Here is a 70,946-nt window from a genome sequence, read left to right as displayed (position 1 = left end):
ATTTAAGTTTTTGGAGTCAGTAGCCATCAATTTTTTTTTATTATTTAAAATTTTTTTTCATGAAATCTAAAAATCTTTTTTCTTGGATTGCCATTGTGATAACCCATGTGGGTCCAACGTCTACCAGTAGGATTTGATATCTTACTAAGTACGTAAGGAAAGCGTTTTTCCTGAATACAAAAGGTATGTTAATAAATTCACGTCAGAGTGTGACAGTGGATAATAAATGATATTAACTAAGACAGAGTGGACATAATTTTCCGAAGAGTTATGCTCGGGTGACTTCAAACTATAATAAATGATATTGCTGACGTAAAGGTGTAAATGGGACCATAGATGATTTCTCTTGTATCTTAATGAAAAGCATCTATGATTCCGTGTACACATCTACGTCAGCAAAGTGTGAATAGATATGAATTTTAAAGTCACTCCAATATTATTCTTTTCAAAAATAATATGATACGGTGAAAGGTAAAAAATATAAGCTTTTGGTGGGTGATTTGGATATGCCCCTCCACGTTCGGTAAATATTTGAATTGCCCCTTTATTTCCAAACTTATAACATGCTCTTTGACATTACAAAATTTTAAGTTTTTAACAGGGGTCAAAAAATATTGTAAATTACAAAAATAACATCGCTATTATCAATAGTGATGGCCAAGGGAAACGCTGTTATTCGTGGCATAGTTAAAAACCATATGGACCCATATAAGGACGGTCAAAAATCGTCGCTAATTAATTGTATTACCGTCACTATTGATAAAAATGCAGCCTATAGTAACGGTAGTGGTCGTCACTAATTAATTTTTATTACCGTAGCTATAAATATGATTTGAATGTAATGAACTTTTTAAAACGCCTTCAATCCACGGGTTAAGAATCCACTTTTTTGGGTTTTGGGATTCGCCATCTAGTTTTATGGTCTAAGAACCTAATCATGACTCTAAACAGATGAATAGCATTAATTTACGAAAAAGAAACTACGGGTCCGGAGATAATGTTACGGGATTGAAAAGTATTAGGCACCAATCCCGCCCTGCGAACGCCGGTCTCTACTTTCCCAAAAATTTACATTGCTAAAAATATAACATAAAAAATCAAAATAAAATATTACATTTGTTACATTGGGTGATTGTGACGGTCGATTCCCTTAGTATTAGTGGAGTGCGTTCCTGGTATGAACCTTCTTATCTTTGTCTCCTGTAGACACCCGAATTTGAGCGGGCCCTCCACGCAAAATACCTCCAAAAATCGAAAAATTGGAATGGGCCCCAAAGCCCAAACCTACAAGAACCCAATCCATCATAAATCCAATTCCATCTCAAAACCAATCCATCATAAACCCAATTCAACCTAAACCCAATCCATCATAAACCCAATCCAACCTAAGCCCAATTCATAACCTAAGCCCAATTCAATACCCAAACCCAATCCAACCTATCAATCTCATCAAACCAATCACCAACTCAATACAAAAAATGACACATGTCATCACACCCTTCCATCTCCCTCATCTAATCAACCAACTCCATCACTTTCCTCCAAAAATCAACTCAACCCATAACCCTACCCTAACCTAACCTATTCCCCATCCTCTCATCATCAACCACCAACATCACAACCCATACCCTACACACCCTAACCTATTCCTCCTTTCTTTAACACCATCAACCACTCACATCACTTTCCCTTAAAACACTCCCACAAAAATCATCTCAACCCATACCTCCCACCATCACCCTCATACCTTTCTCTCTAATCAACCAACCACCATCACCAATCAACCATCTCATCATCTCCCCATTTGCCACATGTCATCATCCCTTCCCTCTCCCAAATCCAACCAATCAACCTCTTACACTACCCATCCTCTCAAATCTAACACCTTACCTCTTCAACCAGTTCTACACTCATTCTTCAAACAACTCTCTTACACTCATCAACCATCACTCATCTCACCCCACCAAACACTCTACCCAAATGGATTTGGGTAAGATCCAAACCATTTGAGTTAAAAAACAACCCATTTCCCCGCATTACAAAACTACCCTTATTTTCCTCCCCTCAAATTTCATACCCTTCTTCTCTCAAACCCATGCCATTACCCCTTATTCTAATCCATCACCCTATTACTCTTAAAATACCTCCCAACTTCTATAAAAATCCCTTCATTCTCCTCTTACAAGATCTAATGAAAATTTGATAAAAAATCCTCCAAAAACTACAACTCTCTACTCTACTCTCTTCTTAACACCCAACTCTCAACTCATCTCACAATTCACAACTCTCAACATTCTCTCAAATAAATCAAGAAAAGAAAAAAGAAGATTCATCAAGCAAAGTCAAAGGAAGACAAAGAAGGAACAAGGTGGGTTTGACAAGAAGAACACCTCCCTCAATTCCCCTACTCTACTCATCCTTTTCTCTACACATTGCACACACCACAATGATTTGAGTCCTTCAAGGACCCTTTTTTCAATAAGGGTGCCCTCAATGGACTAAATCAACATCAAAGACCCTCACACTTGAGGGCACACATCGAAGCCTTTTCGATTTTATTTTCTTTTATTTAAAAAAAAAAGACCGAATCCGAGGTTACCACCTATGGTGGATGGAGTAGGGTGCCTAACACCTTCCCTACTCCATAAATGGACCCACTTACCTTGAATCAAGGTTGGGCCACGTGCATTATCCAACGAGAGTCATCAAACATACAAAATGTATGATTTTTCAGAAAATGTGACATCGGGTGACCATTCACACCCTTTTACAAATTTGAATGGTGGCGACTCCAAAACACCCCAAAGTGGAGGGATGTTTTAAAAATATCGAAAATCCATGTCCACATCTACGTTATTGGATCAACTTCAGATCTTCGAAATGAAGTATTCTCCTCTTAGATCTGAGTATTTGTTGGATGTTCTGAGCGTTTTAAGAATTTATGGGTGTTTTTTGAGAATCTTTAGGTATTATTTTTAGTAGAAAAAGGGGTTTGGGTGTTAGGTAGGACTAAGGGCTTCAGATTTAGGATTTTGATAAGGCTGGAAAAAAATTTTGACCTCTCTTTCTTAGGGTTACTCTTGACCTGTCAGATTGGGTTGTGGAGGTTCCTTCTAATAGATTTTTTTGGAAGTCTTTCAGTTTGACTAAATCTATTTAAGATTAGGGTTTAATTAGGGTTTTAAATTAAATTTTCAATTCTTACGTACAATGAAAGAATATTTTTTAGTTTTTTTGAAAAACTCTTATATTTTTAATTTTTTGAGATCTCAAATGGAGGAGCCTTCTAATAAAATATCAAGTGGGCCCCACTTAAATAAGTGAGCCCTACTTGAATAAGTGAGCTGCCACTTAAAATTTGGCCCATGGGCTTAATTAATTAGTTTTAATTGTTTAAAAATTTTAATTCAATTTATCAATATTTCACTTTACATTAATTAATGTTTTAATTATTAATTTCAAAATTTTAAATTTTTAGGATTAGAAAATTACCTTTTTGCCCTCAAGAAGATTTTTGCGTTTCGATGTTTTGAGATGTTTTAAAATCAGTTTTTCGTAAGGAATTCAATGAGAGTATTGATTTATGTCATTATGGGTTTTTTGGTATGAAATGGTTATAGACTCTATGAGGGGTATTTTTGTAATTTTGTCAAATTTTATGAAAATTGGCGAAACAGTTTATTTGATTTTAATTTGTTGCTTTCTGTGTTCGAAAGGATTTTCTTAAGTGTAACGTAAACTCTAGGGATGTTTTGATGTTAGGGGTATTTTAATAATTTGATCATTTTTTAGCGATTTCTCTCGTAAAGCTTTTTTTTGTTTGAAAATGATGATTTCTATGTTTTTTGATCATATTTTCTTAGTGTAGTGTAGTTTCTAAAGTTTTGTTTACTTGAGATACATCATCCAAATTTCTGAAACATATCTAATAACAAATAAAAAAATATTAGAATATTCATCCATCATTGGGAATTGTCACAATCAGGTTGACGTTGATTAATTAGGCGAGTGCAAAAATGAGGTGTCTACAGGTACAAATTCAAAATCTAGATATAAAACAAGTTTTGGGGAATAAAAAAACAAATTCAAGTACAATAGACCTAAATAGAACATATTTGCCAACTCAGAACAAAGACTGAATGAACCCATTAAATAAAGAAGTACCAGAAAACAATACAAAGAAAGAGAGAGACGAAGAAGACGATACTTATTAAATTGTCATTTAATCTCAAATCAATTTGATTAAATCGAATGAGAAGATACATATAAAGAGAGAGACAAAGAAGATGATACCTGTTAGAAAGAGTAGATTTTCGCCATTAATACCGAAAACCTTAGAACCCTAGCTGGAGAAGAGAGGAGAAGATACAGATAGTAGAGTGAGATGATTTCCGCCATTAGTTTCGAAAATCCTACATAAAGAGCAAAGGAAAATATGCAGAGAGAAAGAAAGAGAGAGATGTTCATTTCCAAATCGATTTGGTAATTTTCGCACGAAGGATTTTAAAAATTTTTGCACGAAGAAATGATTTGGTAGATAAGAAGTAGTATTGCTGGGTAAAAAAACACAAACTTTAGCGATGGAAATTTTGGCCATCACTAAAATATTGTCGCTAAAAACCCACGATTTTGTAGTTTGACATCTGACTTTTTAAATAGTAAGTCAACATTACAAACTTAGTAAAATTTCAAATCTTACTAAGGGTCGTTGAGCTCACCTTGTGGCATCCAAAAACATTATCCGAAGCCACAGTGATGTTGAGGAAAAAATTCTATAAACTTTTAAAGAAAAATGTAAAAGTTAATTTTCATTATTAAATTTTAATTTTGAATTTCATTCACTACAACAAATATGGAAATTAGGAACGGTTTATTACCGTTCCTAAGCCACAATGAAACGGCTTGCGGACCGTCTTTAATCGAGGCGTCGTTAATGAGGTTAAACGGCTGAAAGCCGTTCTATATTTCATGATTTGGAACGGTTACAAACCGTTCCAGATCTCAGAATTTGGAACGGCTTAAATCCCTTCCTAATCTGCGTCTTTATATAACAGCACACAGTAATCCAAAAAGATTTGAGACATCGGATTTTATAAAACTGATGTCCTACGTCTGAGACTTTAGACATCAGTTAAAAACTGATATCTAAAATTGTTATAAATTGATATCTAAAACTAATTATTATTATTATTATTTTTTTGCTACTTGCCTATTACCCACGGTTAAAATATATCCAAATAGAGAACATCGAGGTTCTCTATCACCTTAATTTATACACAATAAGAGTTGCAATGAGTCATAATTTACAAATCCAAAATTACAATGCATCAATAAACCATTCACAATCATTACACAAGCACAAGTGGTTACAAGGAAGCAATGCCATCACTCTCATCCCTCCCTATCTTCTTTAAGATCCCCACAATGCCCACAACTACCAATAAAAGAATTCTTTCGTATCACCATATTGCATATTCTCACGATGAGCTTCCACACCTTCAAAAGAGTGTTTGAAACAAGTATGTGTGTGTGTGTGCCATGACTCGGTTGAGGAGGAAATCTTCAGTTCCACGTCAAGCTTCCTACGATTCCCTTTATCTGAACCCCTTCAATGATCTTAAACACAACTGAAACAACAGCGAAGGTGATCTCACGAACCGCAACACTCTCAGTCATCAATTACGTAAATCATCATCAGCTCATCATCCCATTCGACAACAAGGAAAATGCAGTCCCTAACCACAAGAAGCAACAAAGTAGTAGTTCAGAAAAAAGGGTCCCTCTTACTCTTCCTCTTCGAGACAATAATAAAGAAAAAAAGGTTTCAAGATGGGAAAAAAGGTTTGGGATCCTTTAGACTCTGAGAAAAATGTGGGATTACTCTGATTCTCCATCATTCACCTATGAAACATGAGAGACACAACTCAACTAATACTCACACATATCCCCAAGAAGAAAAGATGAAATCTATTACTGATACAGGCATACAACAAATAAAGAATAAAAAGAATCCATCTAAGAAAATTACATATGAGCACAAAAACAACACAAGAATGCTAAGAAACATGAGAGACACAACTCAACTATATAAATTAGAGACGCATACCAAGCACTGATTTAAAAACAAAATAAAAAACAATATAGATTACAACACCAAAACAAAAACAAAACTACAAAAAATAGAGGGGAAAAACCCGAACTAATTAAAACAGTTTTGAGACCACCGAAAACAGCACCAAAATGTATAAAGGAGAAAAGAAAAAGAAAACCCAACTCAGAAAAATGTATCAGAAGACAAGAGTAAGAACACTGATTTAAACAGGAAAAAAAACACCCCATATGAATAAACTTTCAGAATAATAAGGAGAGAGAAGGCATAATGGAGAAAAGAAACAGCAGGAATAACAGATACTACAATCACCAAAAAATTAAATATCTATATTTTCACCATCAGGCTGTCTATTTCACTTAAACACCATTTTACTTCCTTGACATCTCCTTCAAGTTTTGTGGCAATGGCTTCTATCTGTAGGAAAATGGTGAGGATGGATATCAAACAACTAAACACCCAAAAATGATAAAATTACCTTACGCTGACGATTTTCATATTCTTCCAGAACATTGTGGTTTAGAAAAAGAATAGAATTTGCTTCAAAAACATTATCTTGAATTGCAGCTTCCAATTCCTCAATAGTACCAGGCATCTGCAATTAGAAAAAGTGCGAAAATAGTGAACATTAAGCTTCAAGGAAGCCTAATCCAATTAGGCAGATCCAATTATATTACTTGACGATTCTATAGGCATTGTTTTGTTCCTTCTTTTTATTTCTCATTTAGATACTTCTAAAATATATCTTACTCTGGATCAACTGCTGTTTGAAGGCAATTTTACCTTCAAAATGAGTGAGACATTCATTATTCAGAAAAAAAAGAACATGAAGGATACTATCAAATAATAAGTTCCTAACACATGCATGATTTAACCATGTAAGGTACCTGTCCATTGGGACTGCAAATAAATTGCAGCCCTACGTAATGAGATGAACTCCTTGCGAGCAATTTTTGTAAAAATTTGTCTTTGAATGGCTTTAGCTGTGTTGCCCACTACCCCTGATCTTCGCGCATCCAACTCTTCCATCTGATCAGCTCGCAAGAATACCTTTGTTTTGCCGGTCTGTTAAGCAAAACATGAAGGGTACCATGTGAAATAATAAGTTCCTAGTGGCAAGATACGTCACAGACAATAGTTGGGCTTAGAACACAAGGATTAATAATTCTAATAGGGTAAAAACATTTATAAATCATCAAGAATCATTCAAAATATCCAGTGAAACACCTTAGTGGCATTAACAAACTTAAAAGTTTGTAGGAATGTTGAGACTACCTGATAACCTTTCAAGCCATTTTTGTCCAAAATCACTTGACATGCAACATTTTCATCATATCTGCACATTAACAAAGAAATCCACATGAAACACCATTTGATATATAAATGAACTCAAATGGTAGGAATCAAATAGTGTTTAGAAAAGCATCCCTCGTAACACATAGATGGAATAAAAATGACTTACTTTCCTTCCAAAACTTCTGGTGCAAGGATGCCAAAGTGGTGAAGAAATTCAGAAAATGTTTGTCTTGTAGGATATCCAGTAAAGCTGATCTAAATTGCCCCAAGAACACCCTACAGGTATGATATGAATGGCAAAACATTTTCCAGAGGATCACCAACCTACAACCAAACAAAATGATGTATAAGGATAAAATTAGAAATATTTGATGGAAGCTTATGTAGTCTGTAGTTCCATAGAAATAAAGTAGAGGTGCAATCATGCAAGAAAGTATCATCCATCATCAGGTTTAAATTTTAAAGACCCGAGCTAGTAGAATATTTGGTCAGTGTCATGTGTAAGATGTAACATGGCAGTGGCATCACATCACCTACTATGACGAACACTAGTTATAATGTTTTGCAAGAGGTAAACCCATCGTTTTCTACTTTTCTTCTGTTAGAAGAAAAAGCTACCAGTGAATTGGCAAACTTGCTTCTAACTCAGTAAGGTGAGTCACATTGAACCAAATTTCTAAACCTAGTTCATCTCAAGGAAACAAGACACTAGCATACTAGCATACTAACTTGTTGTCCACAAACACCAATGCATGGCAAGCAGCAAGAACTTCTTCTTTGCGAAGGAGCACTTTTGTCATATCTGATACTAAATTCACATTGTCAGTCAGCCCAACAACTCTTTGGAACTCTTGAAAAAAACACCAGTCTAAAATTCATGACATCAAGGAGTAGTAACTACTTCATGAGTACAAAGACATAATCTTGCAACGTACCATGTCATCCGACGTAAGAGTTCCTGTCTTATCAAAACAACATATGTCAACTTGAAATAAAGAAAGTTATAATATAAGCTGAAACAGACTAGGGCCCGCCCGCACACACAAACTGTGTCCTTGCGTTAATCCCATAAATGGATAGTTAACCATTCATTCAATAACAGAACATGTGCCAAAGTAGAAGAACAAACATGTACTCAAAAATTCAATCTACTACGCTCTAAAATATTCCCCTGGTGACTAAATTATAGTATTAGTAAAATAAATAAAAAAATCCCAATTCCAATAGTCTATGTTGTTGTAGGCATTAGCATCACAACTACAAAGAACGAAGTAGGAAGGAAGCATCAGAACAGGACAATGACCAACTATAATTATTGAAGTAGATACGACTGACCTTTCCAGCAAAGGGAATTTGGAATGGCTCAGTGCAGAATATCCCACACCATGCTAATGCAATCAAAGATGTATTAACAGCTATTGAAAATTCCATTGGCAGCTCGGGGGGAGGGGTCACAGAGGTAATAACGAATGAACAACTTAAGAAAAGCTTGTATTGCTCCTTGTTGGATCCTCTAACCCCTGCAACAAAGACGTACAATGTAAATAAGGAACACACTGAAACATAAGCAGTATCATTAAATACAGTGAGAACAAGAGAAAATCCCAGAGTCAACGCATATTACTTCAGTGAAAGTTATTGGGTAGCTGTTCCAGAAAAATTGGAGGTCACGTAGCACCTTTTTAAGTACATAACTAATAGCAATGATGGCAAATATAACTAAGAACATATGTACATTAATTTTACCTTCTTTTAATGTTCCTGCCAAGCTCTTGTGGTTTCAACACATAAGGACTTATGTACATGAGACACACCCAACCCTTTTACACTTAATTTTATTTTTCAATATACACCACCAATTGATATGCATTGGACACAATATAAATAAACAATTTAATATCAACCTTGTTTTAATACTAAACTACTTTTCTATGCTGCATCTTATCAAGAATTACAAATCCAAAATTGGTGTGTACTGTCCAACCCAAAATTTTAATTTTGCCTTTTTACATTGTTACTTTCCTTCCTTAACGAATATATAAACAACCTACCTTTCTATGCTTCACGTTTCCTTAACAAAAGTTTGGATGGGCTCAAGCGAAGCTTGTGTGGCCCCTTTTCATATTTGTATCACGCTTTACCTTATTAGGGATGATTTCAATGTTCTAACATACAGTGATTTGCATGCAAAGCACACAATTCCCTTCCAGTTTTCCTTTTACTATAACAGAGAGGAGGGTGGACCAACTATTCTCAAATGCTATAGTCTACAAAATTTTACAAAAACAAAGGTGGGGGGCTCTTTGTGGCATTTTCTCAGATACTTGGAATGCCTGGAACAACCCAAAAACTATAACTTAAATCTAGTGTCCTAAACAGGATTGAATTGGAAAAGACGATGGAGAGCCTAACTAAACTTACTACATTTACTAAAATTCCATCTAAGAAATCCAAAATCACTCAAACTCAAATCTAGGGATAGAAGACGTACCAAATGCTAGGATTCTCAGTCAAAAACGACAGATTTTTACCTCAGATCCACAAATTGATGTAGCAATATTAGCGAAACTCAACTGATTGACTCCAAACGCAACGATCTCAGCCAAAAATTAGCAAATCAAATCAGATCTAACTAAGAATCGTGTAATAGGGTTCCAAAATCATAAAAAATGATAGATCGAAGAGAAAATTGAAATAAAGCAATATCTTACATGGGAGACGAAGGGATTTTGACAATCCCAGCCTTAGGTTGCGCAGATCTTAAACAAAGAATCGATCGACATTGAGGAACGAAATGGATTTTCTCTCTAAAATTGATAAATCTTCGCCAATCCTAAGTTCGTCAGGAAACGACTGATTTTCGTAGATTTTCCCTTTCTCTTTCCCCTTCTCTCGACCCCTTTTTGTCTTTCATTTCTGTAAGAACGAAAGAATGACCTTCTACAGTTTAGTTCGGGTTAAAACGCGTGGATTATGATTTAGAAACGGTTTCCAATATAAAAAACGGATTTAACCCGTTTTTTATTACAAACGGCCAAAGTCCGTTTTACCCTTTTGTTCCAAAATAGACATTTTCTTGTAGTGATTATTCAGTAATAGACCATTCTCAAAACCTTGGATCAAGCCAAAGAAAAAAAAAAGATTAATTTTTTTTAAATCTAAGTTCTTCCATGGAATCGAGAAGGCTGTGGTGTTGGATTGCTAATTTGGTAATCTGTCTGAGCTCAATGACCTTAGTAAGATTTGAAATTTTACCAAATTACTAAGTATAGTGTTTTTTCCTATTTTGAAAGACTTATTGCCTCATCTTCAATCTCAAGTCAAAAACCATGTTCTTCCCTTAATCCATCTTCAAGTTTTTCAAACTTTGCCGCATATTATTTTCAATCTACTCAAACTTATTTTCAACATCCTCTTAAGTAGTTTCCTTTGTGACCCTAAAACTAATTTTAGATGGTAAAAAGATTATTTGTATCCAACTCGTTGACTTTGATACATGCTAGAGAGTTCTCTGGAATAATTGAATCTTCTATCAGAGGAGGAAAATCATTTTAAAATTATCAATTATAAATATATAATAAAACATTCATATTGTTCATGATAACAAGCATTTATATTGGTAAAAACATATTAATTACTTTGCATCAAAAACATAAAACCTAATTGACTTAGCCAAGTTTTCATTAGCGGAATTGATATTTTTAAAACATCAGAAGAGTTATCTCAGATCTCGAACAAACCAATTGAATTGTGAATTCGACTATCATACATGTTTTGATAGTCTAAAGATCTGGATGAGTAGCTGAAGTCATCTTGGTCTCAACCAACTTTTAATATGAAAATGTTGAACTAGCTTCATTTGGCATTGCATTCAATTTTACTACATTGACGTGGCAGTACACAAAGAATCATGGATTTTTTTTTCTTGTATCTCGAGAAAAGAAATCTATGATTTTTTGTGCATTACCACATGATCATAATATTGAATACAGTGTCCAACAAAGTCAGTGTAGAACGACTCATTTTAATATCATGGTCTATGTGCATGGAGAAACACTCAAATCTAATGACTAGTTTCTCTTGATCAATAGTATTTTTTGGGTTGTGGCATTGTGGGTCAATGGTGTGGGTGAATCAAATCGGTATGACGTGGCTTATCTCAAGAGACTCTCTTACGAGGAATATTTCGGTAGTGAGGAACGTGTGCTTAAGATAAGTTTTTTCTTTCCCCATAAAAATGCAGGTAGTTAATGTGAGGCATGAAAACTACACTTTTCCATGGATTTTGGTCTTACTTTCTGCGCCACCAAACGTGCAAAAAGTACGTCATCCCTTTCAAAAAAGAGTAAGGATTTTCTCACTCCTCCACGTGGCATACTGAAAATACTCTTCTGATGGGGCATGTGTTTGAATCGTAGATCTGTTTGTCTCGGGATACGTACTGCCCATATTTATAAAGATGCGCTTTGCGTATTTGAAGGCGAAAGGATTTATGTTTCTTCCACGTACCCACATAAGGAAAGTATTTTAAGTATGCCACGTGGTGGGGCAGTCATATTATCACAGTCACGTAAGGATAGATTCTATTGTCATGCCAACTTTTACTAACGCCATCCCAATATATATGTATATCACCAAGGGTGAATCTCCATTCCATGTGCTGGATATGACGAAATTTTGAGTTTTGGTATGTGTTCAGTTTAAATATCAATATATGTATGCATTCATCATGTTTATAACTAACAAACTCATGAGTTTATCATTTTTAATAGTGAAATACATATTTTGGAAATTAAAATTAACCCAATATGAATCTTATAACCCCATCAAAAGTGATTTACAATATGAATCATCGATTTTTTATCAATAATTTATAAATCACTTTTGATAGATTTAGAAGTTTCAAATTGGGTTGATTTTTTATGAGGATAGTCTTCTCATCATAGAGATCATCCTCACAAAAAATCAGCTCAATCTCATACGTCAAACCCATATTTTGAAAAATGTTTATTTTTTTTACTTATGAATAATCCTCTTTACACCTTACTTAAATGTATGAAGTTAATTTATTATTTTGTGTATATGCAAATCCGATTTGAATCCTTATAGTTTTATCTCTATAAGATATATGATTTGAAAAAGGATCTAACCCAATTCTTAATTATAGGATTAAGGTTTGATCCAATACCTATCGGATTGGTCCCAAATTGATCTTGATTCAAATCCGATCTATTGACAATCCTATTATGATTGGTCAAAAATCTTACCAACTTATCGAACTTGGTTGAAGATATTGACTTTTGATTTGGAATGAACATGCGGATGGAGAAAAAAAGAGAACATGGGAGAGTATACTACTTTGAATTCAAGTTATACTAGCAACATCAAATAATTTATGAGTGGTGATTTTCTGACTCCCCTCTACTCTCCTGATGTGACATGTGACAGAACCATAGATTTTCTTTCTGTAGGATGTACAACATGTGCAATTGTGTAACTTGAGAAAGAAAATCTACAGTTATGTTACATGCCACATCGAGAGAGTAGAGGAGTTAGAAAATCACTATTCATAATTTATAATTAAAATTATTGAACCAATCATGTTCATTATGAAAATTGTAATATATCCAGTTTCATAATTTTCTTTTACAAAAATAATTATCTAATGTAAGACATAAAAAAAGTTTAATGTAGATTCACAAAGAGTCCTGATAATTTGACTCGCCAGGTGGCATACTCAAATGACTCCATGACATGGACAAGCTTGGGAATCTAGATTTGTCAGCCTCGAGATACACGGATCCCTTGGGATACATTTTTTATGAGGAAGGGAAATCGTGTATCCCAAGAAGTTCAAATCTATGGTACTCAAACTTGTCATGTCACAAGTCATTTGAGTATATCATGTGGCGAGTCATATTATCATGACTCATTCACAAATGGGTAAACAAGTGGCAAACATATAATATATAACCGTTAGATTCAGTAAATTTTACGAAAGAGTACAATTAATATGACCTAGTCACATGGCAACTCAATCGACTTACCTAACGTGACAGACTCGAGAATTGTATATGTGCTCTCCTCAAGATATAGAACTATAATTCCCCCATAAAAAATACAATTTTGTATCTCAAGAAGAGTACATCTATGATTTTCGAGCCTATCATGTCAAGTGAGTCGATTGAGTGAGTCACTTGCCTAAGTCAGATTATCACGACCCTTTACAAAATACTTAACGAGCAGTTTTCATAAAATAAGTTAGTGAGAGAGAGAGAGGCTTATTTATTTTTGTTTTTTTTTAATATATGTGCACACCACACCTAACTAAATTTTGTCCCATTTAACCACTGTTGTCACATTCGTTTACTATGTATAAATATTTTAATCAAATTAATGAAGTGGTAATAAAAATAAATGCTTAAATGTTTAATTTTTATGATTGTCTAAGCATAAGCTTTTAAATATTAGAGATGTGGCTTTCTGTATTATAGTGACAACATGTGTTGACATTGTTACGTCCACCCATGCAATATAGGATCTTGTAGTTGACCACCACAATACAACAGGCCACTTAATTACAAGAAGAAAGAAAGCTCCACATGGGGCTAAAGATCCCTTTACATTGTGTTGGTTAATAATAAAGTAAGAATCCCCTACTCCTGGGAGTTGGGTCCATACCAAACACCCTGCTCTACTTCTCTCGATCCATTGACCCACGAATGTTTGGATCGAAGCTATTTTACAACACTAATGCTGGAGTGACACAAATGACATGGTGGTAGGCACATAACCATAGATGCATTTTACTTGTATCTCTCAAAAGAGCATCTACGGTTATGTGTGTACCACCATGTCATTGTGTCCCCCTTTGTGTCACCTCAACATGACCCATTTTATAACGAATAATGATGAATGCACGTGGTTTTGGTATGTGACAAGGGCATTAAACCACACAATTTTTTCCCATATATGCCGATAAAAAAATCTATAGTTATGTGCCCTTGTCATGTCAGTCGCATATTAAAACCACATGCATTCATCACAACTCTTTTACAAAACATGTGCTGAAAATTGAATTTTTTTAAAAATAGTTGACTGGTCATTATAATTCCAAAAATGATAGTTAAAGTGGGGAAAATTTTAATTTAAAAAAAATTGATTTTTTTAAATTATTTTCTCAAATTAAAGTGGGGCAAATATTTAATGTTTCATAGAATAGAAAAAAATTTCCTACTTTAACCCAAATGTTTTAATCCAAAAAACGGCACTTTATCATTTTAAAACCAACAATCTACTATTTTGGAAAAAAAAAATGTACCCTTTCGAGAATAATAAAATTAAATTTCAATTTTTTTTTTTTTTTTGGTATTTGAAGTTTTGTTTAAAGTTATTACATTATTTATCTTAATATTGACAACGAACATAAGAAATTGCAGGTACTTCTAATTTTAGAGTAATGATCTCGCTAGTAAAATTAAAATATGAGGTAGTGAGATTACTGATATTTATTCTAAAAGTAATGATCTCGATAAAAAATTAAAAAAAAAAATGCTTTGAAAATTAAAATGAACAGTGTGTTGGATGGGAATTTTCTCATATTCAGCACATGAAATGGTAATTTACCCTTAAAAAATGAACGAACATTCATGATTTAGAGGGGTTAACAAAATTTAATGGGAGAAAGATCCAAAAGAATGTGAATGAAGATAATAAAAGTACATATTAGCATAATTTCAATAATTATGTGGCTTTGAATAGTGGAATGAAGGAATGTAGTTTCATTGTTCATGCTCCAAATCTTTGATACAAGGCTTTGATGATGATGAATTGATTGTTAAAAATAGATTTATTAAATCAAACATTGGATATCAAATGGCATTTGGATCTAGATTCTCAAGTGGATTGTTCAAATAAATGATGAGAGATGTTATTGGCACCCCAACTTTTACTTATTGCACTCCAATTTGCTAAATTTTTGATCACACTCCAATTGAAAATGAAAACACACAATTCAATTTACAAAGGTTTTGCTCAAATTATTATCTCACCGTTACAAAACAATATAATACTTTTTCAAACAATTTCAGTAGTTGGTTACAGTTACAATTACCCTGATAAAATCTTAAACCCCAAAACGGAAATCAAGTGAAAAAAACAGACAGAGAGAGAGAGAGATTCTATTGGCACCCCAACTTTTACTTATTATACCGTGATCATTTATTTATTTTTATTTTTATTTTGGGGGTGTGATAAGTAAAAGGTAGGGTGCCAATAGCAGCTCTCTAAATAATTCAACCCACAAGTTGATTTGTGTGTATGAGAGAGAGAGAGAGTTCTCTAACATGGATCAATCATGGAAAAACTACAACCAACCCACTAACTGCCTAATTTACTTGCAATTGTCAGAGGGGTTGAAAAACATTCACCTGTACAAAGCCAAAACAATGGCTTTTATAGATAGAGATTGTGGGTCCTCTACTCCATGAGTTGACAAACTCAACTTCATATTCCTTTTTTATCTTCATGTCAACTTCTAAGGACCCACTAAGCTATCAATGTTTCATGATTTCATCCAACTTTTCTCAATGCCAAAAAATTAGCCTGATTTGGGGATTTAAACCATAAATCAAGCATTTTCATTATGGGCCTGAAGCCCATTCCTACTCTCAGTGCTGAAGCCCAAATGGTAAAAATTTGCCAATAAAGCTGACTTTCAGTTTTATGGGTCCATCAATGTTTGGGCCAAAATTTCATGAGTCAATTGGCCCCAACAATTGTGGAAAAGATAAACAAATGAGCATGTTAAGCAGTTAAGTGCCATGTTGCCCTTAAAATATTTGTTAGATATGAGAGAAAAACATGGATGAGCAGTCACGTTTCATGAAATTTAACATTTTTAAAGGACATGTTGCAATTTCTTGTTCATTTAACAGCTTAATAACAAGTTCATTTGTTAACAGCAAATTCAGACCCATTCAACTCTTGCCCATCTTCTTTAATAAAATTTAAATAAATAAAAAAATCGGTTCAATTTCGACATGCAAATATTCCTAAAACATACTTCGAATCATAAAACATCAAATATCTTCACCTCTATAATTGATTAGGCCTTAGTACCAATATGCATTACAATTAGAGATCTCATGGCAGTTAATAAGTGATCAACAATGGTAAAGGTACACAAAATACACCATTGTGGGAGATAGGATCTTAAGGTTAAAAATACATGAAAAAAAAAAATATAGGTTTAAGATTGTTTTGGGAGAAAAAAATCAAAGTCTTTTAGCTAGATATTCAAGAAGAGGGTGTTTGGGTTATTTGTCTTATTCTTCCAAAGTACAACAAAGTCGAAGGGATGTCAATTTCAAAATGCAGGGGCATCTCAGATATTATCCTAAACATGAGGGGGGTATTGTCTTAACCCCCTTAAAAATATATGTTGCCAAAGTGCTGAAAGACTAATACCCCCAATTTGACGGGCTAATTGGTAAAGGAAACTAAGTTCAGGGTCAGGTTTGGACTAAAGATAGAAACTTGATATAGGACATTTACAATTCTAAGTAATTTTTTTAATTCTATTAGGTTTTATTTCTATTTTTATTTCTAGTAAGATTTCTATTTCATAATTATGTTAAGAGTACAATTCCTTATTAGTTTCTAATTTGTTTTAAATTCATTTTTATTATTTAGATTATAATTAGATGTGCTTAAAAGTCTCCAATTTGAACTATAATAAGATTAGAAAGTTAGTATTATGTTGTAGATAGGTTAGGAGTGTTAATTTTTAATATTTTAGTTTGATTACAAGTTGTTATGATGGAGTTATCTATATAAAGAGTTTCAAATAAAAAAATAATCAATATTTTTTTTTTCTTTTAACTACTTTTTAGCTTTATGTTATATTTTCTTTCAAGCTATTGTTTGTTTATCAATTGATTCTGTTTATTCAAATTGATTTAGAGTATTCCATTAAACACAATCTATCGAATCTAATGATTCACACGTTTTCGCTACGTCAAGACCTGTCATCATATAACATACATATATGTATACATATATATGCATACATACACCCAATCATCATATATAAGGTAAAGAAATCGTTTGCCTGCAAAAATCGACTTGACCTATCTAACCCATAAGTTGACCTGAATGTAGTCGAGCCAGACTAGGGTAGTAACTTGGGCGGGCCAAACCCAAATCCAATGGGTTCAACCCAACCTTGGGTTAGGTTTGGGCACAATTAACTAGGGTTCAAGCTCGGGTTTGGACAAAAAAAATTTAACCGAATCAAATAGGGTTGGGTTCAAGCATTGACATCGGATTGCCCAAACGACTGAACTTTGTTCGATTTGTCTGAATCGGAACTCAATGTGATTATGGTTTAAGAATATTTGTAAATATCTTTGTTTCTTTCTTATTCACAAACTTTAGCTAATCATCATCATCATATTTTTAAGAATAAATAATTGTAAATTTTGCATTTTTTTTACATACTACGTATATTCATATAAGTCATTATCATTACTAATTTATCTATTATTAGTGACGAATGAGTCAACCCGACCAACTTGACTTGGCTAGGGCTTGGGCTGAGCATTTGATGGCCAGGTCGGGTTGGGCATGGGCATGGGTTGATACCCGCCCTGCTAAACGGGTTGAGCTTGGGCTAAGGTTTTTTGTCCAAAATAAAAGATAAGTGATCATTGAAGACATGATCCATTGAACACCTCACATGTCTTACATCATTTCCTTTTCAGTCTCTATTAATTATTTTGCCTTCTTGAGGCACACAAGACTTTTATTATATCCTCCATATGTTTTGATAAGTTGATATAGACCTCATGTTAATTAACTAGTTTCACGGCAGATAAATCATAACCACTTAAAGGTAGCATAAATTGAAAAATACTTCAAGTATAAATTTTCAAGAGAGCTTCTATTGTCACACCAATTTTTATTAGCACGCTAAACATATAATTAAATAAATTTATAGGAGTGGGAAAAGTCTTCTTTTTTACCCTCCTCTCATGGGATCTTCTTCAAATCCAACTTTGGATTACGATTAGAAGGGATTCCATGGGTTTAAAAAGGAGAGAGAGCGAGTTTTCTTTGTAGAAGAATATACTCTTAGTGGATTGATTTATGATCATCGATCAAGAAGTAATGTTTTTTATAGTTCGAATTTTGAAGTTTCCCTCCAATTTTTTTAATAAGAAAGTGGGATCTTCTTTTTATGATGTTTCAATATTATCTTATTTGAAGCACAATCCAAAGAAGAAGATCAAGAGATGCAGATATATTTGGTGTTCATTTATTATTATTTGGTGTGTTATATTTAATTTCATTATAGTGTCTTTAAGTGAAAAGTTGGTGCGGTAATAAAAAGTTGTTTTTCCTAGATTACCAATTTAGATCAATATAATTAAACACGTGTCTTCCTTTCATAAAAGGAACTTAGAGATGTGTAGACACCAACAACATCATCTTTACTATTACTATTATAATGAGAGAAAGTGGAGTAGAAGCGGTTGGACATCAAAATTTAAATTCTAAAAATGCCCCTAATTTTTTATTTAAACTTAATATAATTAAGGTCATTTTGATCAATATCCAAGAAACCCACAATGCCCCATCCCTAAAATCACGCTGGTTAATTTTTAAAATTACAAAAATATTATTTTTACTATGTAATCTTCAAAATCATCTTTAATTAATATTTTAAATCACAAATAAACTTTTCAAATACACATGCGTTTGAACATGCCCCCTTCTACTCATAATGATAATCAACAAAAATTTACGAGTAATGTGATGTAGAACCTCTAGCATCCTCTAAGTGATGAATCCAGCAAACCATGGTCAACAATTAGTAGAGATTTTCATATTTGCTGCCATAAACAATTAACTAGCACGATATCGTGATCAATTCTTGATGAGAGATGGTAAGGACTTCTACGTGAAGCTACATGCAATATTCCTTCAGAAGGATGTCATGAGGTGCTATGGATTCAAGCATAGTTGAGATTGAGAACCATTACCTATCAAGTAGATTGCATGATCTTCAATAACAAACAACGATCCAGATGTGAAGACCCACTTAGGATCACAATGAGGATTCTCACATCTCATCATCATATAAGCCTTGGCGCCAAAAACTTCAATTTACTAAGTGAGTCTTGTTGGAAAAATCTGAGATTTATCCTAATGTTTGAATGGAAGTGGGAGTGAAAGTGGTTTGTTTTGAAGTAGAATGTAAATGCTTTAATCTCACATTGGATAGAAACAAGTGAAGAGTGTAACTTTTATATGGAAGCTCTCACATAAGATAGTGAACGTGAGAGATATATAAGCAAAGCCCACACACACATGAAGACTAATGGGGTCTAAAGGGATTTGGACCCATTGGTCCGAAAATCCTTAGTGCGTGTCTGTTCACCAATCATGATGCATGTCTAGAGAGACACTTCCAATTCTATAAATACTTATCTTTTCTATCATTAAATTTTCGAGTTTTCTTGCATTGTGTCATCCAATTTCTTTTGAGATTTCTCTTGAGTTCTTGAGAATTCAACCACAAAAGAAGTTCAACTGGACATGTATACTTGAAGTGTTGCCTTGTATTCTTATGGAGTGTTGTATCGTAAGAGATATATATCTAGAGATTATTAACACATTGCAGGGGTGGAATTTGTCTTAAGGATATTGTATCCAACACCAATCTCACTCTATTCAAATATGTAACTATGTGCATTCGATATTTATAGGTTATTTAATTTTGTTAATCTTTATTCAACTTCTTTTTCTATTTATTTTATTCTTACATCACAGAAATAAGAGGTCTTGCTCTTACATTCAATTCTGTCAAAAGTCTCATCTTTTATTAATTTCATAACCATTGTTACCACCTAAATCCACATTTGTATTGTTCCTATATACTAGAGATTGGGAAAATAGATCTTCTATGAATCGATATGTTGATCCAAGTTAAATTTAATTTCCATTAAAGACCTATGACTTGCCAAAAGATTATGATCAAAGAGCTTAATTACAATATTAGCGATTTGTAACTTGTGATCGAGCTCCGGCTTGGCCAATTTTGGTTCCACAAAGGATAATATAGATTTGCCGAATCCACTGTGCCTGAGAACTTGCCTGTTCCACCGTGCCTGGCTTACGGACTGTGCCTGAGAAGAAAGACAGAAATAGATATTGGTTTTTGGACTGAGCTTGAGCTTGAGACTGAGAAGACAGACAGATCTATTTGTTTTGAACAGACTGAGCTTGAGAGCCCCAGAACAGAGGACAGAGAGCCAAGCATAGGGGAAAGGCATAGATTGAGTTGGGGAATCCACAGACAGAGATGGCACGCCAACAAAGAGATAGTGAATCCTATTATATAGAAGCAGTTCGTTGGACTAAGGTGCAACCGGGTGTTTATGCCTGGGCCAGGACTCGGCCTAATCTGATCCAAGCCAGCCTTATAACAAACTCGTTTTCTTCTCATAATTATAGAGAGCTGCTATTGACACCCCAACTTTTACTTATTGCACTCCAATTAGAATAAGAAAAAAAAAGTCAATGGATCAAATATGTAAAAGGTGGGGTACCAATAGAAACACACACTCTCTCTCTCTCTTGAAGTTGTTTGAATGTGTTATAATGCTTTTAACATTGAAATAATAACTTGAACTGAACTTTTGTAATGTTTTGGTGTGTTAAGCTTTACTTAGGTGTGAGAAATAATTTAAGAAATTGGAATTTGATAAGTAAAAGAAGTTGGAGTGCCAATAGCAGCTCTCTAATTATATGCAATAACCATCTTGACATAAGATATAAGATATAAAAATATAAAATAAAATAAAACGGGCGACCACACTATCTGGAGAACCAGTTGATAGGGCAAAAAATGGGTGACCCAAAACCATATTTCATGGGTTTGGATACTTAAAATTAGGATCCAACTACAAACCCAAATTATCCAAATAGTGGGATTATGATTCAGGACAAACCTAGGTCAGACTTAATAGACCATAGAGTTCAGATTTTGCAATTAAGCGGTCGGAACCCAGTTTGGGCATTAGATCCTGAACCGGATCCTCTGGTGGATCCGACCCAATTTCATGAACCAAGAAAGAGAATGACCAACGCCGCCCATAAACCAACCACCGTTTGACTGGTTCCATCAATCATTGAGGTTTGAAGGAGACAGGCTATTCATAAATGAAAACATGTTGGTTCGATACTGCGGTACAAGTCAGACTTTCCCTAAATCCTAAAATAATCCCATTTTCTATTTTTAAATTATTTTTTTATTTTGCAGTTTTACTTTTTTTTTTTTATAATTATTATAAGATCATATTTTATTCGATGACGGTTTTCCTCCATTAAAACTACTTTTAAGCCTTCGTTCTCTCTCATTCGCCTCTTGAGACCTAGCAAGAAATTCGATCTAATAAGATATGGGTATTGATCCAAACAGCAAAATAAGGAAAAATCTGAAATGGGTTTTAAAGATTTTTGTCTTTCAGGGGCAATTTTGATGTGAGGTGTGATTTTTTTTTTTTTTTTTTTTTTGGGGAATTTTTCGTGTTTTTTTTTTTTTTTTTTTAGGAACCAATGGGCAGTGACATTGGGATTGGGCTTTTAATGGGAGACTCCGATGTGGGTTGTTATTCTTTTGGTGAGAATTAACAGATTTGTACAGAGAGATTTCTTAATCTTGGTGGATTTTGGTTGAGAGTAGGGTGAGATTTCTCAATTTTGTAGCTTATTCTTTTAGATATATTATTGGAGATTTTGGTTTCAACTGTTGATAATTCTCTAGAAAATAAGGAAATTTTGGTAGTTTGTTTGAAATCTTTGAAAACCATGAGATTTCTAAGCATCATGAGTCATTCATTCGGATGTTCATCGACTGGGGAACGCCTTGTTTCCGCTGCAAGAGACGGGGATCTTCAAGAAGCTAAGGCTTTATTGGAATATAATCCTCGTTTGGCGAGGTACTCCACTTTCGGTGTTCGAAATTCTCCCCTTCATTACTCTGCAGCCCAAGGCCATCACGAGGTAATCGAAGATTCGATTCGCTTAATATCAATCGAATTCATGTGAATTACAAATTGTTTACAACATTGGGTCTATCAATTTTGTGTCTTTAGATTGTTTCTCTCTTGCTCCAATCCGGAGTCGATATTAACGTCAGGAATTATCGTGGGCAGGTAAGATTATAACATAGTCTTCAAATTTTACATTTTATAGATGTTTAATTATTTAGAAGCAATTTGACTTTTATTGAAAATTATTTTCAATTTCATAACAATAATTGTGTCGTACAGACCGCTTTGATGCAAGCTTGTCAACATGGTCATTGGGAGGTTGTTCAGACCTTGATGCTTTTCAAAGCCAATGTAAGCCAATTTCCTTGGAGACACTAATATGTAGGTATTGGCTTGAAATTTAAAGGAATAACTTTATTAGAGATCATTTTGATTTGGATTTTAGATTCACAGAGTGGATTATCTGAATGGGGGTACAGCACTTCATCTTGCTGCCTTAAATGGGCATTCTCGATGCATCCGTCTCCTCTTCACGGATTACATTCCTAGCTTTCCTGAATTTTGGAATATCATGAGGAAGAGATCTACTGAAGAAGAATCTATAACAGAGTTCGATAAAGGGTATGCAAATGTTACATAGCCCTATCAGTAGTTTGTACATTTTGGATCTCGTCTTCGAAACAGATTGATTTGGGATAGTTTTTTTTTTCCCCAACAGTGTTCTCTGTAATATTATTAACCAACCAGCTGATGGAGGCATCACGGCCCTCCATATGGCAGCATTGAATGGGCATGTCGAGAGCGTGCAGTTACTCTTGGACTTGGGTGCGTGTGTTTCTGAGGTCACTGTGGAAGATGGAACAACAATTGACCTGATTGGTAATTCCCTTATCCTTGTTTCTGACCATTATTGAATTGTTTTGAAATTATGGAACTATGCTTAGTATCGAATAGTGATTGGATTTTTCCTTGATCTACTATTTCATCAAGCTTTACGTTTTATATGTTTAATAATATCGGATTCGGACTATCCATCACCCCCAAAGCCTTATCCCAAAAATTTGGGGTTGACCGATCTAACCTTTTTCCTTGATTCAATTCCGTCTAAAGCTAGATTTTGACTATCTCCGAATTAAATATAGAGGAGGGGAATATTTCTATTGTGGTGATGACAATTTCCTAAGTGGGTTTCACTTTCTTGATTTGCTACTCTTCTATAGTTGTTATCCATTTTAGTATTTTTGTGTTGCTTATATTGTATATGTTTCATAAAGATGCGTTGCTCACGTTTTTCCTTACCTGTCAATACGGTTAAATTTCTGTCCTATTATAGGCTTATTATTTTCCTTAATAAAAAGCCTCTTTTGTGACAATGGTAGCAAGTGATTCTAAATAGAATTAACGGTAGCAATTATCCTTCACTTGATGAATTGAGAAGAACTTCAAATTTCTGCTTATGTTTTCAAGCCTGTATGTTCAACTTTTGTGTCAGAGATTTGCAGTATTTTGAAGTTAATATGTTATCATATTATATTATTCTTTATTAATTTCATTAAGAGACATTAAGGGGTTATGAATTCTTAAAGACACTGTTTATATACCTAATTTGATAGAAAAGTTACCTTGTTAACATTACTCTAAATGTGCTTTTAAGATTTCGAGGGAGGTTTCCTCATAAAAGGTTTCCCTCACTAAATTGAATTCATTGTTACCATTGTTCATTTTTAATTTGGTTGACGATCCATCGCTTACATAAGAGTACTGAAAAGTGCTTTTCATTTCATTAAACAAGAAAATAAAATTTGATTGAGAGGGCAGACAGAGTCCGACCTTGAAGTGGCCAGGCCGCTTCAAAATTTTAGAGGAACCCTCCTCATAACATGACACATGGCTTTAAATATTTTTTTCACTCCCCTACTTTTTTGCTAATATTTGGGATACTTCCTTGGAGACACCATGTGTAATCTAAGGGAGAGGGTTCTACGGAAATTTTGAAACAGGATGGGTGCTTCAAAATTTTTTCCTGGCAGACGGGCCTGGACTTGAATTGAGTTAATGGTTTGCACCTAAACTCCCCAACCAGTCCAAGTATGAATTGGAACCTTTTTACAACGTATGTTTTATATGGTTATTTACGTGCTGCCACATCGCAGGTGCGGGAAGCACACCACTTCATTATGCTGCATGTGGTGGAAATGTACAATGTTGTCAGGTACATTGGTTTTGTGTGTTAATTTGGTTTTCTCATTTTTGATATCCCTTGCTTAATGAGCCTAATTTTTATGCACATTTGGAACACAGATTTTGATTGCTAAGGGTGCGAGCCTGACTGCTGAAAACACAAATGGGTTTGTATCTCATTTACGTACAACTCTTAGTTTTGTAATTGTTCATTATTGTATAGTTTCTTAGTTTACAGTGGGAACGTATTCATACACTATGCTTTAGTGCCATGGAAAATAAGGAGGCATTGGTGGACCCAAGCCCTTTACACCTCTTCTGCTCAATTGAATAAAAAAGAAAAATTGTCTTCTTATACTTGTTACGAATTTTCTTTTAAAGATGGACGCCCTTGAAGGTTGCTCGTTCATGGCATAGAGATTGTCTTGAGGAACTACTGAGTAAACAACCAGAAGGCCGAACACAAATTCTTCCTTCGCCATATCTTTCACTCCCTCTCATGAGCATTGTCAAAATTGCTAGGTGAGTGGGTTGTCTCTAGTATTTATGTCTTTCATTTTAATGATGACACATTCCATCTTGCTTCTTTTTGAGGATAGTGTTCTGAATTTGTATTTTGTCCAAGTTTTGATCTTGTCTACTAAGATTTTTATTGTTGGCTTAAACCCACTGAGACCATTGTGTGTATTTTGTTCATTAGATTAGAAATTCACCAATCTTCCTTGTTTGAAGCAATTTCAAATTTTCCTCCCAAGTAAACCAACATGTGTAATTTGCTGAATACCTTGATCTTCCAAAATGGGTTCTTCTGAAATTTATTGGTTCTCCAAGTTCATGCGAAATGTATTTGGTTTCATTGATTAGTTTGGGTACTCGGCTTCATTTGCTATAAGCAATTTTGTGATAGATAAGTTGCTCTGGTCTAATTGCCATTAATGGAACACAAGGCTAAGAAGGATACATGACTTGGAGAAAATAAATTCTTGAACTCAGCAGAACTATGGAATACAGGATAACAAATTAAGATACTAATATATGTACCATTAAAATTTGTGATTTATCAGGACAACGTATTGTAGAAATTTGAGAATTTAAGTTAATCTTAGTTTCAATAGCCACCTATTAGACAACTCATTGATGTTGATGTTCTAAGTTCCATATCTAATATCTTTTCTCATCTAATCAAAGACGAGGATACATCTTGAGTTACACAAATTTTTTATTATTTTTTCATATTTTCTCTTATTTTTTGCAGAGAATGTGGATTGAAAAATAGTCACTTGCTATCTGCATGCATTGATCCATGTGTTGTTTGTTTGGAGAGGAAATGCACTGTAGCTGCAGAAGGTAAACTTAAAAAAAAAAAACCTTACTTCGATCAATAAAGAAGGGTTACCTTTGTCTGTTCTCAAGTTAATAAGAACTATTAGTACCAAATGGTTCTAATATGGCATATAATCACTAGTAGAACTTTAAATGAGTAAAACCATAAGTGGCTTAAACGATGGAACATAGAAGTGACTATCTATTCTAATATTTCCAATACTCCCCCTCAAGCTGGGGCAAATATATCAACTAGGCCCAGCTTGGCAAGATGAGAATTTATGACTGAAGGTCCAGCAGACTTTGTAAGCATATCTGCTAGTTGATCTGGGGAAGAAACAAAGATTGTCTTAAGTACACCAGACCGAACTTTCTCCCTAAGAAAGTGAACATCAACCTCAATGTGCTTAGTTCTTTCGTGAAGGACTGAGTCAGATGCAAGCATGATAGAAGATTTGTTGTCACAGAACAGCGACGAGGAACCAACGGTAGGAAATCCCAACTCTGTTAACAAAGATCTAAGCCAAAGAAGCTCACATGTGCCTAGAGCCATAGCACGATACTCAGCTTCAGCAGAGGAACGAGAAACCACACTCTGTTTCTTACTTTTCCAGGAGATAAGATTACTACCATAGAAAGTACAGAAACCAGATGTAGATCTCCTATCTGTAAGAGAACCCGCATAATCAGCATCAGTGAAACATGATAGATGTGGCTGAGCAGTAGATGAATAAAATAAGCCTAGACCGGGACGAGACTTCAAGTAGCGAAGGATACGATACACTGCATCAAGATGTGAGGTACGTGGAGCATGCATAAACTGACTGACTACACTAACTGCGAAGGTCAAATCCGGTCTAGTATTAGTCAAATAAATTAAACGGCCTACGAGTCTCTGGTAAGATGAAATATCAGATAAAAGTTCCCCAGATTCAGCATGAAGGCGATGATTTTGATCCATTGGAGAAGATGCAGGACGACAACCAAGCATACCAGTGTCCTGAAGAAGATCCAAAGTGTATTTACGTTGAGATAACGAAATACCACGGCGTGAGCGGGCTATTTCTAACCCCAAAAAATACTTGAGGGGACCTAAGTCTTTAATCTCAAAAACACTACCTAACTGCCTCTTAACCATGTCAATCCACTTTGCATCATTTCCAGTTACTATAATATCATCTACATAAACCAAGACAATGGTATTGCGACCATCTGCTCCTCGTCGAATAAAGCAAGTATGGTCTGAGTGACATCTGGAAAATCCCATAGATAAGATGACCTCAGAGAAACGCTGGAACCAAGCTCGCGGAGATTGCTTTAGGCCATATAGAGATTTAAGAAGACGACATACTTTCCCAGAATACTCCCCCTGAAAACGAAAGCCAGGAGGGGGGTCCATATAAATAACCTCTGTCAGATCACCATTTAAAAATGCATTCTTCACATCAAGCTGGTGAAGAGGCCATGAGTGACAGGCCGCTAAAGAGATAAGTAGACGGACAGTAGACAGTTTGGCTACAGGGGCAAATGTGGCGCCAAAGTCCTTTCCCGGAGTCTGCGTAAATCCCTTAGCGACAAGTCGAGCTTTGTAGCGATCAACAGTACCATCTGCAAGATACTTAACTGTGAAAACCCATTTACAACCAACAGTCTGCTCCCCAGAAGGAAGAGAAACAAGATCCCAGGTGTGATTCTTCTGCAATGCATCCATCTCAGTAGTCATGGCTCTAGTCCACATAGGATCACGTAAAGCCTCAGATACAGACCGGGGAACCCGAATAGAGTCAGTAGTGGAAAGATAGGCTCGATAGGAAGAAGAAAGACCCTGATAAGAAACAAACTGGGCGATAGGGTGAGTAGTAACACACCCTCGCTTACCTTTGCGTAGTGCAATTGGTAAGTGAGAGTCAGAAATAGAAGGAACAGGCGTAAATGTAGAAGAGGATATACCTGAGTCTAAGGAGGAAGTTGGCAAAGGTTGAGAGGGGGGAGGGCGACGAGAGTAAACTTGCAGCGGCGGCGGTGAAGATGAAGATGGAGAGAAAACTGGAGATGGTAGCACTGTTGGAGAAGAATCCTGTAAAGAAGAAGAGTCCTGCAAAGAAGGTGAAGTACGAAAATATGGGACATTTTCAAAAAAGGTAACATCCAGGGAATGAATAATACGATGAGAAAGGGGATCATAGCACCGATACCCCTTTGACATAGAAGAGTAACCCAAGAAGACACAACAAGTAGCTTTATCATCTAATTTGGTACGATGAGGAGTTCTATCCTGAACAAAACAAGTACACCCAAAAACACGAGGTGTAATAGGGAAGAGAGTGCTATCAGGTCGAAGAACATGAAGAGGTACTTGTCCCCCTAAAGTACGGCTCGGAACACGATTCAGGAGGAAAGCAGCAGTAAGAACAGCCATATTCCAATAGGACTTGGGAACATGCATCCCTCGCAGAAGGCAACGGACTATGTTCATGAGGTGACGATTCTTACGTTCCGCCACCCCATTTTGCTCAGGAGTGTAGGGACATGATAACTGATGAAGCATACCACGCTCATGAAGATGGGAGCGAATCCCATCAGAAATATATTCCCCACCATTATCTGTTCTAAGAGATTTGACTGTAATGTTGTATTGAGTTTGAATCATTTTAAGGAAATTAACAAAAATAGGTAAGACTTCAGAACGAGAACGCATTAAATAAACCCAAGTACAACGAGAATAGTCATCAATAAATGTAACATAATATTTATGACCATTAAAAGCAGTAACAGGGGAAGGCCCCCACACATCAGAATGAACCAAATCAAAAATAGCATTAACTCTATGCATGCGAGGAATATAAGAGGCACGTGTATGTTTAGAAAGCTCACACACAGAGCATTGAAATTTGTGTCCACTACAAGATTGTTTTAAAGCAGGAAATAAAGAACATAAGTGCTGAAAATTAGCATGTCCTAAGCGAGCATGCCATAAGTCTAAAGTCTGAGAAGAAAAAGTATGAGTTCCAGTGAGTGGGAACACAGAAACTGGGGCAGCAGTAGGTGGAGCTTCAAACAGGTACAACCCATCCCTCTCATATCCCTTGCCAAAAGTCCTCCTCGAAGTCAGGTCCTGAAAGACACAGTGAGTAGGAAAAAATGTTACAGAACAATTAAGCGATTTTGTAATACTACTCACAGATAGAAGGTTAAGAGATAAGTGTGGAACATGGAGAACAGAATCGAGAGGAAAACCAGGAGTTAGAGATATAGAACCCTTACTGTGAACAGGAGTAAGAGACCCATCAGCAAGGCGAACCTCCTTATGAGTAGTAGGAAAAATAGAAGAAATAAAATGATTGGACTCACCGGTCATGTGATCAGAGGCACCAGAATCAATGACCCAGGTCAGAGGAGCAGAGCTAGACTGAGTGGCATGAAATGCAGAAGAAGTACCTGGAGGAGTGGATGCAACTGTCGAGGATGAGGGAATCTGAGCCTGAAGCTGATCCCGTACAATAGCTGTAATCTGTGTCTGAAGATGTTGCAAATCAATAGTACCCAGGGAAGCATGATCAACAGAGGTAGATTCCACAACAGCAGCACGGGGCTGTCCCCCAGAAGATCTCAACAAGTGGGGATAGAGTTGAAAGCAACGAGCCTTCTCATGGCCAATCTTCCCACAATGACTACATGTAAGACTATTTCCTTTACCACGCCCACGACTCCCACGGCCTCGATTCCCAGATCCTAAAGTACGGGAATTAGATAAACCCAAGTTGGCTGCAAGAGCCATCTGATCTGTATCTGGAGCTGAGATAGTGACAGGAACCTGAGTCTGAGAGGGAATGACACGGCGACGACGCTCATCGCTATCAACAGTCGCGAATATCTCAAATAATGAAGGTAGAGGAGTGGTATTAAGAATTTGGGTCCGCAATGCCTCAAATTCAGGGCGTAAACCCATGAGGAACTGGTATGTCTGATGCCGAGCAATCCTCTTGACCACATGTTCAGCTGCCTCTGCAGATAACTCGGCCATGGACTCATAGTGCGAGAGCTCCTCCCAACGGGACTGAAGAAATCCAAAATAATCTGCAACACTCTGATTTCCTTGGGATGCTTGAGCAATATCACGGTAAAGTTCATAAATCCTTGAGTCATTGCGAGCATGTGCATATGTTTGAGTAAGAGCTGACCACAAAGAAGAGACAGTCTCATGATACATAAACATAGTGTAGATGCGTTGCTCCATGGAATTGAATAACCAACCAAGAATAGTGCAATTATCAATTTCCCATTGTTCAAATTTGGGATCAATGGGGGGTGGCTTAGGAATACTACCTAACAGCCAACCAGATTTTCCCCGACTACCCAAATAAAGTCGTACAGATCGAGACCAACTCTGAAAGTTACGACCATCTAGTGGCGCATTGGTGATACGCTGGACGGAGAAATTGGCCCCAAGAGTGGTGGTAGAATCCTTAGTCTCGTGAGTCGTAGTCATTGCACACTATTACTACTGTATTTGGATTGAAGAGAGATCTCACGTGTCAGTACTGATTAAGGCCAAATAATCTTATTAATTGCTGTCGGCAACACTAGAACCCACTCCTACTGTTGTTATAAGATTGAACCGACCAAATACCACTGTCGTGAGATTAAACCAACCAAAATAGTCACTGTCGCAGGGCTGTATATACCCTAAGAAGTGTTCTAGGGTAGACTCTGTGCTGTAGAAGTATCGTAGAGCAAAATCAGATCTTGTATAGCTGATGGAAAGTCAAATATAGACCTGTAGTCCAAGGTAGATGAAATCGCAACACAGCTAAGAGATGAAGTAGGGCTGACTGTGTGTTATAGAAGTGTCGTGGAGTAGATCAGACCTTGTAGGACTGATCGAAAGTCATAAACGAACCTCTAGATCACAGTAGATGGAATCGCAACTCAGCCAATAACCTACTGTTGCTGTCGCAGGTACTTTTAGGTTATCTAGACCCGATCGCAGGCACTCTAGAGAATGAAGGTTGAATCGTAACTCAAGTATGAACTTATTGTTGCTGTCGCAGGTCACTGTAGATCATCCAGATCTGATCGCAGGTGGGAAACAGGCCTGGAGAAACCTCCTGATGCTGTCGTAGAGAGCTTTAAGGCTTGTAGGTCTAATCGTAAATGGGATTCAGACCTACTGCTACAGTCGCAGGGTATTGTAAGGTCCTAAAGGCTGATCGCAAGAAACTTTTGGGGCTAATAGACAAGCACCCAACAACACAAGGCTGATTGCCAAAGGGTAATACTAACGTAGAGAAAATAGAGAGAAAAAAATTATTGATCACTGTGCAAATCTCTATTGCAGCATGTGAATTAGAAGATGGTGATTGGGTTTTTTCTTTTTGGCTCTGATACCAAGAAGAATTTTAGAAGAAAAAATCACAAGTCTCATAATGAGAGCTTGGTATATATTTATAACACATAATAAGGGAATGGACATAAATGCCCTTATACAAGAATAATATAAATAAATTCATATAAAACAAACTAGAACTAACTATCTATTCTAATATTTCCAATACCTTTGTCTGTTCTCAAGTTAATAAGAACTATTAGTACCAAATGGTTCTAATATGGCATATAATCACTAGTAGAACTTTAAATGAGTAAAACCATAAGTGGCTTAAACGATGGAACATAGAAGTGAATTCTGCTTGAAGTAGAACTTTAAAAACTTAATTTACCAAATTTGCATTTTCATGGTCTTGTTGAACATATATTACTAGCCAACATAATCACGTAAAATGTACTTTTCTTTCATGTTGTAGGTTGCAATCATGAGTTCTGCACTCGGTGTGCTTTGTACCTTTGTTCCACCAACAGCACCACCACCTCATCCATCAGACACGGCCCTCCCGGTTCAATCCCATGCCCTCTCTGCCGTCATGGAATAGTTTCCTTCACCAAACTCCCCGATACAATGCCCACTATCAAAGAAATTGCAAGAACGAGCTTATCCTTAACTCTTTGTGCATGTTCGGGTGAAGAGTCAGAGCCTATTTCAATGTCGACCCCACTATGCAAACCCGACTTTCGCTGCACCCCAATTTCTCCTCTTGGGTCATCTTCTTTTTGCACCCTTAGCTGTCAGAAGTTCCCGTCAATGAAACTCAACTCGAGTCTTTGCATGGGAACTCCAAACACTAGTCCTTCTTATGTTCCCGGTGCTGCTAACAGGAGATTAAGGAATCACTTGGGTCGGTGTTCGAGATCCAGTTTACGACGTTCGGCTTCTCATAGTGAGGGTAGAAGGTCTTGGTTCTCCTCATTCAATCTATATGTAGCAACTAGCAGTGGTGGCTGAATGAAGATCTGTTCAAATATTTTGTATTTTGTTCTTATTTTTGCATAGTATGAGCTTATCCAATTTTTTAAGATTGAAATGTATTGTTGATAATGAGTATTGTCATTCCAAGTTTGTAAATACAGAGACATATGCTACCATGCATACAAATATGAATATTTCACTGTTTTTGAGCTTTCATGTTTGAACTTCTAGTAATTTGTTGGCAATTATTTCAGAGTCTTCAAGTCATAATCTACACTTTATCCGAAATATTGGATTAGCAACATGAATCACATTTCACCGATCAACGAGTTCGCATTCATGTTAATGAGATGCTATTTTTTTTTTTTTTAATGTGGAATTTTTTTGCCACATGATTTTTCTTTCCAAAACCAGTCATCTTCAGCCTCTTCAACCTTTATGCTATTTTTTATTTTCCTTTTTAATTTATACAAAATTATCTTCAGTCCATTATTTTCAACCTTTTGTTTTGATAACCGGTTATCCCAAAAGACAACAGACTAGGCCTGTATCTGGGATTTGCCTAGTCCCTAGACCATGGTCTTGTCCAAGGACTAGTCCTAGGGCATGTGCAATGCTTTCACATCATACACATCAGGTAAGTGAGGGTGTGCCCTCGCGGGTGGTCAGTAAGGAATTAATGCTCTCACTGGCCATTAAACTCACGACCTATGGACATTAATCGCTTATCGGTCCGAAATTACCATTGTGCCAACCCCTTGGGGTTCATTATTTTCAACCTTGCTTTAACCATTAGTAGAAGATCCTAAGTTTTTTACCTAATATTTCATCTTTTATCCTTTCCCAAAAGTCATATTTGATTTTTCTTCTCCAAACTAGTCATCTTCAAGTTTTTCAACCTCTATAATAAATTATTTTTATTTCATTAAACTGATCTTCAGTATAGTATTTTCAACCTTGCCTTTTAATCCTAATATTTTTTACTCAAAATTTCATCCTTTTTTCTACTTCCCCAAAAACCCAATCTTGTTTTAAGATTTAAGATTTAAGTAGATAGAATCTTAAGGTTGAAGAAGATTGGTTTTGAGAGAAAAAATCAAGGATTTTGGTCAGACGTTGAAAACAAGGGCATTTGGGTCATTTAAAATTACTTTATTAGAGAACACTAGGGTAAGGGGGCATGACCAATTTTAAAACACAAAGATATCTCAGAGATTCCTGAAAATGTGGAGGGATATTTTTAAATCACCCATTCTAAGCATAGTGACAAGCGGACGATAGATTTGCTAAAGGGTGTGTTAGTAGATGATCAAACGGAAAATGGAAGATTATGGGCTCCCAATAAAAAAGATTTATTTTCCATCAAGGATTTCTACAAAGACCTTACTTGTAGAGGAGAGTTGTCCTACCCTCACATTGCGGTTTGTAGCCCAAGGGTACTCTCAAAAGTCGTTTTTTTTTTTAATCTGGACAGTGATTTGGGAAAGAATTCAAACACAAGACCTTTTTAGGAAAATAGGTTTTTATGGATTGAACAAATGTTGCATGTGTTTATTTAATGCAGAATCCACCAGTCATCTTCTAGTTTATTGTGAGGTTGCAAGTAAGGTTTGGGATCATGTTTTCTCTATGTTTGGGGGTGGATTGTTGTGCCCTAGGCAACATTAAAGGTATTTTTTAGGAATAACTTCAGATGGGGTTGAGTTTTTGCCATGCTAAGAAGTTAATTTGGAGTTTAATGTCATTCGCGATCCCTTAGGGTATTTGGCTTGAACGAAATGCAAGAACTTTTCAAGGAAACTCGAAGTCAATAGAAGAGATGATTAGATCAATTCTTGGATTTCTTTTCTTTTGATGCAAAATATTAAAACAGCTTAGAGTTTCGAGGTCTCTTTTACTCGATGGGATTTCGTTTGTAATATTGTACCGCCTTCGTAGTTTTTGTCATTTTTATTTTATAGTGCTTGTTTCTCCTTTGGGAGGGTCATCTCGACTCCCCCTTTTTGTATCCTTCTCTTCAATCTCATCAATAAAAAAAAATTATTTGATTTTTTCAAAAAAGCATGATTAGTCGTGATTTAGACAACGTATTTTTTTAATAAAAAAATCACATATTATTTTTATTTTTAGTATTTGTTGAGTGTTATCTTATAATTTAAAATATGAAATACATTTTTTTTCATACTTAAAAGAGTTATTTTTTTTATCTTTTAATTTATATGATATTTTCCTTACTTTATCAATCTTTTGCCAACCTTTTTCCGAAGCTTTCTAAAATATAGTTTCTATTAGCACACCAACTTTTTCTTATAACACACCAATCTGTATGAACTATGTGGACCATCATTAAATGATTTAATTTTGTTAGTAAAATTTGGTGTGCTAATATAATTTCTCTTCTAAAATCAGATGTCCAATTTTTCACTCCACAGACATCAGTTTAGTTTTCTTCTGCCGTAGAGACAAAAATGAAGCGGAGACCTAATTCTGCCACTACAGCAACTGAAGATCAAAACGAAAACCCTAAATCTCCTTCAAGAGAAGAACCGAAAACCTCCAAATTCGATCTATTTTCGTCACCAAAGAGGGTTTTTTCATTATGTTTGATCTTTCGAATGGCGAATTCAATGCTGGTGCAGAGTTATTTCAATCCAGACGAACATTGGCAAGCCCTAGAAGTTGCCCATCGCATTACTTTCGGGTAAAAACCCTAGCTAATTCAATCGAGTTCTTTTTTAATGATGTCGAGTTGGATCAAGAATTTAGCTCTCTAGGATTGTTTTAGTGTAATTCTGATTTATTATTATTAATTATTAATACACTGATTCTGTTTTCGATCGATTTTCGTCAAACAGATATGGTCACTTAACGTGGGAATGGTCGAAGGGGATCCGTAGTTACTTGCATCCCATGGTGTTTGTGCTCCTTTATAAACTTCTCGCCTTTTTTGGACTCGATACTCCCTTATTCATGGTAAAGTTCCCTAATTTTTTTTCTTTTTGGTTTGGAGATTGAATGTTAAATGTAAATTAGGTTGCATTTTTGTGAAATTCTCTGTTTTATAAATGATCAAGAGTGAGAATTAGTTCTATAAAACTATCTTTATCAGTACTAATGGTTACAAGTCAAATAACCCGTTAATTTGAGTTCTTTTTTGTGCTGTGGAGATTGAGGTGATCAGACCTAGGATTCATGTTTATTTTTAATCAAACTGAATAGAGGAGAAGCTTTTAATGGAGTGACACGGTTTTTTCTCACCACCTGTATGGACAATGTGGCAAATCCATACCGTCCAACTGTCTAGATTAGCGGCATGGGTGGTGACTTCTCCATGACATACCTATTCCTCATCTTCTCTTGGACTTCGCTGTTGAAACTTAATTTAATTTGATTTTAAAAAAAGAAGATATAATGAAATAAAGTGCCTTGGGCTTAGACCCATAGCTCAGATGGTTTGACACATTGCAAAACAACTTTGAGGTCGTGGGCTCAAGTCCAGAGCTCCCATCAAAAAAATAAAGTGCCTCTTTTCGCGACATGGTGGAGTGCTATTCGGGTTTGCATTTTCCACATGGGGTGATGCTGAGTTGGAAACTTATTTAGACCTTTTGGTTCTGCCACGTCAAATTGCTACCCCAGCGCAGAGGTTTGGAGTGTCACTCCTGAAAACCTGTTCCAACTCAATGAGTTAATCTTTGGAATTTCTTTTAGTATTTAGGATTTACCTGGAAGGTCATGACCCTATATATCCTATGGTGAAACTTATGTGCTTCCTCAGAAACTTGGTTTCATGAGCAAGCAAGACTGGGAACGAGTGGTTGAACAGTTAGAGAAAACTATTTGGACACATGGAAGGATCAATACACTTTGCCTAATTCTTGGAGATTAGTTATTTTATATCATTTTGAGAAATAAATAGTGGAAGCTTTCACTGTCCTACAAATAAGTAATATCACTTTTCATTATTCTAGTGTTTACAGTTTTTCAAAACTGTTGGACTTTTGGAGATAAAGGTCCATGGTTACTTTGGTTTTTCTTTGTCAAATATTTAATAGTATCTTGGAATGCTGCATTTGAGCTAAGTCGATTATCACGGCACACAGTTACATAATAGATAATATTTTTGAGAGAATTCTCTTATCTATTTTTATCTTATTTTTGTTGGCATTTTCTTTTCCTTGGGTTTATTTGGTTAGATAATTATGCTAATCATTACGTTTACCAATTTTTTTTTCTTCTTGGCTTTATCACTGGTGATTAATCAAGTATGCTGTTTGTAATTTTCATTTGTGTGTTTCTTAGGCGAAGGCTCCAAGGCTTCTGCAATCCATATTTTCCTCAGTTGGTGATTTCTATCTGTACAAACTCTCTCTTCGCATCTTTGATGAACATGTTGCTCAATGGGCTGTATCCTTTTTGTTGTGTATTCTCAATAACTTAAACTATCAATGACATTATTTCATTGAAAATGTGAGTTACTTAATTCTCTCATAGCTCTTTTGTCAGTTGACAAACTGGTTTATGTTTTTCTGTTTCACTCGGACATTATCGAATAACCTAGAGACAGTGCTGACTCTCATGGGGCTATACTATTGGCCTTTTTTTAAAGATTCTTCCAGCCATGTTCACGTGTCTTCGAGAAAGTGGGGTTTGGCTATAGCAGCATTAGCTTGTGCTATTCGACCAACAAGTGCTATCACATGGTTGTTTGTAGGCCTTTTGGAGTTGATCAAAATACGTGATAGATTGAGATTTATTTTTCTTGAGGTAGCCCCTATTGGGTAGGTAATATTGCATTTTGAATTCTCATATTCCAAATCAATGATTATAGCATCTCCTATTGGGTAGGTAATATTGCATTTTGAATTTTCATATTCCAAATCGATGATTATAGCATCTCTAATGTGCTTTGTTCTTATTCCAAATCCATTTGTACCTCAAGAGAATGTTTTAGATTCTAAAGCCACTATATAATGCTAATATGTAGTCTTTTATTGATGAGAGGACATTAGCATCTTTTCATGTTTTAAGTACTCTAAACTTATCTCAAGAGATTTAGAGCTTATATTCTATCAGTTGTCTAGGATATTAAAATTCAAGAAGACTACCTACAAAAAGGCACAACTAGGGTGCCAGTACGGATCAACCACTAACCTGACTCAATTGGACCACCTTTTACCTGCTTTGTGTCTTGATCCCTTAGAACCTACAAGGATTCCAGTGCAATTAGGATCAGATCAGTTTTTGGTTCAACTCCAACAGTGATGATGTTGTCATTGTAACCCGAACTTTGCAATATAAAATGCACAATATAAGCCTTGTATTGGTGGGTCTTCTCGACCTCCTCTTTTTTCCTTATATTCATGAATTCTTTATCTACAAAAAAAAAAAAGAATTGAATTATTGAAAAGCTAGGGATTATTTAGTGATGCTCCATGTGCCTATTTTGGTGTAGTAGAATGGTTCTTATGCAACTTTTATTTACTTTATCTACTCATTATGGGTGACTTTTTATCATCTCGCTTACACTTTGTCTGCTTATCAGGGTCCTGGTGCTTGCACTCACATGTTTATTAGATCGGTCGATGTATGGGTCATGGATTTTTGTGCCTTTAAATTTTCTCAAATTCAATTTTCTCTCTTCTGGTGGAGACTATTATGGAACCCACAAGTGGCACTGGTATTTCACTCAAGGATTTCCAGTCATGCTCTTCACATTCTTACCCTTCTCTATAGCTGGCCTCTTTCAGTCTAAACAATGGAAGCTTTTCGGTCTGATGGCATGGGTTTTAGGACTTTATAGTGTACTTGGTCACAAAGAATTCAGGTGCTCCATACAAAGCATCACCTAATTTATGCTTGCTGAGCTCAAGATGCTTCACTTTCTCCTGCTAATTATCTTGGTTACAGGTTTGTCTTACCTGTGCTACCAATAGCTTTGATATTCTCGGGATATTCATTATCCAGACTGGAAACCCATAGTTCTTCATCAGCTCGTAAAAGAGAGAGAGCTTCAAGCTTTCGCACCCGGTGGTGTCCTTCAAGGATGCGATTTGCCAGTTTGTTCCTGCTTGCAACTAATCTTCCAATGGCTTTGTATATGAGTTTGGTTCATCAGGTTGGGTAATTTCTTCACAAACCTGAGCATAGATATAGCTGCCCTTTGTTTTTCATTTTCCCATTCTTCAGCACTTAAAATGTAGAAAGTTTTTTTTTACGTTGTGCTAATTATTCATTTTCTTCTTTCCTGATTAAAGATAGAGAAAAAGCAACATTTTTATAATAGAGCTGCTATTGGCACCCCGACTTTTACTTATTACACTCCAATTTCTTAAATTATTTATCACACCCCAATTAATGAGTAAATCACACTATTCAGACATTACAAAGGTTTGGCTCAAATTTTTGTCTCATCATTATAGCACTCGTTCTGACAATTTCTGTAGTTGTTTACTACTATGATTAGGCTCATGTCAAATCCGGAGCCCAAGAAAAAAAGAAAGCTAGCAACAACAAAAGAGAGTTTCTATTGGCACCCAAACTTTTACCTATTCTCAACCATTCACATATTTTCGTTATTTTTAATTGAAGCGCAATAAGTAAAAGTTGGGGTGCCAATAGCAAAAATCTTTTATAATGATCCTAAACTGAATGGGAAAATGTTGTTTATTTTTCTTCCCCTCGATTCCTCCTCCTTTCTTTTGTTTGATTCTTACCTGCAAGCTTGCCAGATAGAGAGGAAGTGAAGATGTTATGAACTTTTTAGCCAAAGAGGCTTTCGCTGATAAAGTCAAGGGTATCCTTTTCTTAACGCCCTGCCATGCCACACCTTACTATTCCACTCTGCATCGCAACTTGCCAATGCGCTTCTTAGACTGCTCTCCAAGGTGACAAACTTAACTTTTTTTATTTGGCTGAATCAACCATTCCCTATTGTGTTATTTATGTTTTCTGTAGATGCATTTGGTGGTATATTTTTATGTAGCTTTTGGTGTTTATTTTCAGTGACAATAAGGGAGTCCTAGACGAGTCCGATCGTTTCATGTTGGACCCAGTTGGGTTTGTATCTGATATGGAAAAGGATTGGTCTTTTCCTAGTCATATAGTATTATTTGATTCCCAAGAAAAGCAGTTGAAGGAATTTCTGAGCTCGAATTCTTTTACCGAGGTACACAATAAGTTGATTGTCATTGATTCAAGTCATTTTTCTCATTCTTTTGATCTAACCTTTGGTGGTGATTGGCAGATGAAAAGATTTTTCCATGCACATTTCAAGGTGGATCGGGATCTTCAAGCATCAGTTGTTGTATATGCTTTGAAAGTCCAGTAACAAAGCCAAGCATTATTCCAAAGTGGAGTCATTCTAATCTGATATTCTTTGCAAAACTGAAGAAATTTCTCAACAATGTTCAGTCCTTTTTGTTATAATTTTAGATGGTTTAATCCCTGAAGGATTTTCAATTGGCTTTCCTCCTTATTATGACTCTTAACAGTATCAATGATCTAAGTGGCTATGTTTTTTTCCTGCATTTGCGTTTTACTGGATGAATTGCTTATTTTCCTGAAAATATCATATGTGTGCAGTGAAGTAAGAAAAATTAATGAGAGATCACCTTGTTGGGTACATGAAGGAAATGAACCCGTGTCCCCTAATTTCACATCGATTACAGATCATAGGATGGAACTTGCCATTGGTAATGTTTCTTTTGTTGCCGCAGTCTGTCAAAGAGGTTTTAACTCCATGCAAAGGACGATTACAATGGTGACTAAATCACGAGGCCCTCATTCATTGAAATGCATTTTTGTTTTTGTTTTTGTTTTTGTTTTGTTCGCCAAATGATCCCATGATTGCGATGAAGATGTGTGACTGGTTTTAATATGGAAATTAAAAGAATAACTATTTAAGTACCTTTTTTCTCGTTATTTTTGAGTTCATTTACATTTAAATTAACAAGTAGGGTTATATGGACTCAAATCATTGAGCACCCCAGTAATCATAATTATTTGTCGTTTTGAAAGACCAGACCTAACATGCATTGTTATGGCCGTTGGACTCTATTATTAACTTGTAATTATATCTGCTGTGCCATTCGGGCATATTTTTTTCTTGAATGTAGGAATCAAGAGGTATTCGGCTTTGATGCTCTGATACAGTTAGGGATTATGACAGCAATCTGATTCCAGCTGGCCATCATAATGGTAAATAACAGCCATTAATTTGAAAAATAAAAATAAAAATTAATATGGAAATAATGAAAATTTTCAAATGTCAAAGGATGCCGTCTGATACATCAAAATGGCCATCATTTAGAATTAATTCAAAATAGTTAGTATACTCTTACCATGGTTATGGTTAAACCATATATTCCCAGATCCACAATGTTCATTATAATGACGCTGTTATTTCTCTTCCATTGTGGTTATTTTACAAGCTGCTTTCAAGTGTAAGAATGAGATCCCATTTACATCAAAATAATTATAAGGGAATGTTTGGATCATTTTCTGTCTGGAAATAAAATGTTCTCTGTTATCAGATCATCTAGGCCTCGTCCTGTCCCGTCCCATCCCAAATATTGGGGAAATATAAAACTTTACTCTGCTAGAGTAATTTATACACCTCAACACAAGAAAATCGATCAAAACTTCTGTAAGGAGAAGTTGCTCAGAAGTGACTCTTCAAGTTCTCGAAAACCTCGGTACACAGCCTCGGTCTGGCTCTGTGGAAGGGCCAATCGCCGCACCTCAGTCATATATCTGTCATTATCAATTTCACATAAAAATACAAATCAACACTGATGAAAATGAAAACCATAAATATTTCTATAAAAATTGGGTATATTTTGACACAAAAATAAACAAAAAAAATTACAGAAATGCAACAGGTAACAGTCATAAATATTTAAAAATAAATAAAAAACTAAGATTCAAAAGTGGGTTGACCCCAGAGCGGTTTCAGCTACTGTTATCTTGCTTGGCCACAACTAGAAATACCATTATTTGTTACTAGTCTAACTTGTATTTATATATATAAGTGAATTTTGGATTAAGATGTCAAGGGTTTAGCTTGGCTAAGATATAGTTTAGTTAAGACTAAGATTCTCTTTTTGTTATTCCACTACCGATTGACGACATGGAAAACCAAACTGCGACTCTCCAATCAATAGAAAATGAAAAAATTGCCACAAATTTGCCACTTTTTAGTAAAGTTTCTAGACTGGAAAATAGAAATGCAAAAGTTGAACCAATTTCAGCATAAACTGGTTGTGAACTCAGCAGTTCATTCAAAAACTGGTCAGGATCAGGAGATTCACCCTTGCTTAAAAAGAAAATAAAAGATAGAACTAACAAACCCAACAGTGGTGGTTAAAGCTGATAGAATCTCTGCTCTTAAAATTAAATAAAATCATTGTGACATTAGATAAGAAAGTTAGGATGAGTGCGGTCAGTCGGTGCGGTTCAAAGCAGAACTGGAGTTTCTACTTAGTTGCTTGCTAAGGCGTGCAGGACCATATATTTGGGAACATCAAGTCCACAATTGCTTTTCTTGGTGGGTGTTTTTTTCTCCTTTGAAAAACCAATTTTGATAGTGCAGACACTCAGTTCTGGGGCACAAAAAGAACCAAGGACAAGCATAATTTTATCCAAATACAACCACCATTCGTAACGAAAAATTAACCCCAAAGCTATTCCTGCCATGAGTGGGGATGGAGTGGGTCAACAGCTACCCGTGCTTGAAAAAATTTCAAAAATTCTATGAAAAATGAAGGAAATAAGAGGATAAATTGGTTGTGGACCGGAAAGCAAGCATGATAATACCTATTTCGGGGAAATAAATGGAACAAAGAGAAGAGATGGACCTGTTTGCCACACTCGTGATTTTATCTCGAACCCCTTGATTAAGGACAGCTGTTTGCTCTAGTGAGAATGCTCCACTAAGAATGAGAGACGCTCCAGTAGCACTTGTACCCATTCTTTGTGCAAGTACAGACATTGCCCACTCACGAAGGACCACAAGCACTGAACAGAGAAGGCGCAACCTAAGGTTGGGTGATGGTAGAATAGCCCCATTTGATAGCAATTGGTCATAAGTACTCAATACAGGTTCAGCTGCTCCCTTACAAGCTGCTAGAAGGGCCCTTGCTACATCTTCATCTCCAACAAGCTCCACTCCTGAAACTGATCGCTCCTGAAAAAATACACACTACATTGATCGAAAAAGTAGAAGCATATAAGACAATTAGGAAACCAATCACGAAAGAACTTAGCTAATATAGCGGTCTACATAAGAAATATATAATTTTCAATGTGTCAATAGAAAATAGGGTAAATTACACTTTGACCCCCAGTGGTTTGGCATACTATTTTATCATCTCTTTATCTTTTTTTATACACCAAAAAATAAATTTTAAAGCTATAAAAATGTCCCTGTCTAAGCATTCACACTCTAACACGTGAACACATTCGTTTCACAAGGAAAAAATTTTTCTATGAAAAAAAAACATTTTAAAAGGGTAAAATGGTCTTTATAAAAATGAAACGTAAGGAGTGTAAATGAACCCCTTAGATAATTATAGGGGAGAAAAGTGCAATTGTCAAAATGTTAGGGGGTTGACATAGAATTATGCCAAACCACGGGGTGAAAGTGTAATTGATCCTAGAAAGTAAAAAATACCAATTAGAAGAAGTCACCCCAAATGTTGAACATAGTACCAGTGCAGCCTTCTCAAGGTGGAGACACAGTGTATCTAGAGGTAAGCCAGCTCCATCTCCAGGATAAGCATGGGACCCAACCCTCTTCAGCACAGAACAAGCTTCAGCTATACCACCTCTTGAAAGAGCTTGATCAATAAGTCTAGCCCAGGTTTCTCTGATAATACTACTATCAGCATCCCCAGAATAGTTTGCAAAGTAAAGCATTTCCAAACATATCTGAAAGTAAAGAATATCGAGCTCAAGAATTTTGTTTAAAAGGTAGAAAAACAAAAAGAAATTTATAACTTAAAGCCAGAAGCTGGATTTGAGCTTTTCATGAGGGCCATTAGAATAAGGCCAGCAAAGCCAATTGATTGGGTCCATGGAGAAAATATCAGATCAAATGGCTAGAAATCACCCAATCAGAGTGAGCTTTGTGGTTTGGGTTTGCCAAGGGATGGGTAAAACTGATAGGTAACTTCTGTCCATTGGATTTGAACTTTTTTTAATCATTTGCTTCATTAATAGACACATGGGAAACTATTGGGTCCAAGCCCATGGTGAAATAAAAACAACCCAAATCCAATGGCTAAGAACCATCTAAAAGGCTAGTTGGTGTAGGTTTACCAAGGAGCAGGTCAAACATTCAATGATTCAGTGGACCGAAGGAATGAGCCATGCAGCAAGATTTGGGGTGACCAATATTCATACTGATGAAATGAGAAATAGACAACATTGGACATGTATAGTGTATTGGTGTCCATCACTGATACGAAGTGTCAAGCACACTGACCTTCACAAATATGAGAGACCAAAACACAAACAACAGATGTAAATAATAGCTGATAAAACAAAATATTTGAATAGATTAGCGTTTGTTTGAAATAGTGTGTGCATATCTGACATCATACCCACCAGTATTTTTTTTTTTTAATGTAGTGTCCTTGTAACATCATAAAGAAAGAATTGATCCAATGGTAGCATGAATTGTCTGATAAAACTATTATTACTTACAATATAATCACAACGGAGGAATGTTAATCTTTAATGATGAATTCCTATCACAAATATACATAAAAAAAGAAACCGATAACAATTGAGCTAACCTAGTTTGATCTATGTTACCTGATTCGTGGGTTCGCTCAATTCGAATTCGGGTTTAACGGTTCGTGGTTCACCACTAGAGAATGAACCCAGTTCGTAGGGGTAGACAGAGGTGAGGGCATTTAAAGGTTGAAGAGATGAGTAGGATGAAAAAGAGATTGAAGATAGACAGATTTTGGGAAGAAAAAAAAATCAAGTTTTTATTTTTCATATAGATTGAAGATGAGGGTATTTGGTCAATTTTCATTAGTCAATTAATAAAGACCAAAGTCAAAGGGACATGCTATCAGTTTAAAATTTAAGGGGGATGACTCAAATATTATCAACATGTGGAGGGGCATGTAAAAAAAAAAAGGTTCGCTACACAAAGGAGAGTGAACTGTACCACGAACTGGTTTGGTATCTTACCAATGAACTAGGTAACCCAGGTTTAGCTAACTATAAATAATCTATATATACTTGCTTTTCAGATGTATGTAATTATGCAACTGATTCTCAAGAGAGAGGAGCATACCTCCCAAAGCTCAAATGGAACTGCATATTCATTGTATAATTGAGTGATACTCTTCAAATCCAACGATATCTCCTTAGCCTTTTCTTGTGCAGCATTTGCGAGATGAGCATCTGCAACAAGGTTCCTTTGAGGGAAGGGGTCATTAGGAACAGATTCAGACATTCCAGATGAACCTTCCAACCTTGAGGACATCGACTCTAGTTCTTCCTTGATCTTCATTTGAAATCGAATAACGGCAAGTTTCCCTTCAAGCAAATCCAGCAGCCCATTGTCAAAAGTAGAACCTGCTAGACCATCGCTACTGCTTGCAGTCTTTGCTTGCAGAACTGCATTACTGAGGTACTGACACCTGGTTCCAACAAGACGACAAGAACATGTTAGAGCAGATGACCATGTACTTCTCTGGTAAGATGACAAGATTCACCAAAAACTGCAAGTTAAAATTACAAAATCCATTGAGCCCAAAAACAGAAAAGACAACATCTGAAATTATATTATTCTAGAGTTTGCCCGTGCCATCCCCTTTGGGGTTAAAAGGGGTAGAACAGGAAAGATAGTAAAATTGGAGGGATATTCTTGAAAAGGGAAGGGGGAGAGGAAAGACAATAAAATTGAAGGGGGTGAAGAGGAAAGGCCATAAAGTGGGGTAATGTGGACCCTAGTTGACTGCAGCTGGAGTGGGATGTTTATACCCCCACAAACTGTAGCTGGAGTGAGACCCACTTTTGTGTTTTATTATATAGATTTTTTTATAACACGGTATATCCCACATCCCTTTTGATAACTGCAATAATATTATAACAATCTTGAAACATACGAGCTATCTTTTTATAACAAACCTCTGTTCTAGTGTAGGGACATCCCCTCCATCAGTGGATCGCCTTTCAGCCAGTCTTAACAATATATGTGCAGCAAGAACATGCTGCCGCTTTAAGACATAATACCGTGCCAGAAGATCCAAGTACTTGACTTGATTAGAAGGAACAGATGTCCCCAAATGACCCATTGGAGATGCAGCCGATGTGACTGCAGAAACCACCCGAGCCTAGCAAAGGTAGAAAGATAACATAATAAGCGGGCCAAAAAGCAAGAAATTCATCCCAACAAAAATTAGAATACTTTAAGTTAAAAAGCTAAAGCATCCAACACCTCTTGTATCGGTTGACGGACAGCATTCTGCAGGAAAGGAACCAAATCAGGACCTCCATACTCCAATAACTCCTTTTCAAGGCCTAGATCAATCATTGTCTTGTACAAGTGTTCATGAAACACTTTGTCAGGTGACTGGACACCAAGCTGAACAATCTGGCAAATGTATCTACTACGAGAGGCCTTATCAAGGGTCGAACGTGTAATGGGTCTAATGGGAGATCCAAATTCCCTCTGTGACTCCCTATGTCCCGGCTCACCCTTTAGAGAACGCAAAGCACTGGTGATTATCTCGTAGCATTGCTTCCGTTGAGAAAGTGCATTTTCTCGAATGCTTGCATCTATTTGTTCGTTGAAAGCATCACCTGCGGGGTCAAGAGCTTGAGCCTTTTGCAACGGCAAACGAACCACAGCTTCGTAAAATCTGTTAAACCCAGAACCAAACCAGTTTTACGTATTTAACATTTAGCAATTAAAATATAAAAATTGGAGAGTGAAAAAGCACTGATTATTGTTGAGTGTACATTTTCCCCCACTCCCAGTTAAGCCCTGTGACCCTCTTATATTCATAGTTCTCCCCCTCTCCAACAAATCGGTCCTTTGGAGTAGTTGGTTGGTTAACATGGTATCAGAGCGCTAGGTTCGTATAGGTCATGGGTTCAATTCTTTCCACCCTTATGGATGAAGGGGGAGTGTTGAGGGTACATTTTCCTTCACTCTCGGTTGTGTCATACCCCAGTTAAGCCACATGACCCTCTTATATTCATAGTCCCCCCCCCCCCCTCCCCCTCCTCTTCTAGAACAGATTGGTCTTTTGGAGTAGTTGGTTGGCTAACATAGTATCAGAGCGCTAGGTTCTAATTGGTCACGGGTTCGATTCTTTCCACCCTTATGGGTGAGGGGGAATGTTGAGTGTATATATTTTCCTCCACTCTCGGGTGTGCATACCCCAGTTAAACCCCATGACCCTCTTATATTCATAGTTCTCCCCCTCTAAAACAGATTGTTCTTTTAGAGTAGTGGGATTGGTTAACATGGTATCGGAGTACTAGGTTCGTATAGGTCACGGGTTCGATTCTTTCCACCCTCATGGGTCAAGAGGAGTGTTAAGAGTGTATATTTTCCACCACTCTCAGGTGTGTTCTACTCATACCCCAGTTAATCCCCATGACCCTCTTATATTCGTAGTTCTCTCCCTCTCCAACAGATCCGTCTTTTGGAGTAGTTGGTTGATTAACTAATCATTTGTACAAAGAAATAAGCCAGACCTCAAGTCTTCAAACCGTTTGCATATGGTGCTCAGATCAGCAGACTCCGGAACTTTAGTTAAGAAACTGAAAGCCTCTCTAGCAAGGTTCTCCTTCTCCTCAGCATCGATAGTAACTGCAGCTCTCTCAAGACACTCCACTGCTAGATAAAATTTGTAGTCAGATTCCTTGTAATAACTTGGACAACCCTCTCGTAGTCTCCCGCTGATATCATTTACAGTTCCCCTGCCATCAGGACCAGTATAATACTGGAACAGAAAAAACATCTAACCATGATGATAGGATTTAAAACCGGAATGTACCAATTCCCAATGCAGCAAAAATGATTTCACAAACATGACAAAAGGTAATGAAAAATGAATTCAATGATGTAGTAAAAAAATGTGATATGGTTTTCAATGAACCTTCTCCCAAGCATGTTGACAAAGTTGGCAAAAAGTTAAAAACAAGAAATAATCTCTTGAGTTTTTCAACAAAAAAAAAAGTCAATTAAAAACTGAAATACCTCCATAAGTCCTGATATAAGCCAGGTAGCAATCTGGTCACCCTCCTCGGAACAAACGAGCTGACGGAATGTCAATTGAACTAATGTCTGCCGTAGATTAGCATCGAACCCTTGTGTCAAGCGAGTAACATGATGCTGCGAAAGAAGCTGGAGTAAAAAGAGGGCTTCAGCTGATCTAAGAAGCAATTGTCTGATGCACTCCATTGCTCTCACCTACAAAACAACCAAATGGTTTAGGAACATTAATGTGTAAGTGCTCCTACAAAAGAACCATATAGAGACCAAGCAATGAAATTAACTTACCTCCATGGCAGCCAATTCTGCAGGACTATATGGAAGTCGCCGCCTTTTACTAGATGTCCCACCATCACTTGACTCAACATTTTGAGTGTATGCACCAAACAAGTTCCTTACCATGCTACGGTCAGCAACACCTAAATCCGAACCAGTTCCATACAAAATAGAACCAGTTAAGTCTCCTAGACCAGCAACACAACCATAGAGTCCTCTCCTCTGGTTTCTTCTAGACCTTAAAAATTGCTCTAATGAACGAATCTTGTTTTCAAGAACTTGCATTGCCCCAATAGAAAGTCTACAAACAATTACCCCATTTTCAAATCCAGCATCCCCTCTAAGGATCATTACAGGAAGTTCCCACACGGGAAAAAGCAACCTCGATGAGCATATACAGAGCCCTTCGTGAGCACCCGAAAATACAGGCTCGGCTTCCTGAACAACCTGCCCCATGCTGAACCCACCGGGGGGTGTTCTGGTATTTGTTAATGTGCTACTACCCTCAAGTTGTGGCATTCCAACTACTCTTGGGTCCTCGAATGTTTCTGCGGCCTTCTCGGCAACGTTATTACTTATTGGAATTTCTGTATAGACTATCTTTGATGCCAGCATTAAACACATTGCAGCAGCCTCACCAGCTCCAAAACGATTGAAGAAATCCTCCAATGTTGTTCTTGGCGTGTTGGACTCCAACAATCTTTGAAGAATGTCTACTGGCCGATTGAAAACTACTTCCATCATGCCCATCGTACTGAACACAACAATCCTCCTCCTAGGTAAGATATGCTGAGTTGGCAGGTCACCTCTAGCCCAGAGTTTTCCCGATGCTTTCTCACATGATTCTCCGAAGCCTTCCAGATCTGAATACAGTGATTGCACAGTAGCCGCTATATCTGGCAGAGGTAAGACATCAGCCACAAAAAGCATCCGTCCCTCAACGGGTAAGGAAGATACAGATTCCCGCAATGCCCTAGAACTCCTCCCACTCATCCCAAAACCACCACTTAGAGATGATTGTGAACTTGCATCCTTGTTCACAATCAGAAGAGAGGACATTGTTGTGGGAGATGAATCGGAAAGAACAGTAGTGCCCGCAGAATAATACGCTGTCTCTACCTTCAATGAGAGATCTTCAGTCTGTGATCTACCAGCAAGAGATAGGGCACCAAAGGTAACTCCACCACTAACCCCGAAAGGAGGCGGAGGCCTTGTTGATACAACTTTTAAACAAGATGGTCTTTGATGAGAAGCATTCATTCCACCCAAACCTCCAACAGTTCCATTACTTCCTCCAGATGGAGCAGTGGAAAGGTACATTCTCCTACCGTCTGATAACACAACGACAAGGTGTAACCATTTTGATTCAATGGTAGATAAGGGTGCAAGACAAACTATAGATGATTTCGCAGCACGAGTGGGAGCTCTTGATCCAGCAGACTGTCTACCTCCATAATGTGCATCCCTTTGATTGATTAAATTCTTTTCTTCTGCAATTTTCTTAAGTGGTCCACTACCACTTGCACCCAGATCAAACACCTGGAGTTTCATATCTTCCGTTCGTGCATAAAGAATGTGCCTCTCATTATCTACAATCATCTCAAGAACTGGATCAACTGCTCCGAACTTAAAAACATTTGGTACAACCCACCTGAACACCAATACAACATGTCCAAGCTTAGAAACATAGCTTGAGTGTAGAAGGGAGTCCAATGATAGACAAAATCGACGGGGTTCAGGAACAATTCGGCAGGAGAAAGCTTAAAAAAAAGTCGGCAAACGTAGATAAAGTCGGGAAAACATGGGATAAATTAAAAAGTAAAAATAATTCTCGTAAGTATAAAAAAGTAAAAAAAAAATGTATTTAATATATTAAATGAAATAAAAATGCTAAAAACAAAAATAATCTGTGATTTTTTCAACAAAAAAAAGGGTCAATTAAATCATGATTAATCGTGATTTAATTGACGACTATTAAAATCATGATTTTTCAAAAAAAAACCCAGATTTTTGTCACTTTGATGAAGACTCCAAAGCATCCACTAGCATAACCCTTGTTAGCAATTCGGCAATACGACAAAAAATTGATTCGTGAGATTCGAGTTCTATTCGATTTTGGATTGGAAAATCCGGTCTAAAATTCGCTAAATGGAAAATATGCAGCATAGGCTTCATATGTGTATTATCCGTTTCATTACAAAAATTCAAAAACCAAAAATTCGGCCATATGATAGTGATGGTGATGTTAATGGTGAAGGTAGTGATGATAATGAGGGCATTGAGGTTATTGTTCCATTGATTTTTAAAAGAAGACCAATGTCAAGGGACAAATCATCACTTTGGAAAATTAAGGTGTAATCTCAAATAAATGTAGAGAGGGCCATGTCATTATTTTTTTTAAGATAAAAGGGACATTTGTCACGTAAAAAGGTGGATTCCTCCAAAATTTTAAATGGCCGCTTCAAAGTCGACTTGTGTTACAAATTTCAACTTACAAGTTTACACTTCGCAACATACAACAAGATATAGTAGCATTTTTTTTTTTCCACTGAGTTTTATAAAAATTCCTAAAAATTGTAAAATTCATAAAAAGCGCATTTTATTCCTTTCAAACATAAAATCCATGAATTATCCAGAATAGTTCAATAATCCAGAGAATAATACTATCATTGAAAAAAACCGAAAATTTCATGACTTTTTCAAGAATTAAACGGGAGATTACTAACAAGGAGCATAACATACCTTGATAAAACACTTGCCAAACCTGCAGTAAGGCAAACTTTACGACATCGCTTATGCCAACCCGAGCCAGTAGTATACTGCATCTCATACACATGCCCATCACGACCAGCCAAGAAAATATGACCCTCATTTGTACATGTGATACAAGTCATTGTGACCCCATCAGATGGTATAGTATAGTCTGGCAAGGGCTGTAGTGTAACCTCAGCATATGGATCAGTTCCATCTCCTCTCCCAGAGCAGCACACTCCTACCAGAATTAACTAATAACAATAAAAAGATACTTCAGTAATGATTAACAATCTTTTTTTTTATTTTAATTTTTTTTATAAGTAAAGATGTTTATTAAAAAAGAAATTAAAGGGAGGTTGAGATGACTAACCCGAAAGTACAAAACAGAACAACAACAACAAAGCAAGAAAAAAATCCAAAAACAAAAACAAAAACAAAACCCAACCGAAGACTCCCAAAACAAACTAGAAAATGTTTGAATGAAAATAATGCTAAACAGAAGACGTCAACTTGTAAATTGGTACTCTGTGGAAATACAACAACCCTGTGATCAATTCCCAGCCTTAAAAGTTTTCCCATAAAAAAAATAGTGACAGGTATTCTTTGCGACGTTAGTAGCAAGCCATTGGAAAGTAAGCAAGCACACTTTACAATGATAGAGAAATTTCCAGCACTTCAAACAATAAAATACAGACTTCAACGAATAGAACCTAAAAAATCAATATCTAACATTCCTTGCATAACTATGCTCTTGATATGACAGGTATTCAAGTTATCCTATAAAATTTTCATTACCAAACACTTAATAAGAGAAGACTATAGGATTCAGGGACAAGTCATCGAATTTCAAGTTATAAATAAGTTATGCAAGCCTTCAAAGTATAAGATCTTGGTCTCAAGGTACGCCTAGATCAGTTCTAAAACTGAGACATCTCAACCAAGATGGTATGAGACAAACCCAATAAAAACTTAATTTCTTGTTATACTCACTCCCCCTTGACAGAGATGTTTTGACTGAGATATTTAGAGACAAAATGAATTTTGAACCATGCTGACCATGAGGAATTCATCACCATAGCTACCAATGAAAAACATATTAAAAACAAGCTATTCTCCATGCATTTCAATTTTGAAGCATGGTTCAAATTTTCACTTTGTTTTGGACAGTTTTAGCAGAGCCGTCACAAATTTGTCTAAGCAAAATGAGTTCAAGTTATTTACTAGACATTTTGATAGGTGATTAAGGATATGTTCTCCCATGCGAGGTTTAAAATCTCAAGGCAATGTCTTGATCAATTAAAAATTTGAGACTATCTTGACCAAGACTTTCCGAGACAATCTGAAATATTCATGAAAGATTCAACATTTCAGGGTCGATGTTACATTCCAATCTCCGCCGAAACTAGAAGAGCTCAGTTGAAACATTCTGAGATGGTTTGAAACTTTAAACCATGCTCTTATGTTTATTGAACAAATATTTTATTTATATACGTAACCAGGTGAAGGCAAGAATTTAACCCAAGTCTGTGCTATTACCACTCATAGACTCAGGGGCGGAGCCAGGATTTTGCCCATGTGGGGGCAACCAAGAGTAGAAAAGAAATTGTGGGGACAACTTAAGAATGAAAAATAATAGTTGTGGGGGCAACTAAGAGTGGAAAAAAAAAATTGTGGGGGCAATAGTGACCGTTTTTTTATCGCCGCTAAAGTTTGTCGCAATAGCTCACTAATCCATAGGCTTTGAAAATCCTTGTGGGGGAAATGGCCCCCGCTATAAATCCACCCCTGCATAGACTTTACCAACTTGCCAAGCTGGCAACTTCTTTTTTGAACAAATATAAAATAGAATACCAAATTTTTTCAAAAAAAAAAAAAAAAAAGGATATATATATATATATACACACATATATGGGGCCGCATTACTAAGTACCATGGCATGGCTAGCAAGTTGATTGCTTTTAAATATTTTAGAATGCTTTATTAAATTGCAAACCTTTGCCTAGATATCTAAACCAGAAAACATAATAACAATCAAAACAATCCTAGTAAAATAAAGGTAAAGGTTTATAAGAAGTGTTCCTACCTCAACAGGAGTTGCTAAGACCAAAAGATATTGGATAGCTTCAATAAAAATGCCCGATTTAGATTTAGCAAGGCCAACGGCACAAATAGCTTGTTCCTCACCACTGTATTCAGGACATTGACCATCCCTAAAACAATTAAGAGGACATTAAAAATTAAGAAACAAATAGCATAGTTTGAAATAAGGTGAGAAGTTGGAAATCATGTGAACAGTGTACACATTAAAATAGAAGGACACAAAATTTTTTTTTAGATAGATAAAATAGAAGCACAATGAACCATAAAAATAGTACATAACAGCTAAAATTAGGACATGTTCTTCCAAAAGTGTGTGTGCCCAGGGAAAGTGTCTAAAGGTGCGACCATCAAATCAAAATTTTAAAAAAATAATGTGTTTCCCCATGTAGGGGATGTGTCTTTCAAAATCTACATTTGCAGACAAAGGTTATGATATAACAAGAGCCACTCAGCAAAGATCTTGATCTCATAAAACTGGCTAAATTAAATGGATGATGACTGGAATAATGTTGGTGGAAAGACACAGAAAGGTCTTGTATTGATGGATACTCTTTCCCAGTGATGTTTACTCTTTGGAAGCTTAACGTTGATAGGGTTATCCAAAGACCCACTAGATTGAGGTAACTCGTGATGCTAATAGATAGCTATCTTCTTGTCATCATTATTATTTAATGATTATTGAGGTTGGCAACTTGCATACATCTTGTATGGAATCTCTTCTGTTGTTTTTTAGTAGGTATAAAGTGAAGAGGGTGTTTTGATTGATTCCAGCTCTTTGGTTTTACCACTCAAAGACTTTACAAACTGAACAAGTTTTCATCTCCATTTCTATCTGGTTATTAATGAAATTATGACTTATGACATAGTTGAAGATGCACCTAAAAGAATAAACAACACCACTCCCAAAATGATCAAAATGCTAGTATTCTAGAATAGAACTGGATGACGCAGAGTTCAGATCCAACCTCTATGCATGGGTAAAAACGAAATGGAAGTTACAATCCATTTCTCTAATCAAAAGCTCACCACTTATCAAAACGCCAAAGAAACAAAGAGTTGTCTACTGTCGCCCAAGCTCTATGTATCTCTGGAAACACTCCACACAAAGCGGTTCCCTCACCACCCGCAGCATTATATCTTTCAACGAGTACTGGAGGAAGCTCCCATGTATCCACCACTTCAACCAAAGGAGGCCACTACAATGGAAAAATGTATCAACTTTTAACCAAATGAAGTATGCAAGGCTTCCAATTGACCATCAAAATGTTCACGAAGTAATATCCTACAAAGTAATCAGATTAAGAAACAAAAAAGGGCAGGAAAATGTTGAAAAATAAACACAACACAATAATATTACTACCAACAATGACAGCAATTATGTTCAAAACAAGGTAGAAAGTATCAAACACATTGACCCTAATAAACCCAACATGCAGACACCTTTGCATAGTTTGTTCCATATGTTGAGAGATTTCTTTTTTAGAATAATAAGTTCATTTTTTTTATAAATGAAATTTTACTAATAAGAGGACAAGAAGCCCTCAAAGAAAACAAGCTACAATCTCTGACTACTAACCATATCCCACCTAAACAGAAAATCTTCAAAAAATAACCCTCTAAAATCCTTATACCGTTTGCACCAAGAGAACAACAACCCAAAAATGTTAAAAATTAATTCTTGCATGGAGATTTCTTTCTCATCAAACGTATGCCTGATCCTCTCTTTCCACAAGCCCCAATAAATTTCGAAGGGAAAGAATCTTCAAACAGCCAAAAAAAGAGGCGGACTTCCAACCAAACAAAAGAGAAATAACCGATTGAGCCTGACACCAATAGCCCTCACATAGAGAAAGAAAATAAGTTCATTTTAAGTATACAATACAAAATTAATCTATTTAGAGAAGATGATGAACATTGAAAACAGAAAGTCAAAAATAATTGAAAATGGGTTTGTTTGGTTCACAGAAAAATATTTTTGGAAAGTATCTTTGTTCTTTAAATAAGAAAATGTCTTCTTTAATGGACAAAATACTTTCCAAAAAATATTTTGTTGCAGACCAAACTGAGCCTAATATATTTTTTCTCTGTAAGTTTCTATCCATGTTTTGACACATGCGGCATGGTGTCTAGCAAGAATATTCCAAGAAAATAGAGTATCCTCTTTTTAGTTCCAATATATGGTTTTAAATCTCGTCGAGACCGAGACGACTTGGACGATTCGTCTTGGTATCGTCCACCAACGAGACGGATAGACAAGTCATCTCAAACCTGATGTGTTTTTCTCAAAAGTCAGACTACATTGTCTCACTGTTGAACAAGATGACTCGATCTCGTTCATGGACGAGACAAGATGTCAAAACGAGTTTTAAAACCAAATTACAATATCAATTAAATATTGTCACTTTTGACCATCAAACTTAAACGAGAAAATTAAACAGCATAGCAGACGATAAAAATGGTATGGTGTCTGACAATGCAAATTCCTACTTATTACATGGCTACATACCATTAATTTGACCTCCAAACGCTAATTAAGTTCCAATATCAATTAAACATTGACAAATTTAACAGCATCAAACTTAAACTGGAAAATTAAACATAGTAGACGGCTAGTCCTTAATTGTAATTTAAACAAGCAATATTCCTTCCCACTTAAATAAACTAATCATAAGAGAGGAGAAAAAAAAAAAGTACTAATTTCAGCATCAACACATTAACCACTTCACAGACACTATAGTACCTGTCACCTTTATGTTTCAAACGCTTAGTGCCCAACAATATAAAATGGGCATCCCATTCCTTAACAAAATCAAACCTGCTCACATAGCCAAGCTTTGAGCTTTCTGTATTTTTTATTTGTATTTTTATTTGTTTTTTTTTTTTTAATTCATGCTCAATGGCTTGGACCATCTCAATCATCCAACAACCGCACTTTTACAGTGTGCTTGATGGATCAAACGAACCAAAATTTCACAATGGGTCTAATCGGCCATTCAAAATTAATCAAAATAAACCCAAACACGTGTGCTATCAGAACAAACTTCGCAACAATCCAACATCAAATAACATAAAACTAGTGTTATTTACTTAGAAATTGTTACAAAAAAAAGCCAAATTTTATAATAAAAAATTACCTCTTTAGGGTGGGAAGAGTACGGGTGACTATCGTATCTAGAAGCTTCTAGGGCTTCTTCAAGGTCAAGCTGACCAGCTGAATCTCTACCGATGCGATCACTCACAACAAGACCAGCATTCGCTACGTCCCGGATGACAATCTCTTCTTCCCTCGACATCTTCCTCCTCTTATGAGATCAAAAAACCCTATACAACCCTAGAAAAGCTCAAAACAAGAGTAAAAAAAGGAAAATTTTGGAATTTCAGGACATGAACCAAAGAGTTGAGAGTTGAGAGAAGAAATTAGAGACTATAGAAGATAATTTGGAAGAAAAGATGGAACTTTTGGTGAGTGAGGGATGAGATCAGATTATGAGATGGGGTTTTGGTTGGGTTTTAGTATTGGCGCGGGTTTTAGGCGCTTTTAAAAAGAAACGTATCTGTAAGATCTAGGGCATCATCGGTTTTTTTTCCTAATAAATATGGCTCCAACACTCCAACCGGTGGGCCCTGAGTCTTGGGCCGTTGCTTGATAGTCCATTTAGTAAAACTTTCTTTTCTTAACGGTCCTTCAACCTCATCTCAGATTATAATATTTTGAAAGACCTATATTATCATTTATTCATCTTTTTCACATAGAGGCTTTCCAACTGTAATACCAATTATTTTCGAAGATTTTTTTTATTGGGAATGATAAATGAAAATGATTTACTTCTAATTTTAAACATTTAGATGTATTGTTTTTTTATTTAAATGATTTAAAAAAAATAAATAAATAAAGTCAAAGTTCGAAAACAAAATTACAATGTCGAGTTCACCACTTTTTACTTATTATCAAGTTCAACATTTTTATTGTTGAGCTCACCACTTTTATTTATTGTTAAGCTCGCCAATTTTTAGTCACCAATTTTATTTATCTGAGCTCATCAACTTTTATTGTTGAGTTCGATAAATTTTTTTTTTTAATGTTGAACTCAACAATAAAAATGTTGAACCAAAAAAATAAGAAAGTGGTGAGCTTGATGCTGATAAAACCCACCCGTTTTTATTTATCGAGTTTTTTCAATTAAAATAGATAAAAAGATTGACTAAAAACTTGACATAAAGACTTATGTAGATGATTTCAAACCAAAAGAACTATCCGCAATCAACTTTCATCAAAAAATGAAATAAAAATATTGAAAAAATTTCTAACTTTTTTACATAATCTTTAAAATGCTTGAAAATAGTTTCTTCTTCCTTCTCAAATACTTTCCATTGGAATGAAGTTATTGAAACTTGACTTGGATGTCAAAAATCCAATCTTTTTTTATGAAAATGGTGAGATCAAATGATAAGGACAGTTTTGACTTTTCAATCGTAAGAGATGTGCGGAGTGGGGTTCAACGACTGTTTAAAAACAAATGTTTTACTAAATGAACTATTATTAAGAGAAACCCTAAAACTTAGGGACTAATTAAAAGAAATCCCTCTATCAAGGTCTTTTAAGTAATATTTCCTTAAATAAAACATCAAGTGTAAAATTTTCAAAAATAATCATTCTTCTTTTTTTCTTTTTTTTTTTTGGTGTGGGAGGATGTTGGTTATGATCTGAGCTGATAGATAATCACACATTCTCATCCTTTTATATTAGTCACAAATATTTAAAATATTAAACAATATTTACACATTAAAAATATGGAAACCACAATAATTTTGTTCATTCACTTGAGTTTTTCAAATATTTGATTGACTTTGACTTTGACTTGCTTCGAGGAGTCATTGAGGTGCCTATTTCAGATTAGATGATAGTTTCAAATCTCATCCGAGATCAAGATGATTCACCCGAGTCATCTCTGTATTGTTCAAGAATGATTAAGATATTCAATGGATTTCATATCAGATAACTGTCTCATTTGACAATGGAGATGATTCTATTTTTAAAATCTTGGCCGAGTCAGTAAAACTAGCCGTGTTAACGAGTTGAGATATTCAAAGTTTAACCTGAATTAGATTCTTATGATTTATTTCTTTGAAGTCCTGACCCATAACCTAAGCTTGGTCCAGCCCGATCATCTACGACACCCATTTAGCATAATCTACATGTCTAAATCCACTAGAGGCCCAATGCGATTATATTCGAGAAAATATATAAACTGCATTATATAATTTATTTACATATAATATGTATCATATTTTATACATAAAATTGGATTGCTCCAATCTAGACCCGATCCAAGTGTCATCGGACTATTTATTGGATTTGTCCTAGATCGAACCTATCTCATTAGAACCCAATTCATATATATTAAAAAAGTCTTATTCGATGAGCTTGTATTACAACAAAAACAACAACAAAGCCTTGTTCCAAAGATTTGGGATAATTTGCAATAGATTACAAATAAGGACAGAAATAGAACACAAAGAACATCTCGATATCTATAGAATTAGGGGGTGATTATTGCAAGCAGAGTACAACTATTGAGAGAAATATAATACAAATGAAAATCTCAATTTCTATAGAATTGGAGTTCATATCCAGTAAATGTTGTGGAAAGCATCAACATATGATTTATCGTGATGGCCCACATCTTGTAACGATCATAATCATCCTCCATATCTAACTTGATCGTTCCTCGACTTGTGGTCAACACGATATAATATGATGTATTGCCTTCCTCGCTGAACGTATCTTTATATAGCTCGGCATGCAAGTCGAGTACGACACCTGTAATCAACAATACGATGTAGATAGTTTTTGTGCATGTGGTTACATGGAATCATAACCTTTTGAAAATGTGACAACTATATAATGACTGAGAGAAGGGATCGGCTTACTTTCTTTTGTTTTTGCGAAGGCAGCTAACATATTCGACTTCCTAATTTTGAGAATTACCTGTCAAAGCCAACCTTATCAGAAAAAACCCATGAGACATGGCCCACCAAACCATTGATCAGAATAAGGGGCCCACTTATTATATGGAACTAGACTGTCAATGGCTGGGCTGGGTTTAGGACTGGCAACGGATTGGATCAGTACCACTCCAATACCGATCCAATTTTTTTTTAAACATGTACACAATCCGATCGGATTAATGAATATGTGAACTGAATCTGATCTGATCTGCTTCATTTTATCCTTAATCTGAAATGATTTGATCCGAACACATGCCTTATTTTCAAATTATCAATGTTCAAAACATATAAAAATTTTAAAAGAGAATTTGTAGTTGAAAAATAGATTTTATATAAAAATATTATATTATATATATATATATAGATTGATAATTTGAAAATAAGGCATGTGTTCGGATCAGATCGGTTTTGGATTATGGAGGAAATGAAACAGATAGGATTTGGTTCGCATATTCATTAATCCGTTCGGATCAGGTACATGTTTAAAAAATTTCGGATCGGTATGGAGTGGTACTGATCCGTTGCTAGCCCTAGGCCCAAGTTGTTGTGAGCTGGCCCGACTTTTACACATGAAATTTTGCGAGCCAACTGACCCATAATAGGCCCAGATGTGATTTTTATTAGGCGAAACCCAACAATTAAATGGTCTGGGTTTGGGCTCGAACATTGGGCCTTGGGTCAAGTTTGCTCAACCGCTTGCATATCCAATCTAGTTGATCTGATGATGGTATGTGGGCCATATGAACAGTGATGAGAAATACTGATTTAAGTGCAAGTAGGAGCAAAATTTGGATACTGACCTTGGCTTCTTTGTTGAGGATGATGGAGACTGATCTGTACATGAACTTCCCTAACACACAATAAGATTAAGAAAAAGAATCAGCTTCAAAAGGGATCATCTTGGACGGTCTTGATCAAATGAGTTGGTGGGCCATCAAATGAACAGTAATTTGACTTACCATCTGATTCTTCGATGCTAAGCTCACTTCCCTTTGCAAGTAAAGATCTGAACTTGTCGAAGTCAAAGTCAAAGTCATTGTTATCCTCGATTGGAAGTATGGGAGCGCTTCCATTGAATCTGTCTCTTCGACCTGGTCTTGATCTAAGTGTAGCAGCTCCTCTTAAAGCTAAAACACAAGGCCAAAAAGAAAATGATCAGATGCAGAATAATAACTAACTTCATGTGGGCCCCACCATGAATTATGAGCCAATCCTTTGCCAGACAGCCACAAATGTTTAAAAAAACAAGATCCTCGCGATACATTGTGTCGTTTTTAATAAATGGTTGTGATGGGAAATGATATATTTAACGATATTGATCATATACAAAAAAAATTCTCCCACTTCTTCCAAAAAAATCATAAAACTTTGGGAATGAGAGACTAGCCAATTAATTAGCGAATCAACGAATTATTATTATTCAATGATATATGGATTGATCTTGATAAATGATAATATTTTTAAGGGGTTAAGTTTTGGCTAGACACTCCAAAAAATCATTTGTATATTTTCTGAAATTTTCCCAAATTGTTTTTTTTTTTTCCCGAACATTCCAAAAAATTTCCTAATTAACCAAATTGAGGTCCCCCACCAAATAATTATTAAATCCTAACTTTATTACTATGAAACAATAGGGTATTTTTGTAAAAAAAAAAAAAATAAACAATTTTGATTGGTTATGGTTCGATTCTAAGGAACTCGACCATAATCGGTTCCTTTAATTGTTCTAATTCCACCATGCAGCTTTATATGATGCTCCTTTTGATCTTTTAAAAATAAATAAATAAAAATCCTACATATGTACGAAGGCATTCCGCAACTAACATTCGGAAGTCACCATGTTTGTCCTGTGTGACTTAAAAGTTTCAATTGAGCTGATATTTTGTGAGGATGATTTTCTATGGTAAGGAAATCATCTCACCAAAATCATCTGAATCTGAAATTTCTAAGTCCATCAAAAGTGATTTACAAATTTTCGATAAAAAAAGACGGTTCATAATTCTAAACCACTTTTAATGGACTTAGAAGTTTCAAATTCTACTGATTTTTGACGAGGATGATCTCCTCACCATAGATCATCATCACTAACAATCAGCTCAATCCGAAACTTTTAAGTCACATAAGATAAATGTGTTGGCTCCCAATTGTTCGCTGACGAACCTGACCCTATATATATATATATATAAAATATTTACTTATGTTAAGAACCATGAGCCTAATTTAATCTCCATATATACCACACGGATTTGGTTCCCACGTTCTAAAAACTAAAGAAAGAAAGATGTGTATATACATGTTGCAGCTGCAGCTGTAAGTGTGATGATCTCAGTGGCACTAGCACTGCTCATGGCCGAGCCCATGACAGTACTGAGCTGCTCGCGCTTCGCACCCATGGCTTCAGCCACTTGTGCACATTGGGCTGCAACCAATGCGGCTGCTGATGCAACCGCAGCTTCTTTCGCGGTATTAGATTCGCTGTGTTTGGAGTTTTCTGCTGCAACAGCCGCAAGTGCTGCAGCCACACCCGCAACGGATATAGCAGCGTGGACTGAAGCTTTCTCTAATCTCTCTTCCTCTTTTCGCTTCTGCTTTATCTCTTTCACCCATTTTTTTATAGATAAGTTCTTGAAGGGATTTAGCTTCCCTGAAAACTGCAAGAAATTTAAATATTTTGTTAAAGCTAAGGTTGAAAAGTGTCCCTTAATTATGAAGGTCTTGCCATTCATGTTACATAACATAATCAAGGGTGTGTATGATTGGAGGGAAGAAATTTTATGGAGAAATTAGTTTCCATAGAAAATGTTTTATGAAAGAATGGATTTCCTCAAAATGCACATTTTCTTTAGAAAATCATTTTTCAACAGATTCTCCTCTCCCCCATCATTCAGACCTTAAGGGGGAAAATAATATTACATTTTAGACTGTTTTCTTTAATTGAAATGTATGTATGAGTCCACCAAATTCTTGCAAATTAACATTAATGAACTATAAAATTTAGAATAAAGGCATTTCAATGGGTAATATAGTGTTTAAGAAAATGAATTATGGAGAAGTACACAATAAATGTATATCAAAAATTGCTTAAAATCATACCCATTTCTTTCCGAAACTTCGATCATATTTTATTTCGGGGTGCATCGCTTGTTGCAACCATATCCACGACTGACAAAAAGGGGGGGAAAAAAAACAGAAAACATTCATTATCAAATTAATGCAAATCAAGTGAAATTAATATTATAAAACTTCTACTTATGTTGATTAAAATATGTTGTCTTTTACTTATTAAAAAAAAAACGCAGAAATGATTCCAATTACTTGGACAATACTAATGTTACCTTGAGATCATTGGATTTCCATGGTGGAACATACTTCAGATCTCCATCATCCATGTTCGCATTCTTCTGCAAGCGTACCCATTATTAGATTTTTGTTTTTTCTTTCTCCCTCATTGACACAATAAGTTAAGCTTGCTTTCACGTAAACTCACCGGAAATTGAGCTTTGACGTCATTCCCTGATATCTTAGTAGCATGTTCTTGAAGAACGAGAGCTCGATCTTGGGCAACTGGTTCGAAAACTTGAATTGCAGAATTGCACCAAGTGCGCGAAAGAAAATCCATTGATTCAACAGGAACTTGAGGGGTTGTTAGCTTGAAATCTGAATCCATGCAACAAAGAGTAATATATTTTATTTGGAGATGAAATGGATGGAATGAGAAAAGCTAACATGAAGTTGAGATTTATATAACTTGGTAACTTACCCAAAAGGGGAGAATTTGGGTTCTCACCATGGAAGACCCACACCAAACCCATGTAATAAATTATTAGTACTGTTACCTGAATATCAAGGATGGGAATGAAGCTAGCAATCTACGTGTCATGTACACATGACACGGAAATGTACAATAATCCTGTCTAGCTGAACATATATTGTGGACCACATGTCAACTTTGAGGTGAACATTTGAATTAATAGAAGACATGACTTTAGACAGAATTCAATGGTGAAACACAATTTGTTCACTTGACCCCAAAATCCAATTAGGTCGAGTTGGTTTGGTCAACTTTGAGTTTTAAATGTGAAACGACCTCTCCCGTTAGATGTGTTCATAGTAGTAGGATTTCTCTAGCAAATACACTGCTAAATAAATTCATAAAATAGTTTAATTTCTCATTTCTTGCAATATTTTCGCTCTCAACATAGATGTATGACACGTGTACGAAAGATGTGGAGAGAAGTCTTCCTTCCTATGTACCCATCCTGGCCCAAGTGTCCCTCAAAAGAAAGGTAACACATGAAATACAGTTGGCAAGAGTAATCCACACCATCTTTGTACATCAAATACCTGGAAATTGAAAACAAGGGACCCTCTTAGTATGATAGAAAGATATAAGATAGAGCAGGATTTGATTGAAGAGAGCCCAAAGAATCAAATGAGATTTCACACATGCCAACCATGATCAAAACATATATTTTTATTCTATGAAGCATAAAGAGAAGCAAAGAGGTCCCTTCTTTGCTACCTTTAATTTCTAACCAGAAGTTTAAGCTAATGAAATTATGGTGGGCTGTTGTGTCCCACTATTTTCAGACCCTTAATGAATAGATACGACAAAAGCGAGATGAAGATGAAGTGAAGGACTGTAAAGCATTATTGTTAAAACATGCAGTTGGACCACCAGTTGAGAAAGGAACTAGACATGATCATTGAAGCTAAATGTTTTTTTTTTTTTCTATTATAAAATTTGCATAATTAACTTTTTATTAGTAAAGCTCACTAGTAGACTAAGTTAATTTAGATATACCCTTCAAGTTTCGATGAATTTTTATGATGCTCCCTTTTCAAGCTGGTGGCATATCCCTTTTTGACCATGGTCATCTGTGAGAGACAAACAAAAAATGATCTAAATACCCTAAAATTCAATTTAGATCCCACCCACCCACCCAAATAAATAATAATAAATAAATAAATAAATAAGTTTCTTCAACCTTGGGTTTTGGTGACAAGACCACCACTTGTTCTCTACACGATTTAATTAGAGTCCGAGGTAGAATTCTCTTGGCAACATGACACATGGTTTTTTGTATTCATTTCACACCCCTATCTTTTCATCAATATTTGGATACCTCCTTGGAGATGCCACATGTAACCCCAAGAAGAGGGTTCCGCTTCAAAGTTTTTTCCATTTGATTATCTACTTGATTTACTCTACTTTTTCGCATTCTAAATCAATGAAGTGAAAATGAATATCAATTGGCCAAAAAAGTCATGGGTCGAGAAGAATTTTTATATATATTTTTTTTGTAACTTTTGGATGTTTTACCTTTAAGATTTAGGAGGTCGAACACAATGGCACTCTGGTCATTTTTGTTACTAATCTCTAATAGAAGAACACAGTCAAGGCAGTATGTCGTTAATTTGATAATACAGGGAGCTTTCTCTAATATCCACCAAAACCTGTAGGGGTATCTCTAAATTTCTGTTTTCTTTAAAATACAATGATGAGAGTTGGTTGAGTAGCTTTTATCTCTTTTAGTGGGTCGTTATGAGGTCTCCTTAATCTTCTATTTTGATGGGGTTTGTGGTCTTTTAGAGATTTGATTAGAGGAATGTTCATTAGGGAGCATGTGATGAGCAAATTTTTATATGCAAAAGAAGGTTTAGTCATTCATGTCTCTGCACGGGTATAGACACTTTGACATGTGTGGTTGACACGTGTAGTGAGTTACATTAAATTAAGGTCATGTTGATGATTAGCAGAACACATCAAAGTAAAGTCCCAATCTCCATTACCATATCACATGAAGCCACAATAGATGTTTGGCTCATCGAATAGTACACAAATTCAGCAAATATCATAAAATGGATTTGTACTTCCAATCTCAAAGTTGAATTGCAATATGTCAACCAACTGAGATATGGGCCGGAGTCCAACTATGGTCTCATTTGGAGAATAGTTTGGGTGATTGCTTGAAGTGATGAGTAGGGTTGTTGATGGGTCAGATTGGATATGACAGCCCAATAACAATTGGGTCTCACCAACCTATCCCTGACTGGGCCTGTCCAATGGTCAAACAGCTGTCAATGGATCGGGTCAGATCAAGATTGATTTGGTACCGATCCAATAAGGATTGGATTGAATTTGGGACTGATCCTATAAGTATTGGATCGGACCCTTATCGGATGGGGTTTTTTTTATCAGAACTCAATATTAAGATTCAAATCCGATCCATTAACAATTGGATCGGGTCCGGATCGAGCCAAATCCAATTTTATATACAAAATCTAAATAAACTTTATACATTTCAATAAATATATAATATAATTTATATACATTTTAACATATTATTGGATTGGGTCCTTATCGGACCGGAACATGGTTGATCTAGATCCGATCCGATAAGATATTAGATCGAAACGTTATCGGAATCCAAAACATCGATCCAGACCCAAAGTTATCAGATTGGAATAGATCGGATTTCGGGTCTGATCCAATCCATTGACATCCCTAGGTCAACAGTCAACCTGGCCCCACTCAAATAAAAATGTCCATTATCCAATCCTAGTTGCTGATTGGCCTACTTACTAGGCCTGATAACTAAACAGGCTCAGTCACACTAGCCAAACTTTTGTCCACGATGGGCTGGGCTAGGATAAACCTGGTCCATTGACAGCTTTAGTGAGAAGTGATTACTCGCCCCTAGGATGATGATTGTCTTTTGTTGCCTTGTTGGTTTGAAGGGATTGGGCTTGGGTTGAGCACTAATAAGTATTTGGATCGGGCTATAAATCTTGGGTTACATTCTAATCCAACCCAACTCACCAAAATGGAAAGGGAGAGAGAGAAAGGAAACACAATAGGAGGATACCAATGCTCTTAATTAACTTCTCATCTCTCTAGTAAAATGGATACTATTTCTGAATCAATTGTTTGATGTCCACCTCCTGTGCTGAATGTTGCATCAGATAATTACTTGTAAAACACAATAAAACAATGTTCAAGAATTCAAAATCATCATAAAATCTACTAAAATAGAAGGGGTTCGAAGTATATATAACTGCCAATGTATTGGGTCCATATATCTTGTCGATTTGGTGCCAATCCGATACGGATCTGATTGGATCCCAAACTGATCAATAAGAAATAGATGAGATCCTTATTTGATCAGGTTGCAATGTTAGAATGCAAATCTGTTCATACCTTTACACTATGTTTGGATTGAGAGAAGTAGAGAGAAGAGAAACTCATTAAGAGAAAAGAAGAGAAGGGAAACTCAACTTCTCTCCACCATATTTGGATTGAGGAGAGAATTTGGGACAACTTTGAAATTTTAAAATATTAAAAGTGATTTAAGGGCAGAGTTGGAATTATAAAATATTTTAAAAGGATTTCTCTTCCTTTCTCTTATCTTTTCTCCACTTTTGAAGAGAAAGAAAACTCACATTTTTTTTCTCTCATCTTCTCTCCAATTCTTTTCTCTTCTCTCCCCACTTAACAATCCAAACAAGAGAAATGAAGATAAATTCATTTATATTCTCTTCTCTTCTCTCCATTTCTCTCAATCCAAACACAACATTAGACAAAATATATAATATAATTTACAAAATTTCTCATATTTTATCGGGTCAAGACATTATTGATCTAGAACCTATATGATAGATTATCAAATCACATTCTAATCGGATTAGATCCTTATCAGTAGCCAATTCCATGCTCCAAATCAAAAGTTAGTCCAAGCTCATCTCCCTTGCCCATTAAAAAGTCAAAATGTCATTGCTTCAGAAAAGCTTTAAAAAAAATTTCTACTTCAAGGGCATTATGTTTGGGTGCTTTTGATTTATGTGCTCTTACATCCTATGAAGTTAACCATTTTCTTTTGGCTAATCTAGCCTCCTCCATCCCTCGGGACCAACAAGGGTAGTACAGGAATATTCACCTGTTGTCCATCGATTATGCCTTTCGACCTGATCTTAATTTTTTTTTAATTCTAATCTTATGTCTTTTAGGACTTTCTTACCCAAGTTCTTGTCACTATGTGGTGTCATGCACAAGTGAGACCTTTATTTATCATCCTATTTCTATACTAATTTTTTTTTTTAATAATTCAAAACTCATTTCCATTACTTCACAAAAATTAACTTATTAAAGAACCGAAAACCATGATAAAATGATTTTACATTGGCAGGACATTTAATTGCATAACTAGTAATATGAAGTGTAGGATGTGAGATAGGGGAGAAGTAGGACATGGATACATTTTTTTGTTAGGGGGGAATGAAAAGTAAAGGGTGATTAGTACTCTGCAAGGTCCTTGGTAATTTTGGTGAGGTTATCCCTTGAATATATTTCATCTAAATCAATTCAATGGTCATTCAAATAATTGTTCGAATGTTATTCAATATATGCATATTAAGGATAAAAGACAACAAATACACATTTTTTTAAAAATAAAATAAAAAAAAGAAAAGAAAAAGAAGACAAGGAAGAAATGAATAAGCATTGGATTCTTGGGAGGTCATGCCAAAGAAATAACGAATGTGGGTGATGTTGCTATCTGTGTTTGTATAAGTGCTTGATTTTGGTGTCATCAAAAGTATCTTTCTTCATCATGCCCACGATTTATTTATATATATAATATATAATCACATTCATTTACGCTGGATCTATATATATAAGGGGGTGTTCAAGGGACATACATAAAAGCAAATGTAAAAAACAATCATTTATCAAAATATTGGTTAGAAGTTATGGATTGAGTTGATGTTTTGTGAGGATGATCTCTATGATGAGAAGACCATCCTCACAAAAAATCAGACCAATGACCAACTTCTAAATCCATCAAAAGTTATTTACAAATGATTGGTAAAAAAATCAATGGTCCACATTCAAAATCACTTTTGATGAGGGATAGAAGATTCGGATTGGGCTGATTTTTTGTGAGGGTGATATTCTCATCATAGAGATCATCCTCACAAAAATCAGCTTAATCTGAAACTTTTAACCCATATTTTGAAAATGGTTGTCTTTACATATGTTTTTACGTATGTCCCTTGATCGCTCCCCATATATATATAAGTAGATCCAGCGTAAATGAATGTGATTAAAGGGATGAATATGTTTCTATTGCAAGAAAAACATTATCTTCTTTTGTGAAATTTTGTCGATGCAGGTTTTGGAAATCATCCACTTTTATATGATCTTATAGAAATTATTTCTCACTCCAAATATTAAATCCCAATTATATGAGAATTTGAGATTTTGTTATTAGTATTTGGTCAGATCATCACTAGTTCACTGAAATGGCTTCTCATTACATACATTATGCCTTTTTCTTTCTTCTTTTTTCTTTTTTTGCAAAGTATTTCATACATACATTATGCTAGTAAATAAGAAAAAGAGAAGAAAGAAGGAAATAAATTAAAGCAAACGTAAAAGTATTTATATGTAGTTCATCTGTACATATGCCTGGATTACATATATAGTTTCTTCTTTTCTTCTCCATCTAGTACTACTCTACCTATATATATATATATATATATCAACAAAACAAAAACACAAAAAAACAAAAAAAATAAAAAACTTTTATTTGTAGTTCATCTGTACACGCCTGGATTCTATAGTTTATTTTCTTCTTCCTCTAGTCTATCTGTATATATTTAGAAAAAAGCTGAAATTTTTGATGTTTTTAGTCACCATTCGAGTTCTCCGAAGCGTTGCAAACGCGTTGCATTACATCAACCTGAACCTGGAGAGAGAGGATGTAGTCTAGGGTTTCCTCAAACAAAGAGAAATTATCCATGGACTCTCCACCTGGTACAAGTCCTTGCAACACTTGGGTTTTCTTCTTTATTATTCTCTTAGCAGTATTTCTTGCTAGAACTCGTCGATGTAAACTTTTACTTTTCCTACAAAGTTTACAACTTCTTATAAAGATCTTCCTGCTTCTAACCCTCTTGTTACAAGATACAATTGAAGGCTTTGTTAGCTTATCAATCTCAACACCCACTATCTTCCTAACAAGATTCTTGTTCTCATCTTGTTTCGACGAGTTGGCGATAAGGGCACGACCCCAAGTAGTGTTACCATCTCTTGCAGAAGCCATGGCTACATCAGATGATAGCTTTATGGCCTTTTTTCTCTCCAAGAAGCTCATATCCTTGGTTGAAGAATTATAGAATTGGAGACCAAGTACCCATTTCTTGAGAAATTCATGCTTGAATGATGAGGTAGGAGGATGCATGACTGCACAATCAAGAACAAGAATTTAAGAATAATTTTGATAAAAAAATAGAAATATTTTCCATGGGTATCAATCAAAACCTTACTAATTTTGGTAGGAGAAAAAAAATCATGAAATTAAGTATAAGGTGGAGACTCACCTTACAAGTTGAAGGAAAAGAGGTATTTGAAATCTTTGTTGACCAGAACTGATGCAGTGAAGAACTTATCAAAGATCAAGAATGATTTTGAAGCTTTTTAATGATGCCTTTGGCCCAAAGAGAAGAATTTGCAATTTGTATCACATGTACCTTCCTTGATTGATCCATTTATTGAATGAGAACATAGAAAATCTTGATAAATAAGAAAATAAAGATAAGCTGAATAGAGGGGTAGTTCTAGAGATTGACCTAAGAATATAAAAAGCTGAGAGTGAGAGAGAGAGAGAGATTGTATGAGAAAATCAAGAAAACTAATTTATTTTCAAAGTAAGGAGGTGGTGGGCCCATTAGAGAAAGACACATCACATGCATGCACATGGATTGAAAGGTCCACAATCCCGACCTTAATAATTGTTTTTATACTAACAATTGATGTCCCTTAAATGTTAAACCTCTTTTTATGTGCAATTATACACACCACAAAAAACATTAAGGGAACTATGTGGTGGTGCAGTGATGGGAAAGAATATGAATACCTAAGTTGATGAGATGGAGATTTGGCTTATTAGGATTTTACGTCTTTTAGGTTATTGTTATTGTTTGTGGAGCCTGATAGGGTACTGGTCACTAAGTAGGGTACTATATTAGTCAATCCATGTGTCACGTGTTTAGGATATTTATTGTAGTTTTTTTTTTTCAGAATAAGTTATAATTTTTTTTTCAATCGTGATAATCTGACGTTTTTTTTTTATACGCTTCCTTCACAGAACTGTAGATCAATTGTTTCAGGATACACATGGACATATATTTATCCTGTGATGGGAGCGTACGAAAAAGAAGTGTCAAATTATCACAATTCTATTTTTTTTAATCATTGTTCATGTAAATCTTGTGTTATAGTTGATTTTTCTTATATATATATGGGGACGGTTCAACAACCCTAAAGTTTGTCAAGTTTGGTGCCAAATATTTTTCAAAATATGGGTTAAAAGCTTTGAAATGAGCTGATTTTTTGTGAGGATGATCTCTATGATGAGGAGATCATTTTCACCAAAAATCAGCCTATTCCAAAACTTCTAACCCCATCAAAAGTGATTTACAAAAATTGGACGGTCCATGATTCTTCAACTTGTAAACTAGGGTTAGAAGTTTCAAAATGAGCTGATTTTTTGTGAGGATGATCTCTTCACCATAGAGATCATCCTCACAAAAAATCAGCCTATTCCAAAACTTCTAATCCCATCAAAAGTGATTTACAAAAAATGTTTGGCACCAAACTTGGCAAACTTTAGGACTGCCGAACCGCTCCCTATATATATATATATAGGGGCATTCAAGGGCCAACTTTTTAGCAAACTTTTTGGCAAAACATTTTTCAAAACATAGGTTAGAGGTTTTGGAATGGGCTGATTTTTGGTGAGGATGATCTCTACGGTGAGGAGATCATCATCACCAAAAATCAGCCCATTCCAAAACTTCTAACCCCATCAAAAACAGTTTACAAAAAATGGACGGTCCACGATTTTTCAGCTTGGAAACATGGGTTAGAAGTTTTGGAATGAGCTGATTTTTGGTGAGGATGATCTCCTCACCGTAGAGATCATCCTCACCAAAAATCAGCCCATTCCAAAACCTCTAACCTATGTTTTGAAAAATGTTTTGCCAAAAAGTTTGCTAAAAAGTTGGCCCTTGAACGCCACCCATATATATATATTTTCAATTATTTCTTATCCGAGATTGAAGGATGGAGTTTTCCATTAGGTACTTCATCTTAGACTATGTGCGGTTAGTAAGATGTATTGTGAGAAGGGCTTAGCATTAAGTAGCAAACAAACAGACCTTAATCTCAATTGATTTGACACTTTGCAAAGTAACTTTGAGGTAATGGGTTTCAATTCCAACTTAGCCATC

The 70,946-nt window shown here is 35.7% G+C and overlaps 5 protein-coding genes and 1 pseudogene across 18 annotated transcripts; 2 read left to right on the top strand and 4 right to left on the bottom strand.

The window, feature by feature from the left end:
• Window positions 1-5,230: 5,230 nt before the first annotated feature.
• Window positions 5,231-10,315, bottom strand: LOC147392817 (myosin-17-like). Of its 11 annotated transcripts, none has more exons than XM_086456212.1 (11): window positions 10,117-10,315; window positions 9,897-10,002; window positions 8,741-8,925; window positions 8,341-8,363; window positions 8,135-8,213; window positions 7,688-7,729; window positions 7,572-7,637; window positions 7,385-7,445; window positions 6,997-7,174; window positions 6,588-6,704; window positions 5,231-5,901 (listed from the first exon to the last, which is right to left on the bottom strand). In XM_086456212.1, the coding sequence occupies exons 5-10, from the start codon at window positions 8,203-8,205 to the stop codon at window positions 6,688-6,690; spliced, it is 435 nt and encodes a 144-aa protein (XP_086312338.1). In that variant the 5' UTR covers window positions 8,206-8,213; window positions 8,341-8,363; window positions 8,741-8,925; window positions 9,897-10,002; window positions 10,117-10,315; the 3' UTR covers window positions 5,231-5,901; window positions 6,588-6,687. The 11 variants fall into 11 exon arrangements, 10 of the variants coding, with proteins under 10 accessions (XP_086312338.1, XP_086312341.1, XP_086312339.1 ...); XM_086456215.1 differs by having other exon boundaries at window positions 9,937-10,002; XM_086456213.1 differs by having other exon boundaries at window positions 9,897-9,978.
• Window positions 10,316-21,769: 11,454 nt separating this feature from the next.
• LOC147392816 (putative E3 ubiquitin-protein ligase XBOS32) lies at window positions 21,770-32,485 on the top strand. The gene is made up of 10 exons (XM_086455473.1): window positions 21,770-22,474; window positions 22,567-22,626; window positions 22,744-22,815; window positions 22,910-23,085; window positions 23,183-23,343; window positions 24,618-24,676; window positions 24,766-24,812; window positions 25,027-25,167; window positions 25,901-25,992; window positions 31,770-32,485. The coding sequence occupies exons 1-10, from the start codon at window positions 22,280-22,282 to the stop codon at window positions 32,303-32,305; spliced, it is 1,539 nt and encodes a 512-aa protein (XP_086311599.1). The 5' UTR covers window positions 21,770-22,279; the 3' UTR covers window positions 32,306-32,485.
• A 2,206-nt stretch (window positions 32,486-34,691) lies between these two features.
• LOC147392815 (Alg9-like mannosyltransferase family) lies at window positions 34,692-39,798 on the top strand. Its single transcript, XM_086457009.1, has 9 exons — window positions 34,692-34,970; window positions 35,125-35,242; window positions 36,572-36,676; window positions 36,764-37,050; window positions 37,815-38,096; window positions 38,180-38,387; window positions 39,005-39,156; window positions 39,275-39,437; window positions 39,516-39,798. The coding sequence occupies exons 1-9, from the start codon at window positions 34,738-34,740 to the stop codon at window positions 39,597-39,599; spliced, it is 1,632 nt and encodes a 543-aa protein (XP_086313135.1). The 5' UTR covers window positions 34,692-34,737; the 3' UTR covers window positions 39,600-39,798.
• An 851-nt stretch (window positions 39,799-40,649) lies between these two features.
• NUP155 (nucleoporin 155) lies at window positions 40,650-56,209 on the bottom strand. Its single transcript, XM_086457008.1, has 13 exons — window positions 55,781-56,209; window positions 53,673-53,842; window positions 52,630-52,756; window positions 50,535-50,797; window positions 47,805-49,443; window positions 47,502-47,714; window positions 46,997-47,244; window positions 45,729-46,152; window positions 45,419-45,624; window positions 44,580-44,928; window positions 42,980-43,198; window positions 42,127-42,455; window positions 40,650-41,023 (listed from the first exon to the last, which is right to left on the bottom strand). Exons 1-13 carry the CDS (start codon window positions 55,937-55,939, stop codon window positions 40,906-40,908), a joined length of 4,464 nt encoding a protein of 1,487 aa, XP_086313134.1. The 5' UTR covers window positions 55,940-56,209; the 3' UTR covers window positions 40,650-40,905.
• A 1,869-nt stretch (window positions 56,210-58,078) lies between these two features.
• LOC147392813 (auxin canalization protein (DUF828)) lies at window positions 58,079-62,376 on the bottom strand. 3 transcript variants are annotated; one of them, XM_086456531.1, is made up of 8 exons: window positions 62,143-62,375; window positions 61,991-62,056; window positions 61,749-61,817; window positions 60,949-61,306; window positions 59,615-59,782; window positions 59,456-59,505; window positions 58,578-58,635; window positions 58,079-58,467 (listed from the first exon to the last, which is right to left on the bottom strand). In XM_086456531.1, the coding sequence occupies exons 1-8, from the start codon at window positions 62,320-62,322 to the stop codon at window positions 58,250-58,252; spliced, it is 1,167 nt and encodes a 388-aa protein (XP_086312657.1). In that variant the 5' UTR covers window positions 62,323-62,375; the 3' UTR covers window positions 58,079-58,249. The 3 variants fall into 3 exon arrangements, with proteins under 3 accessions (XP_086312657.1, XP_086312658.1, XP_086312659.1); XM_086456532.1 differs by having other exon boundaries at window positions 58,330-58,467; window positions 59,456-59,500; XM_086456533.1 differs by lacking the exon at window positions 58,079-58,467 and having other exon boundaries at window positions 58,486-58,635; window positions 59,456-59,500; window positions 62,143-62,376.
• A 5,681-nt stretch (window positions 62,377-68,057) lies between these two features.
• Window positions 68,058-69,329, bottom strand: LOC147392812 (transcription factor IBH1-like 1 pseudogene; annotated as a pseudogene). Its single transcript, XR_015182452.1, has 2 exons — window positions 69,036-69,329; window positions 68,058-68,898 (listed from the first exon to the last, which is right to left on the bottom strand). The product of XR_015182452.1 is annotated as a transcription factor IBH1-like 1 pseudogene (transcript).
• Between the last annotated feature and the right edge of the window lie 1,617 nt (window positions 69,330-70,946).

Source organism: Akebia trifoliata, chromosome 10 (genome assembly GCF_017979445.1).
Source record: "Akebia trifoliata isolate Shusen 1 chromosome 10, ASM1797944v1, whole genome shotgun sequence".
NCBI lineage: Eukaryota > Viridiplantae > Streptophyta > Magnoliopsida > Ranunculales > Lardizabalaceae > Akebia > Akebia trifoliata.
The sequence above is the reverse complement of the archived record's forward strand: the minus strand, read 5'-3'. Positions and strand labels throughout refer to the sequence as shown.

What these genes read in the sequence shown, in the direction of transcription:
- LOC147392813 (XM_086456531.1), bottom strand. Translation starts at nt 62,322, where the DNA reads ATGGATTCAGATTTCAAGCTAACAACCCCTCAAGTTCCTGTTGAATCA. An exon ending in ACGTCAAAGCTCAATTTCCG is followed by an intron (nt 62,057 to 62,142) that starts GTGAGTTTACGT and finishes GTACGCTTGCAG; the next exon opens with AAGAATGCGAACATGGATGA. An exon ending in TACAGCTGCAGCTGCAACAT is followed by an intron (nt 59,783 to 60,948) that starts GTATATACACAT and finishes CTTGTGTTTTAG; the next exon opens with CTTTAAGAGGAGCTGCTACA.
- NUP155 (XM_086457008.1), bottom strand. Translation starts at nt 55,939, where the DNA reads ATGTCGAGGGAAGAAGAGATTGTCATCCGGGACGTAGCGAATGCTGGT. An exon ending in TTGGCAAGTGTTTTATCAAG is followed by an intron (nt 49,444 to 50,534) that starts GTATGTTATGCT and finishes ATTGGTGTTCAG; the next exon opens with GTGGGTTGTACCAAATGTTT. An exon ending in AAACGGTTTGAAGACTTGAG is followed by an intron (nt 46,153 to 46,996) that starts GTCTGGCTTATT and finishes TGGGTTTAACAG; the next exon opens with ATTTTACGAAGCTGTGGTTC.
- LOC147392815 (XM_086457009.1), top strand. Translation starts at nt 34,738, where the DNA reads ATGAAGCGGAGACCTAATTCTGCCACTACAGCAACTGAAGATCAAAAC. An exon ending in AACATGTTGCTCAATGGGCT is followed by an intron (nt 36,677 to 36,763) that starts GTATCCTTTTTG and finishes ATTCTCTCATAG; the next exon opens with CTCTTTTGTCAGTTGACAAA. An exon ending in GCTCGAATTCTTTTACCGAG is followed by an intron (nt 39,438 to 39,515) that starts GTACACAATAAG and finishes GGTGATTGGCAG; the next exon opens with ATGAAAAGATTTTTCCATGC.
- LOC147392816 (XM_086455473.1), top strand. Translation starts at nt 22,280, where the DNA reads ATGAGATTTCTAAGCATCATGAGTCATTCATTCGGATGTTCATCGACT. An exon ending in TCAGGAATTATCGTGGGCAG is followed by an intron (nt 22,627 to 22,743) that starts GTAAGATTATAA and finishes TGTGTCGTACAG; the next exon opens with ACCGCTTTGATGCAAGCTTG. An exon ending in GAAATGTACAATGTTGTCAG is followed by an intron (nt 24,677 to 24,765) that starts GTACATTGGTTT and finishes TTTGGAACACAG; the next exon opens with ATTTTGATTGCTAAGGGTGC.
- LOC147392817 (XM_086456208.1), bottom strand. Translation starts at nt 8,205, where the DNA reads ATGACAAAAGTGCTCCTTCGCAAAGAAGAAGTTCTTGCTGCTTGCCAT. An exon ending in TTTTGCCATTCATATCATAC is followed by an intron (nt 7,638 to 7,687) that starts CTGTAGGGTGTT and finishes TGGATATCCTAC; the next exon opens with AAGACAAACATTTTCTGAAT. An exon ending in CCAGAAGTTTTGGAAGGAAA is followed by an intron (nt 7,446 to 7,571) that starts GTAAGTCATTTT and finishes GTTAATGTGCAG; the next exon opens with ATATGATGAAAATGTTGCAT.